The 72089-nt window shown below is 43.0% G+C and overlaps 2 protein-coding genes across 4 annotated transcripts in view; both read right to left on the bottom strand.

Moving 5' to 3' along the window:
* The window catches only part of LOC123997708 (myotubularin-related protein 11-like), a 31014-nt gene extending 11222 nt beyond the window's left edge, over positions 1–19792 (bottom strand). The window contains exons 1-6 of one of the 3 annotated variants that reach the window (XM_046302196.1): positions 19403–19792; positions 13478–13547; positions 5487–5623; positions 5179–5248; positions 4809–4948; positions 215–299 (exon numbers count right to left, since the gene is read on the bottom strand). In XM_046302196.1, the coding sequence (XP_046158152.1) occupies positions 215–299; positions 4809–4948; positions 5179–5248; positions 5487–5623; positions 13478–13547; positions 19403–19459 (559 nt within the window). In that variant the 5' untranslated portion in view covers positions 19460–19792. Of the gene's footprint in view, positions 1–214; positions 300–4808; positions 4949–5178; positions 5249–5486; positions 5624–13477; positions 13548–15477; positions 15536–19402 lie in introns of those variants that run through there. The other 2 variants (XM_046302199.1, XM_046302197.1) reach the window with 2 other exon arrangements.
* A 2903-nt stretch (positions 19793–22695) lies between these two features.
* On the bottom strand, positions 22696–56737 carry LOC123997707 (OTU domain-containing protein 7B-like). The gene is given in 14 exon segments (XM_046302195.1): positions 22696–25668; positions 25670–25816; positions 25818–26783; positions 27698–27776; positions 30757–30871; positions 31714–31863; positions 31988–32115; positions 32334–32431; positions 32532–32659; positions 33075–33176; positions 33365–33592; positions 33833–34015; positions 34454–34674; positions 56543–56737. Coding segments are annotated over 13 exon segments (2787 nt in total). The 5' UTR covers positions 34539–34674; positions 56543–56737; the 3' UTR covers positions 22696–25290.
* Positions 56738–72089: the final 15352 nt, after the last annotated feature.

Genomic DNA, 72089 nt, shown 5'->3' with positions numbered 1-72089 from the left:
ATCAAGGGCCTGCCTGCAATAGCAATTATTTCCAGCCCCATAACCCGTCAGACAAAAGTGTGTGTGTGTGTGTCTGTGTGTGTATGAATGACTCATGAAGAAATTATTCCAAGTATCTGTATGACCTTTAAAATACTTTAGTTATTTGTACTCAGAATGTACTCTCTTCAATGTCACTTCTTTAATAACGTATTCCAGCGTGTGTGTGACTCACCAACACTCCCCAGGGCTGCGTTCTGGAAGGAGAGGACAGTCCCTGGCTTCAGAGGCTGGTAGGTCTTGGCAATGGTGTACGTTATCTGAGGCGAAACAACAAGACTCAGTCTGCTGATCAGCATGACAAAGTGCATCAGCTTTCAACATAGAGGGAGACCCTTTAAGCATGATCACAATGACCTAGCAGACACATCAGTTTATCTAATCACAGGGTAAATGCTGCATAATAGCCATTTGACTCAAATCACAACCCTCTGAAGTCAACCTTCAATTAAGGAGACACTGGGCATGCTAAATGGTAATTAATATAAATGTGCTTTAAAAGGTAATTTTGTATTTAATCACAAGGACTCGTATACTAAAATATACACACACGTTGACATAGAGTACAGTGCATTTGGAATGTATTCAGACCCCTTGACTTTTTACATATTTTGTTACGTTACAGCCTTATTCTAAAATGGATGCAAATCTTTTTCCTCATCAATCTACAGTACACACACTACTTCATAATGACAAAGGCAAATTTATATATACATTATTTTTTAAATACCTTGTTTACACGAGTATTCAGACCCTTGCTATGAGACTCGAAATTGAGCTTAGGTGTATCCTGTTTCTATTGATCATCCTTGAGATGTGGACTCCAATCAAGTTGTAGAAACCTGTGCTAAATTCTATTGATTAGACATGATATGGAAAGGCACACACCTGTCTATATAAAGGTCCCACAGTTTACAGTGCGTTTACAGTGCATGTCAGAGCAAAAACCAAGCCATGTGGTCGAATGAATTGTTCAAAGAGCTGAGACAGGATTGTGTCGAGGCACAGATCTGGGGAAAAGTAACAAAACATTTCTGCAGCATTGAAGGGCCCCAAGAACACAGTGGCTTCCATCATTCTTAAATGGAATAAGTTTGGAAGCACCAAGACTCTTCCTAGAGCTGGCTGCCCAGCCAAACTGAGCAATCGGGGGAGAAGGGCCTTGGTCAGGGAGGTGACCAAGAAGCAGATAGTCACTCTGACAGAGCTCCAGAGTTCCTCTGTGGAGACGGGAGAACCTTCCAGAAGGACAACTATCTCTGCAGCACTCAACCAATCAGGTCTTTATGGTAGAGTGGCCAGATGGAAGCCACTTCTCAGTAAAAAGCACCTGATAGCCCCTTGGAGTTGGCCAAAAGGCACCGAAAGGACTCTCAGACCATGAGAAAGAAGATTCTCTGTTTTGATTAAACTAACTCTTTGGTCTAAATGCCAAGCGTCACATCTGGAGGAAACCTGGCACCATCCCTACGGTGAAGCATGGTGGTGGCAGCGTCATGCTGTGGAGATGTTTTTCAGCAGGAGGGACTGGGAGACTTGTCAGATTTGCCAGTTCTTTCCGTGAGATGTTACCCCACTCATCCACCAAGGCACCTGCAAGTTCCGGATATTTCTGGGGGGAATGGCCCTAGCCCTTATCCTCCGATCCAACAGGTCCCAAACGTGCTCAATGGAATTGAGATCTGGGCTCTTTGCTGGCCATGGCAGAATACTGACATTCCTGTCTTGCAGGAAATCATGCACAGAACGAGCAGTATGTCTGGTGGCATTGTCATGCTGGGGTGGCATGTCATGCTGGAGGGTCATGTCAGGATGAGCCTGCAGGAAGGGTACCACATGAGGGAGGAGGATGTCTTCCCTGTAACGCACAGCGTTGAGATTGCTTGCAATGAGAACAACTCAGTCCGATGATGCTGTGACACACCGCCCCAGACCATGAAGGACCCTCCAGCTCCAAATAGATCCCGCTCCAGAGTACAGGCCTCGGTGTAATGCTCATTCCTTCGACGATAAACGTGAATCCGACCATCACCCATGGTGAGACAAAACCGTGACTCATCAGTGAAAAGCACATTTTGCCAGTCCTGTCTTGTCCAGCAATGGTGGGTTTGTGCCCATAGGTGACGCTGTTGCCGGTGAAGTCTGGTGAAGACCTGCTTACAACAGGCCTACAAGCCCTCAGCCCAGCATCTCACAGCCTATTGCTGACAGTCTGAGCACTAATGGAGGGATTGTGCGTTCCTGGTGTAACTCGGGCAGTTGTTGCCATCCTGTACCTGTCCCGCAGGTGTGATGTTCGGATGTACCAATCCTGTGCAGGTGTTGTTACACATGGTCTGCCACTGCGAGGATGATCAGCTGTCCATCCTGTCTCCCTGTAGCGCTGTCTCACAGTACAGAAATGGCAATTTATTGCCCTGGCCACATCTGCAGTCCTCATGCCTCCTTGCAGCATGCCTAAGGCACGTTCACGCAGATGAGCAGGGACCCTGGGCATCTTTCTTTCTGTGTTTTCAGAATCAGTAGAAAGGCCTCTTCAGTGTCCTACATTTTCATAACTATGACCTTAATTGCCTACCGTTTGTAAGCTGTTAGTGTCTTAATGACTGTTCCACAGGTGCATGTTCATTAATTGTTTATGGTTCATTGAACAAATCAAATCAAAGTTTATTTGTCACATGCTCCGAATACAACAGGTGCCTTACAATAAAATGCTTACTTACAGACTCTAACCAATAGTGCAAAAAAGGTATTAGGTGAACAATAGGTAAGTAAAGAAATAAAAGCAACAGTAAAAAGACAGTGAAAAACAGTAGCGAGGCTATATACAGTAGCGAGGCTATAAAAGTTGCGAGGCTACATACAGACACCGGTTAGTCAGGCATGGGAAACAGTGTTTAAACCCTTTACAATGAAGATCTAAGCAGTCATTTGGATTTTTACAAATTATCTTTGAAGGACAGGGTCCTGAAAGGACAGGGATGGTTATTTTTTGCTGAGTTTATTTAGCCCAAGAGCACAACGGCCACTGGCTGCAAAAGGCATGGATTTTGTTAGGGGGCATTACGGCCACACAAAGGGGATGCTGCCGGGTAATTCTAGGCATTAACAAGTATTTGTCAAATTGAGTGAGAGACTGATGAAGTGTGTACAGCCTGCTCAAAAAACAAAGCAGAGGGGCCTCCCGAGTGGTGCAATGGTTTCAAGGCACTGCATCGCAGTGCTAGCTGTGCCACTAGAGATTGAGGGTTCGAGTCCAGGCTTTGTCGCAGCTAGCCGTGACTGGGAGATCCATGGGGCGGTGCACAATTGGCCCAGCATCGTCTGGGTTAAGGGATGGTTTGGCCAGCAGGGATGTCCTTGTCCCATCGAAGGCTATCAACTCCTGTGGCGGGCCGGGCGCAATGCACGGTCGCCAGGTGTATGGTGTTTCCTCCGACACATCGGTGCAACTGGCTTCCGGGTTAAGTGGGCATTGTGTCAAGAAGCAGTGCGGCTTGGTTGGGTTGTGTTTCGGAGGACGCACGGCTCTCGACCTTCGCCTCTCCCGTGTCTGTACGGGAGTTGCAGTGATGAGACAAGACTGTAACTACCAATTGGATACCACAAAATTGGGGAGAAAAAGAGTTAAAACATTTTTTTCAAAAAACATGCCTTTCAAGCAACTTTTTTTCAAATCATTATTAGAATCTAGTCATGCAGCCTTACAATTAACTAAAAATCTAAACATATAGCCCAACATTTGTAGAAAAACTCAAGTTAAATGAATAACTCAAAATTAGGCATATAGGAGTACCTATTTCTTTGTTAACTGCTCAATACAGAATAGCCACATGTGTGCAGTTTCTCAAATCGTTTTGTGAAAAAGTATCCTTTCTACTTTATTCAGCTTTGTTAAATTTTATTCTATAAAATAATATTAAATAATGGCACGGAATTCTAAGCAAATCTGCTAAACGAACTAGTGTAGCCCACAGCCATATGGCAGAGCCAGATCAGGACTTAACATAAGGACATACATGGATTTATTGTGAAGGTGTAGGCTATATTACATGGATTTATTAGACTTTATAAAATGTAGACGTTCCAACAGTCTGTATCAGTGGCTTCATCACCGGCTGATGAAATTTCATGACCGCCACAGCCCTACTGCAGAGCGCTCTGGACTTCAGACTGGTTCGAAGGTTCCCCTTCCAACAGGACAACGACCCTAAGCACACAGCCAAGACAACAGAGGAGTGGCTTCGGGACAAGTCTCTGAATGTCCTTGAGTGGCCCAGCCAGAGCCCGGACTTTAACACGATCAAACATCTCTGGAGAGACCTGAAAATAGCTGTGCAGCGATGCTCTCCATCCAATCTGACAGAGCTTGAGAGGATCTGCAGAGAAGAATGGGAGAAACTCCCCAAATACAGGTGTGCCAAGCTTGTAGCATAATACCCAAGAAGACCCAAGGCTGTAATCGCTGCCAAAGGTGCTTCAACAAAGTAAAGGGTCTGAATAGTTATGTAAATGTGATATTTCCATTTTAAAAACCTGTTTTTGCTTTGTCATTATGGGCTATTGTATGTAGATTGATGAGGAAAAAAATAATTTAATCAATTTTAGAATAAGGCTGTAACGTAACAAAATGTTGAAAAAGTCAAGGGGTCTGAATACTTTCCGAATGCACTGTATACACACACGCACTCACACACGCATGCACACACACACGCAGAAACATACACACGCACAGACACATGCACTTGCACAGACACACACACACACACCTCCACAGCCTGTGTGTCGGGGGTGAGGCGGTCGAAGAGGAAGCAGAGAACACGCAGGTCCCGGCAGTACAACACCAGCTCCTCAGGAGTGAACTTCAGAGAGGAGCTGGCCGTCACCAGCTTGGTCCGGGATGGGCCCACTGCAGCACAGAGGTTACACAACAATCTTACAGTCAAAACCCAGGTACACCACTGATGGTTCATAGCTACAGCTTCCTGTGTCAAGCAGAGTCTAGAATTGGGTTTAGGATATTACCACTGTTTATTATTTATATCATTCATCAGATTTTCTTTTACAAGTACATCTCGTGGCTCTCATAGAACAAAGGACTTTGAGAGCACTACAAGCCTAGTAGTTGTAGAACCTTACCAGCTACAACCTTCTCAATGGAGGCCAGGGCCACGTCATGATCCCCCAGGAGAACAGGGTCTGCGTTGTCCTACATACGGAGGTGTAGAGGGATGGTACAAATATAGGTCAGTTTGTCTGATCAGGATTTTTACACCACTGAATGGATGGTCTGAAAACGTTCTATATGATGTTGTTGATTGTTATGATGGTGATTACGCCCACAAGCCTTCTTCTAGCAATAATACGGTATCATTACTACTTTCCTACTATGATAGCAGGTGAGCTGTCCTTCAACAGTCCATACTCAGAGCTAGTCCAGTACTCACGTCAGGTTTGGGGCTGTCCTGAGGCACAAAGGCCACTCTGAAGTGGGTACAGAAGAGAGTGCCAGACAGCCATCCACCCCCCTCCTTGGCAGTTAGCTTCTTCCTCACCAACACAGCCCTCTGGAGCACACACTCTCCTGGGGAACACAATCAGGGGGTTTAGGCTGGAGCACACACTCTCCTGGGGAACACAGAGAGGGGTTTTAGGCTGGTGCACACACTCTCCTGGGGAACACAATCAGGGGGTTTAGGCTGGAGCACACACTCTCCTGGGGAACACAATCAGGGGGTTTAGGCTGGAGCACACACTCTCCTGGGGAACACAATCAGGGGGTTTAGGCTGGAGCACACACTCTCCTGGGGAACACAATCAGGGGGTTAGGCTGGAGCACACACTCTCCTGGGGAACACAGACAGGGGGTTTAGGCTGGAGCACACACTCTCCTGGGGAACACAGAGAGGGGGTTTAGGCTGGAGCACACACTCTCCTGGGGAACACAATCAGGGGGTTTAGGCTGGAGCACACACTCTCCTGGGGAACACAATCAGGGGGTTTAGGCTGGAACACACACTCTCCTGGGGAACACAATCAGGGGGTTTAGGCTGGAGCACACACTCTCCTGGGGAACACAGACAGGGGGTTTAGGCTGGAGCACACACTCTCCTGGGGAACACAGAGAGGGGGTTTAGGCTGGAGCACACACTCTCCTGGGGAACACAATCAGGGGGTTTAGGCTGGAGCACACACTCTCCTGGGGAACACAATCAGGGGGTTTAGGCTGGAGCACACACTCTCCTGGGGAACACAATCAGGGGGTTTAGGCTGGAGCACACACTCTCCTGGGGAACACAATCAGGGGGTTTAGGCTGGAGCACACACTCTCCTGGGGAACACAGACAGGGGGTTTAGGCTGGAGCACACACTCTCCTGGGGAACACAGAGAGGGGGTTTAGGCTGGAGCACACACTCTCCTGGGGAACACAATCAGGGGGTTTAGGCTGGAGCACACACTCTCCTGGGGAACACAATCAGGGGGTTTAGGCTGGAGCACACACTCTCCTGGGGAACACAATCAGGGGGTTTAGGCTGGAGCACACACTCTCCTGGGGAACACAATCAGGGGGTTTAGGCTGGAGCACACACTCTCCTGGGGAACACAGAGAGGGGGTTTAGGCTGGAGCACACACTCTCCTGGGGAACACAGAGAGGGGGTTTAGGCTGGAGCACACACTCTCCTGGGGAACACAATCAGGGGGTTTAGGCTGGAGCTTACTGAACATAATGCAACAACTTTATTGTCCACAGTGTTTCAAATGTGCCTGATATTGATAACAATAAAAAAGTACACCATTTTAGAACATCATGAGAGTTTAATTGTCAAGACTGAGCATTCCAAGGTAAAGTGATAAATTGTGCAAAATACCAGAATGACTGCTTGTTTGAGGGAAGGGAGAGGGTAACGTTGAGTGCTATGTATAACAGAAATGTGAATGAAAATAAACTTCAGCATGGAGTTTATCAAGGGGCTGGGAGGTGCTATTTTCTCAGCTATGTCAGCCACTGAACGGTTGAGTCAAGCAGATGTAGTTGTCTGGCATCCAGGTCCAGTTCTACAGCAGCCCCCAGGGCAGACTGGCCTTTATCCCCAAGGACTTTTTTGAACAGAAATACCATCCTGGCTGATATGGTGGAGAAACTGAACAGAGAATTCCAAAGTGTTTTCTTTTACGCTCGACCCGGAGATATGCAGTGTGACGTCTGCTCGGGGAGAAAACGGAAAAGCGGATATTTCCTGTCTGGTGTGTATGGCCAGCTACTGTAGGACTGCCCTCCAGCATCACTATCAATCTTCTGCATCTAAGATGTACACGCTAGTCAAAGCCTTGCCAAAACTGCAGGAGAAGGTCTGCTCTCGTCATAACAAACTGTTGGACGAGTACTGCAAAGAACAGCAGTGTGTCTGTTATCTGTGTAGATGAACATAAAAGCCATGATACAGTCTCAGCTGCAGCAGAAAGGAGGGTGAAAGAGATTCAGGTGGAAATACGGTGGGGGAACATTCCAACTGAAGAGAAAAGAGAAGACATGGGAGATAGAACAGCTCAGAGAAGCTATGGCGTCACTCAAGAGCTCTGCACAGGCAGCAGCGGAGGGCAGTGAGAGGAGGTTTAGCTGGAGCTGATCCACTCCATTGACAGAAGGTGCTCTGAGGTGAAGGAGTCAATCAGAGCCCCGGAGGAGGCTGAAGTGAGTCGGGTTGAACCGCTCCTGAAGCAGGAGGTGGGCAAGCTGTGGATGAGAGAAGCTGAGTTGTGAACAGCTCACACACACACACAACATATCACATCTATTTCCTTCAGACGTACAAGGAACATTGTAAGCCTGTCTCTGAAGATTTGCCTGCCACTTCGACTAAACCAGGCTGGGATTTTGGGGCGGTGAGGAAATCAGTCACTGAACTCAAGAAAAATTTGAAGAGCTACTAGAAGGGAGGGGTGGAGATAACCATGGCAGTGAAAGCTGTCCAAATGCTAGTGCGACACAAATATATTTAAAGCAAGTAAGGAATCATTCTGTCATCGCAATTATTGATATCAATGCAAACATTGTCACAAATACAAAAGGCAGTATGATTACCAGAGGCATGTGCGTGCCAATAAATTAATTTTCCTATTTAGATTGATGAACAGTTCCCTGCCTTTTCTCACTGTGGTGTTTCGGCCTTAAATGAAGCTGTTTGTATCAACGCCAGCCATATACTATTCCACCTCACACTCCAACATATTCTCATCAATATACTGTACTTACAGTTGAAGACGGAAGTTTACATCCACTTAGGTTGGAGTCATTCAAACTAGTTTTTCAACCACTCCAAAAATGTCTTGTTAACAAACTATAGTTTTGGTAAGTCAGTTAGGACAACTACTTTGTGCATGAAACAAGTAATTTTTCCAACAATTGTATACAGACAGATTATTTCACTTATAATTCACTGTATCCCAATACCAGTGGGTCAGACGTTTACATACACTAAGTTGACGGTGCGTTTAAAAGGCTTGGAAAATTCCAGACAATTATGTCATGGCTTTAGAAGCTTCTGATAGGCAAATTGACATCATTTGAGTCAATTGAAGGTGTACCTGTGTATGTATTTCAAGGCCTACCTTCAAACTCAGTGCCTTTGCTTAACATCATGGGAAAATCTAAATAAATCAGCCAAGACCAAAAAATTGTAGACCTCCACAAGTCTGGTTCATCCTTGGGAGCAATTTCCAAATGCCTGAAGGTACCACGTTCATCTGTACAAACAAGTATAAACACCATGGGACAACGCAGTCGTCATACCGCTCAGGAAGGAGACGCGTTCTGTCTCCTAGAGATGAATGTACTTTGGTGCGAAAAGTGCAAATCAATCTCAGAACAACAGCAAAGGACCTTGTGAGGATGCTGGAGGAAACAGGTACAAAAATATCTATATCCACAGTAAAAAGAGTCCTATATAAACATAACCTGGAAAGCCACTCAACAAGGAAGAAGCCACTGCTACAAAACCGTCATAAAAAAGCCAGACTATGGTTTGCATCTGCACATGGGGACAAAGATCGTACTTTTTGGAGAAATGTCCTCTGGTCTGATGAAACAAAAATAGAACTGTTTGGCCATAATGACCATTGTTATGTTTGGAGGAAAAAGGGGGAGCTTGCAAGCCGAAGAGCACCATCCAAACCGTGAAGCACGGGGGTGGCAGCATCATGTTGTGGGGGTGTTTTGCTGCAGGAGAGACTGGTGCACTTCACAAAATAGATGGCTTCATGAGGGAGGAAAATTATGTGGATATATTGAAGCAACATCTCAAGACATCAGTCAGGAAGTTAAAGCTTGGTCGAAAATGTGTCTTCCAAATGGACAATGACCCCAAGCATACTTCCAAAGTTGTGGCAAAATGGCTTAAGGACAACAATGTCAAGGTATTGGAATGGCCATCACAAAGCCCTGACCTCAACCCTATAAAACATTTGTGGGCAGAACTGAAAAAGCGTGTGCGAGCAAGGAGGCCTACAAACCTGACTCAGTTACACCAGCTCTGTCAGGAGGAATGGGCCAAAATTCACTCAACTTATTGTTGGAAGCTTGTGGAAGGCTACCCAAACATTTGACCCAAGTTAAACAATTTAAAAGGCAATGCTACCAAATACTAATTGAGTGTATGTAAACTTCTGACCCACTAGGAATGTGATGAAATAAATACAAGCTGAAATAAATCAATCATACTCTCTACTATTATTGTCTCTACTATTATTCTGACATTTCACAATTTCTTAAAATAAAGTGGTGATCCTAACTGACCTAAGACAGGGGATTTTTACTAGGATAAAATGTCAGGAATTGTGAAAAACTGAGTTTAAAATTATTTGGCTAAGGTGTATGTAAACTTCCGACTTCAAATGTATGTATCCTAATTATACTTCAGATGCATTTTCCAATCCAAATGCATGACTTATCTTCTGGGAAGGGGTGTATTGGTGCATATTTACAGAGCCTTTTTTAATGTCAACTAAACTTGCAATTTAACCTGCTGTTGTCTAGTCCCATGGGATACAGGGCTGATACAGCTTTGACTCTACAGCTATCAATATTAGTCTATTACCATGTTATTACGCCATGAATGTGTTTAAATGCTTTGTTAGGAATGATGAATTTATGCAACATATTTTAAAATCTGTTTGTAATATTTTGTTGATGCTTGAAAATAAAAACTAGATTCCAGAACTCTAGAACAAATCTTCCAAAAACAAGCACTGAACACAAAGACACACCCTCTTTCACACATCAGTGAGACAGCACATTTGTAATGCTCTCTCCCAGCAAAACAAAGCCTTTGCCAGCTAGACTTGGGTTTCCATGGCAACAAAGTCCAGGACAGAGTAGAGGGGGAAAATAGACTTTTTATCTCTTGCAATGGAAGTGTTTGGCCAGACACCATCATGGTGGAGAGAATGTTTTCATTTTCTGTTTTTAGAACAATAAAAAGGATTTGGTGGGTTGTTGAAAGGTCTCAATTCCTTCAAAACTCATTTTAAGGAACTGAATTCCTTCAAAAATAACGTTGACGGAGAAAAAAAAGAGAATAAGTCAAAAACATAACTGCACAAAGCATGACATTTTTGGTAGTGCTCAACCTCAGACAGCCACAATTAGACCTCGGTTGAGAGACGATTTTCAGGGATACCAAATGACATAAAAACAGGAAATCGTAATTTAACACATCAAATGCTTTTTTATCCTATGAGAAAGGGAAGTGTGGCTGTAATCAAGGTCTTCACAGCGAACACTCCAATACTTTGCCCATTGCACAAGATTAACACCGAAGCCTGGCAAAAACTACAAAGAAATCTTCAAAGGGTCCCTCAGCAAAGCCACAAGATCTTTGGGGTGTGTGAGCTGAGGACTGGAACCAAGCAAGGCACTGTGATTAGGCTATGTTTACGCCCACTTCGGTCTTATGACGCCGGATCAAAGTCACAAACCCTCAACACAAGTATTCCCTTTCTAAAGTCCCAGACATATAGCTACGAATTGAACTCTTGAACCAGGCGCCCTACGGACACTTTAGGTTTTAAACACAAATGAGCCCTTGTTTCTATGATTGCCTGTTACTCTGTGGCCAATCAGGCTCAGTGGGATTTGCGTGCTCCTTTTAATGGCTCCCGGGTGCAACAGTGCTGAAGACATTTCTTAGGCATTGTGGCTCACAGACATGAGAGAGGGGACAGGAAGTGTCTGCTTCTGATTTGACTGTTCTGGACTGGAGAGTCTGCAGGTGGTTTACATTCCTAAAACATGGGAAGCTGAGGATTGAGTCACTCAATACTCTGTATACAGGGGGGTTTATTTACACTGTTTATAAGATGACACTGGTAATTTAACAGTTTAAACAGTTTTACTTTCGTCCAACAGAGTGCAGGCCCCACACACACAAAGCTCAAGTGCCTTTGTCTCTCTCTTTTTCTAACCCTCCCTCGCTCACAAAAACACATGTACTCACATATGCACTCAGACAAACACATACACATGCACTTTCAAACAAACACACATAAACTCTGGAAAATCCCCACTGTGGCTATATTTCTCTTTGTCCATTGGTGTTCTGCCAGTGGATTGAACAACCTGAGAAATCGGCCAGAGAGAACACAGCTGAATGTGATATGAACCAAATGCTCCATTTTCAATTTCATTTGTTTCCAACCACATTTTGTTCCTATGTGCGTGCAGAGGAGACGTTTCTGGCCCTCTGCTAACCAATGGGAGAGAATAAGACAAAAGGTTTACCAGAGCGGTGTCATGAAAGGTCTGATGAAACAACACACACAGCTTTGTTTTCATAAATGTACATGACTTTTTGGGCAATAGAAATGTATTCCCATTCAAAAATCCTATTTTGCCTACCCCTAAACCTAAATGTAACCCTAACTTTTACCCCAAACCTAATAATTAAGCCTAAAATATCATTGTAACAAAATCCGGACATGAAGTCCTGACTTTTCAAAAAGTTTCTTGTTTTCCTACCTTGTCAGGACATTCTGGTGACCTGTCAAGACATTGTGGTTGTGATAATGTAGGATAACAGCTCTTCACTACTTCGTTAGGTAGTTAGTGTGCTATCCAAATTGAGCTCATAAAGCATACAATTGTACATTCTTCCGAGATATTGACCTGCTCTTCTCTTGTCACTCAGCAAGGCCAGCAGTGACAGTCCAAGGATTGACACCAAACCAAATCCAGTGTAACATAAGCCCATGGATCAGGGGATTGTGGTTATGCTCTGAGGAGGGTCCTGTCCACTTGGCTTTGTCTGTGGATCTACAGTAGGCCCTTCATATTCAAAAAGGTACACGATCTATCTTTCCACCCATAGCTGTTTGTGCTGCCCTGACCCATTCACCCCCTGGAGCCCGCTCTGGTTTCCCCTGTCCTGTGTTCGAATGTTATCTGAGAATGTGATGAATGGCACGAAGGGTTGTATAGTATACAGTACACTGAGGCCTGGGACTTTTCCGACTGTCTGTGTGTCTTTGGGATGCTGCAACGTGAGGCCTTTCACCCAGTTTGCTTCCACAGATTCCCCATTACCTTGTGTGGTGCATCTGTGAAAGTGTGTGTAGCACATTTTTCAGAGCTGAAAGTCAGTTTCCAACATGAGAGAATTCCTTCGCAGAAACTATGACAGTGTTTCCAATTCAGATGAATCCTTTCTGCCTTAATGTGAGGCAGATTTCCATGACCAGATGTGTTTCAAATCTGCCATGGAAGGACACAGAAAATTGGTCAGAGAAAGGGATGTGAGAGCCGGAGAGAAAGAAAGACAGACGGACAGAATTTCACAGTCACACGATAACAAAAACAACTCAGAATGGGTCCACAGTGACCCTCAGACAGACTGGGAGAGTCTGGAAAGAATGAGACAAAGACAGTTTCTGAATCAGACAGAAAAAGTGAATGAAGTGGGAAGTGAGGGAGGAGGGGTGTGTCTAGGTCAGCGGTACAAGGTGGAAGTGAGAGCTGAAAGTGAAAGGGACAAGGAAACACACACACTGCTCCCACAGAGGTGCTGTGAATAACTGCTGATATGAATCGTTAGAGATTAGCTTGGCTCTGGAGGGGCCCTGGCCTGCCAACATTCCAGTTGGAAAGCTCCTGATGCGGCGTGCTGCTGAAACTGAGATTATGAACAGGGGCAGGGGCCTGCAGCACTTCTCTCCAGAGTACACTGACACACTGTTCTCAGAGGCTACATTACAGTAGCTTAGCACTAGGATTTAGTAAGAAAACAGAGATACAGATGGGTGCAGTTTCAAAAGATGGACTTGCCTAAAGAGATGTGGCTGGCGCTGTGTTTTCAGACCCACATGTTATGATACACGTATGGCTACTGTATTTGTCACATGGAACTAGCCTCATATTCATCAGTGCTCTTCAGTCTGGGTCTTACCTGGTAAGCAGCGTAGTCCAAACATATCTCTCCCCCGTGCGTTGACACCACTGTGACTCAGCATCCTCTCCTGCAGAGGGAACAGAGAACAGGCCTGGTGTTATTACTGCATCCCGTCAAAATAAGAGAACAAACACTAATGTGATTTTGCTTCAACTCAAGATTTTCTTATTGACCACATTCCCCAAAACCATAGCAAATCCCACAATGCTCCATGATGACTCTCAGTTTCCATGTTTTATTAGTTGTTTTGCTCTGTACTGTATGATTTGATGCGGTCTCAAAGTACTCCAGGCTGTTCTGCTAGCGACATAATCCAATCCCATAGAACCACAGGTTGCTATTACCGGACTACTGGCTAGCTGCTAGCACATATGGGCCCATTTAGCCTGAGCTCCCACCCACCACAGAAGACCATTTACATAGGGTAGAAATCACACAATGCACAAGACATAGGCCTAGGCATTGAAAAAGGAACTGTTTGTTCTGGTAATGACCACTCTGGCAGTCCAGTATAGAGACATGGAAATTGCTATAAAGTATACAATGAATCTTTATGGTACCGACTACTCCCTCAGCAATTCATCACTGCCTACAAGGCCAATGTTCACAAACACGTTACATTTTTGCTCCAGTTTAGTCACATATTTCTTGGCTTGCGAACTAAAAACAACTTACTATAATGTGTGACAAATACTCTTAGGCTACTATAGCTCTTGTGACACACACAATGTAGAGGTGAAGTGAACTGTGTGCTAACATGCTAATGAGAACGTATGACACACTTCTGGTTTCCTTTAGATTGACAGTGGCTAAAACCTCATGAGAACATTAAACAAAGATAACCTTTGCTCCTTAAACAGGTTGTAAGTTCCACTCATTCATAGCATAGCTGTTTGTCTTGTCTGTGAAATGCATATGCCCAACTGACCATATCAACAGCGGCCTAAGCGCTAGAGCACTCTGCTAACATTAGCATGATGCTAGCATTATGCTAGAATAATATGCTAGCCTCATGTTAATGTTAGCAGAATACTCGAGTGGCTGAAAATGCTAGAGAATATGGAGCTTAAGGAACTTGTCAACAATAACAGAACTTGCACATCTGAATAATAGTAGTATTGGTTTTCAGCTTCTTTCCCATCATCAAATCACACAGCTTTTAAATTCTTGCCACAGCAGTTAGTGTAAGAGAAACCCCAACCTCAAACTGCCGACCCCCCTAACAAAAATCTCAAAAATAGGCGAACAGTCCTGACTTTCTCAAAACAGAAGATGAAGTCCTGGGTCATACCAAGACATCCTGGACAGGGTTATTGTTCCACCAATTTTATTGACTCAATCCTCCACCCAAGACCTGAGTTAGCAGAAGGGCATGGTGGATAAACAAGCCAGTTTTTAAATTACAAGGGAGAACACTAAAACTTTACAACGTTCTTGGTTTCTGCTCGCCAGCAGACCATTGTTAATTTTTGTTTTCTTCTGGCTTTTCAACTCATTTGTTTTTCCGTTGTTTCAGCACCAATTCCCCATTTATAACTCAAACACCCACAGCTGCATTTCTTGCTCTTTATCTGAACTTATTTTGATATTTAGATCTTGTTTTATTTTGTAAAAAATCTGAAACTCAGTTCCTATCATCAACCCTTTTGGGAGTTATCAATATTAACAAACTCTGTTTCTGTGCCTTGGGATTGTGTTATATTCCGAAGTTCAAGTCAACATATTTGGATTCCAACAGCAGAAATTCTCCAAACTGCTCCACCAGCTAAAACTACATTGGAGGCTGTGGAAGAATAGAGTGAAAGCCCATCAAATAAACTACAACAAAATGTGTCATAACATGAAGAGTAACTGCACTAGACAAAGGTAGAACAAGTCAGCAGGTAGATCAGATAGGAGAGAAGGGCGAGGTGAATCTGTCTAGACGAAAATGACTGGAACCCTAAATCGGTGAGGGAGAGGAAAAATCCCAAATTAGAGTCCTAAATCCAATTCACCTCCAAAAATGAATAACCACATGTCCAGGTTCTGTTTCTGCTGATGATTCACTCCTTGACTCTCCCTGAAGTATCTGGCTTTTGCGTGTGTACTACTCGATCACTCTTTCCCTCCCTCCTGCCCTCCTTCCCTTTCTCCTCAGGGAGTGCAGCCAAGGCCCTTTGCAGTTTCCATTGCTCATGGCTTCCCCTTGCCACTGCGGGTAGACTTCTTCTGCAGAGGAGAACATACCTCCTCTGCCCTGAAATAGACCAAACTTACTGGTGGAAGGAAAGTGGCAGTCTAACACCACATAAACCTCACACTGTAGGTTTGAACAACGTCCCTCGCCAACAAGGGGCCTGTGTGTAGCTCAGGTAGTTAGATTTTTACTAGTTAGATCATTAAAACACACTGTTTTAACATGTGGTGCTGCTGTAGAGGGAGGTTAGCCTGGCGGTTTATGTGGTATTGTTCTTTTCCTCACATCAATAAGCAGGTTTGTGGCATTGCCGTAGGGGCTCTAAAAAATGTAAACAAGGATGCTGGGTCTTTTCTCTAAACATGGACTCGCTTTGAAGTGTTTTACCTCTTTCCCCATTTGGAGCAACTCCTGAAACATAAACCAGACAAAAGTTGTCCTGAAACCCAAAACCGTTTCTGTCTAGCCGTGAGCCGTGGCTTTGCTTTAATGCTGCCTCGTTTCTTTTGCTTTCAAGGAGCGTCTACGACAGTGTAATACATTTCCTACAACATAAATAGTCACATCACACCATTTATTATACCGAGAGAACAAAACCCCAATGACAAAACAATGAAAGATCCCACACTGGAATAGACTACTGAGAATTCCACCTCGGAATGTACAAAAGACAAGGAAGGAAAGTGATTTAAACATACAGGAGAAAATATGAATGTTTTAATGAGTCGTAAATTCATATACCATTACCCACTTGCCCTGCTTAAAATGCAGCTTTCAACCACTAGCTTACTCTACAGCCTGCAGAAGCATTACTATAACTCTCCCTATGGAATCGAATGTGCCCACTACTCTCCATATAAATGAAGGTAGAGGGACTATTTATAGTAATGCCTATGGCGTCTTGGCCTTAAATCATAATAACGACCTCAGCACAGCCTTGGTCTGCAACAAACACTCATTAACTGCCCTTAATGATAGTCCAAATGAGTTGCTGTTCATGGTGAGACATTTTGCATTCTAATCTTCTTCTATATCCCTCTAAATTAAACTCTGTATCATCTAGTCTGAAGGAACTGGTTGTATACTCAATGATGCACTCGCTGTGTAAGGAGGGTTCAAAGTTCAATCAGAGGGTGTGTGTGGGGCACGTGTGTGTCAGAGGGTGTGTGTGGCGGTATGTATTTCAAGCTTCCATTTGTCACTGGTTGTGCATGTGTCAGTTCATAGCTTAGCTATGTCAACTTGTAGACTGTAATAACAGGACAGGTTTCAATAACTCGTGTTTTAAACGGGCTTCTTGTTTAACAAACATTTGTGACTCCAGCAACTCATAAACATGCAACTCCCACAATGGGTGTTGTCCAAAACATTCTAGACACTTGAAATGGACAGAAACAGGCTACCATCCTTGTTTCACGCTTCCCTCGGGATAGCAATATTGGTTAATAATCACCCAATGTACAGTCAATAAATCCTTGAAAACAAGCATACATCTTGTTTACTAATGACAGACTGCATTGTTTTGTTCAGTTTCCGCATGGGAAGCACCGCCAGTTCCATAGCTTGTTTCAGGATCGGAGGCCTTGGCCCTATGGGACTGGGTGTGTGTGAATACCATTTTGGCTCTCTTTTATGAGCCCTCATGGATCTCCAGCAACTCTGAATAGAGCTGAGCCCTCTGACATTTTCACTACTGTGGCACTTGCATTGTGTTGTGTGGTTGACTAACTGACTGCTTCCAGATTCTAGCTAGCTGAGAAGCCAGCATGTGAACAACTTAAGGGAGGGGAAAGACAGAGTGGGGGGAAAACAACAAGCCTGGACTGTAATTATGAACAGTAACATGCAAACCTCCTTATAACCCAACCAGTCTGCATGTGATGTGAAATGGATGGCAGGACTTTGCTTAACCTTAATGTCATATCTCAATGGTAGCTAATTTGGTATTACTGTACATAGCCTACATACAGAAGAGTTACAACACTTATTCCACAAATGTAATTTGATTTAGTATTGGGACCAACTGTAGCCTACTTCTTAAATACAAAATGTACACGACAAAGGTTTCAGATCTAGTGTCAACTCATTCCTATTCAGTGCGTTTCTAAACCTCAACACTTTAGTGGAAGTGAAACCAGAGTGTATAGGTGTATAATATTCAGGACATCACCATATGTTAATCTGCAGCCACATTGCAAACGTTTATTTCCAAGATGGCTAAAAGAAACTGCTATTTCTGTTAGGCACTTATATTCAAGAACTCCTGCTCCTCAGGCTGCCGTTGCCATGGCAACAGTCAGATGTTGCGCTAATCACCCCCCCTCCACATGTGAGCAGCAATGCTTGAGGGTGGAGTTGAGGCATCTGTTATCGTTTCCCCCTGCGGCTTCTCAAAATAACCATGGAGGAAGAGCTAACCAGCACAGAGCGCACGAGCACACCAGCATAAAATTCTAAAAAAATATCTAGGCTATGACCATCACTGTAATAAATCAGTCTACCAATTTTCACCAAGGTTCTTCAATTTAGATTGGTTTTAATTGTATTGGGCTTATAGACATGTACCTCGCCCCGAATGTGTTCACACAGTCTTCCACGCAATGATGTCCAAACCTCTGTAAATCTGCATGGCTGCTGCCTTTACAAAAGACTTTTCCCAAAGACGGGCATGACAAAGCATGTTCACTGACATACTGTGTTGTGGTGGTATAACAGACTTGAAGGCATCAACAGTATAGACCTGTGCAGACAGACCCATCCAGAGCTCCACCACAATGTGTCCTGTGCAACAACAAAAAATTCAAGGCCACAACACATGAAGGATCTCAGAAATAAACCTGAATGTTAAGAAACCACAGGTCTCTTTGATGTTCAAAATACATCTATATATATATATATATATATATATAGGCTTTCAGTGATAAAGTGTGTGATGGTAGCAGCTTCCTGTATGATTGCTTCCTGGCCACCCAAGTTTAGAATCAAGAGGTGCTGCTGAAGAGTAGTGAGGAGTTATTTAAGAAAACAGGCATCACTATATGCATAATGATCCAAGGTCTTGAATATGTTGACTAATCCCACTTGTCGTAGTCAATTTATATTCCCACATTTCATTCATCTCATATAATACTGTACAGAATGCAACTGTACACTGTCTGTAGGGTTTAAAAGTTTGTTTAGTCCATCAGCTCAAATTATTTTCTCTCTAAACCTGTATTAACCATATGGGCATTCATAGCACATGCCATCATTTGGTATGGATAATAATTCATAGAATCCAAGCAGGCAAAATGAAATCGGTGCACATGTGCTGGCTGTCTCTTTACCATACAGAAACCTAATGTATAAAACAAAGAATGCTACGATGGACAGCTTCTTTTGGATGCTGTATAAAAAGAAAACAACCCCCTTAGTCCCAGACAATACGAATAAAAGGCCTTCAGTCTTCTGTCTGTGGAATGTAGGTTATCAAACCATTACTGTTTCCACAAGTAATACATACGTCTTACAATGTTTCATAGAATTCGAGACATTGTCGAATTAGTTGGACACATTGTAACTAACCATTCTGAACACAGCAAGATATCTAGGTGGAATCTACATCTGTTTATATAGTCCAACGATGGAACAAAGTATTTCAGTTCATTATTCTCATTGGTAGCTAAAGTTGACCCACGGCAAGCTACCTTTCAGAACACGAAACAAATCCAACATAATATTAAAACATTGAGTCGAAAGCCTACCTTTATATCTGGAACCATCTGTCTCACTTTGAACGTGGTTTTGGATCCCGTTAACATTTTGACGTCCAACACTCAACTCTCTCGAGCGAAATATAGAAAGTAGACCTTAAGAAACGGTCCACTTTCTTCGAATGACAGCGAGACCCTGCATCACCGGTTTCGAGAACAGAGGTGGTCTCTGTGAATTAAAAACTAATTTCGTTCCTTTCACGGTTATCATTGCCGAAAGAATCCATGCATGTAGGCTACTGTGTAGTGCACGCCCCACATAAATGTACCGCCCGTCAGGAAAATTTGCCTATAGTTGTTAGCCACTGGAATGTGTAAGAAATGTTTACCTCTGCTTGTACCCATTCCTCTCATTTCCATTTGTTGATTCCCTCGCCATAGTTAAAATGACACACCAGTGAAAAAAAGAAAGTGCAGTACAGCCTCTTAAAGGGCCAGCAGTGTAAAAAGCATCTAATAGGATCCCAATTTTTCACCAGTAGATTGTACTTCAATAATAGTCCTGCAAATTAAGCCACCTTATTCAGGTAATCAAAGTCTTGGTTAGTTGAATGAAGTGTCACAGCACTGGGACTAAAGCAGTTCAGGTCTTCAGGACTATGAAGAACACTGTGCTATGAGATTTTGAATTTAGGAAAGGTACGACAGTATGTCAAGCTTTTGAAGTAGGCCTAGTTTTATGGAAATGGAGATGGTTCAAATGGGCCATTTAATAGGTTATTGAATACAGGCCTATACACAGATGCACATATATTTCTAAATACAAGTGTTTTGCCTCCAATACTACATTAAGTAATTTGTAATTGACAAGCTGATTCACTGAATTTAGAAGTATAGAAAGAGCCTGAGGTACAGAAATAAAAATGTGATCGTGTAGTCCCATCGTTAACTTCAATATAGATACTTCACATCAACAGCCCTATAACATTTTACAGGATCATACATGCTTGTAAAATAGTTGTAAATCATTATACCCGTGTTACTAATGCAGAATGAATTGGATGTTGCATTTGTAGTATACTGTAAAATGACTCACTAAGTATTCAACTTCTCGCCTACCTTGAGAATTTCAAACGACAATGGAAGCAACGATGTAAACAAGAAAATACCATGAGGATGACTTGGCTTAAAGAGCACAGAAGCAAAAAAATATATATATTTCAAATTCTAAATAATATTACCAGTAGTAAACTACCTACAAGATACAAGCCCTAAAGAAAGGCACCCATTTGTAGGCGTTAGACTTAACACAGGCCAGTGATGAATATGAGTGATACAGTACCTGCAGTTGATCCTTTGGTAAATGATGAGCGTCTGAGGTACGGCTGCACTGTCATCTGAACTGACAATGTAGAAAGGTAGTACTGCAGTAATGCAGACAAATGATATTGGAAGAATATTCCAGCGGGAATGTATTGAAGAAATTCCTTTTGATGAGCAAATAGAAATTCTAAAATGGATAAAGTACAGTCTGTCCCTCCTAACAGCCAGGTGGGGAGACCGTGTCCTGGTGATCGAGCTATAAATCCAAGCCTTGTTCTACCACATGGGACCCTATTCAATATTACATAAGGGTCTCCAATTTCTCTAATACATAGAACAGCTTCAGACACTGTCAGCTGCATCATCTGGGTGAAAGTTACTACTAATGTGTAATGCTGTAACAAGTTGTTTCTAATACATAAAAACAGCTTTTGTGGTTTAAATCAACCAAGCGAGAGAGAGACTTGAGTGTTTCAACACAATTGATAAATTGGACAATATAATAGTTTTGAACATTTATATGCACTGGCTGGCATCAGATGTAGATGAATCGATGTACACATTGATTCTAACAATGGAAATCGCAGTTAACCCAGAACTAAAATCTGGTGTAATTTGGTCAGATGGTCGATAAATGTACTGGACTACGGTACCATTTATGTTTAAGTAGTCTGGCCACGGGAGATTTCAAATCAATGGTGTCACAATTACATCATTCTTAGATCAAGATAATACCAATTCTCAGCCTTCATCTAACATTGTATATCCAATGAGTACATTGAAAAACAGACAATCCCTTTTCAATACATCTCTGGAATACCTACCATACATTTGTAACCCCCCCCAAAAACAGTCAGAAACGGAGAAAAACATTTGGATTGCCACCATGCTGTTGAAATATAAATGAGAGTTTATTCAAACAGTGCAAAAAAAAAAAATAAATCAATGTTCTTTCCATCCAGATTGCACTGTCACAGCCTCTCCTCTCCAAACATGAAAAGAGAAAATAAAATGTAAAAAACCAGGACAGCCCAAAATAATGCACAAATTTGGTTAAATGGATAGTAATTTACATGCAACAGTTCCAGTCCCATGCAACTACAGTATCCCATGTTCATGTTGCTTATGACTATTTTGTCCCATAGAAATGAGAGAAAATGTACAATATAAAAATAAATGGGTCAGTTACTTTGTAAAACAAATTCAAAGCCATCTAATTCCTAGAGAGGGATTGCAGCAAGAGCGTAGGTTGAAAACACCAACAATCAAGTATTGAATCATTACCGTAATGTGTTAGCATTGCATGGATTGATGGTGGAAAAAAAACACAAGTACAATTCAAATAAAAACAAACAAATAAAAGCCAGTCTGCTTGACACATAAGTTCCTCAACTAAACATTCCAAAAGGAAACTTCTGAAAAAAAAAAAATGAAAAAAAAAATTTCTATAAATATATATTCTCAAATCATATCGTCAGGTCAGCAATGAGGAAACTAGTTGCTAATGAGAAACCTTTGAGTTTAGGAGGCTCTTTTGTGATCAACCTTGACAGCCAAACTGTCCATTCTGGTGAATACTGACTCCTCCATAAACCCAGGCTATTACAAGCTTATATTCCACTCATTTTAGCATCCATCAATATAGATTCTTTAAAAACATTGTAAAACTTTGGGTTTACAAAAATAACTTCCAACATATACAACCTCGCTGTCATTTGTTTTTGTAATACAAAAATGTTTGCAGTCTATAAGTGAAATGTTCAAGATGTTGTCTGTAAGCCATCCAATTCTTTAAAAAAAAATGAGTTGATGATGTAAGCTAATATTATTACATTGAGAGGAGAAAGCACACACACACACATTTCTTAGTTATCCCGCTTTCCATTAAAGATGACCTCTTGTTTGTGCCTTGTGAGCTGCAATGTGTTTGTTGCAAAAAGGTTTCATACAGCGTACACACACACACACACACACACACACACACACACACACACACACACACACACACACACACACACACACACACACACACACACACACACACACACACACACACACACACACACAGAGAATTATTGTTTTGGATATAGCATAATGGTATTGTGGGGAATGGTTGGTTCCAATTCAAGAAGCACATGCCACCTCGAAGTCATGGAGCATCCCTTGAAGGATGACTATTTTGAGCCGCATGTTTGAACTACCTCTCAAAAGGCAAACATTACTTAAAGTCCCTCATACCCTTGGCAAATTTTATTTTTGGAAATTAACTCAAATCTTAGTACCCTTGAAAATTGTTCTCTTTTGTATTTTTGGTTAAGTAGGGCATGGAAACCTCCAGGAACAGTGAACACAAATACAAGAGCGCCATCCATTGGGCAAGGCAGTGAATTGCATACAGATATTCTCACACCATTGTGCTTCAAGTGAAAAGACTGAACGGCTGTTTATCAAGTCAGGAAGATTAGTCTTCCTCATGAGTCTACATGGCTCATTGGTAATAACACGGCTTGGGTGAGAAAGTGTTAATACATTGGTGATGAGATAAACAATCAATTCCTAATCTGAAAATCATTGAGAGTAACATTAGACCAAGACGGTATCTAAAAAATGTGATATGTTCCAATCTCCAGAATTATTATTTATATATATTTTTTTACATTTGATCTCTAAATCGCTTTATGAACTACGAACAATGACTCCATGTCTGGATGCAAAATGAAAATAATTAAAACAGGGGCTTTACACTGAGTAGGGTACAAAAATACCAGAAGAGAAACTGCAGCAAAAACAAAGTGTACATCTGATGCACATTTTGTAAAACATACAAACAAGACTGTAATGCCACAAGGACAAGAGACTGAAAAAGGCAACAAGGAAATAGAGTTAAACCACAACACTGGCACCAAAAAACTGTACCCATGGTAACTGAATCCTTAGAGAAGGGGTTCTAGCCCATGCATCTGCCCTCCCACAAGTAGAGGTGGCAGTGTCTACAGTTCTGACATGACCTAAGGACAACATAACAGTCAGATACCTTCAAAACGGTAACAAAATGTCTACGGACATTAGGAAAGTGCTTGAATTTGTGCAGAAAGAGGTTAAGCGACAGGGGTCAGTCACTTGTTTGGAATCAACACAATGCCCTCAATAGGACTTGAAGGAGAGTTGGGTTAAACAATCCAACTCGTTTTGAATCGTATCAATGGGGTGTCCATGTCAGGAATTTGGGGTTTGCCATAAGTAGGTTCACGAAAAGTTACATGAATATTTAGACCAAAGTAACACAGCCCTATGGACGAGATTCCAGAAAATACCTGTTACCTTTCTCAGCCACAAGAGAAGCAGAGACTAATTGACAGTTACAATGTAAGTGGACAATGTTACAATGGACAGTGTCTTTTTCAAACAAAATGTGAACGTTTATCAGTTTAGCATATACTGATTACCTTGAGGTCGAGCTGAAATTGTGAGGGGAGTTTGTGTTTTGAATGCCGGTTTAGTAGTGTTGGATGACCCTAAATGTACCAGCATATTATTGAAATGCCTCATTTTCATAGATATAAAATGACGAAAACAAGTCAGGAACAGTAAGATTATAGCAATCTTATTAAATACTATATATTAGTCATTCGTAATATCTACCACAGTACTCTGCCATGTTTGTTCTATAATTGATACTGGGAGACATCTAAAAATGGTAGAAGTTTTTAAATGTACTTGACTGACATCTGGACACAATATGGTTTGGACACAATGGTGAATTTAGATTGGATAGTTACTTGGCCATAAAAGGCATCTTACGGGTGGATAGGGCTATATGTTTGCCTGCTTAAATTTGAGATGAACTTGTATAGAGGGGGTCTGTTGCATTCTGGAACGTTAGCAGCACCAATGCAGCCCACAGAACAGCAACCACTGTAACATAATACTGTAGTTTCAATTTGCATTACAAGAGAAAAGAAACCCAACAACTCATCAGGAAAGAGCTCCGTTCATTCCCAAGTCATACATGAGCACCCGGTATCAGTAATGCCCTAGGCTAGTCCGTCTGCATACATCTCTAACCCTCTGGTTGAAAAGACTAACAAGACATCGAAGGGCTGATTCGTATGTTAAAATACCACCAATTTACAGGGCCAAATATAGGTCGTCTCCACATATAGAGGAGTGATAATCAAGAAGTTTCAGGTTGTGCTTGTGCAGTGTTAGTTTGTGTGTGTAATGTGGATGTAAGAGTGCGTGTATCGCCTGCCGTATACATTCTCTCCACCAGGAGGAGACAGTTGCGCGGTGACAAGGGGACAAAGCGGAGGAGAGCCTGAAGTTCTCACTCACACACACACACACACACAGCCTGCATAAGAGCCACAGCAAATGTAAGAGAAGTGCACAGTCCTATTGTCTAACGCCCGCCGCAGCAGCCGCCAGCCACCTTCTCTCCAGTCACTGTACCGATCCTGTCCAGGACGCTCTCCACACACAGTGTTGCCTTTAGAGAAGGAAGTGATGCGATGAGAGGGCCAGGCTCTGTATCGTCCTATAGCAGGAAACCTCATCCATCAGTTCCCTTGTGGTTGGTGGCCACAAAGCCAGTTCTGGTCAGTCTGTCCGTTCGTTCAGAACCTGTGGATGGCCGGCTCCGTTTCCCTCCTCTTCAGCTCCTCTCGGTAGCAGCAAGAGCAGTAGTTGCCCGTCTCAGGGTGTCCGTAGTAGTTGCAGCTGGGCGTCCGGCAGCGGCTGGACTGGAGGCTGGATAGGCCTCCTGCGCTGCCCAGGGAGTAGTGCCTGACCGGGAGAGGCCCGCTGCGAGGAACATCCAGACCGGAGCGCACTTCCCGGAATCCGTTAGTGTAGCCCCCACCTACAGGCTCTGAGGTGGGGTAGTCTGGAGGGTCGTGCTCGGGGAGGTAGGAGGGTGCGAAAGAAGAGGGGATGAGGCGAAAGGGGCTGAGGGGTACCGGTGCCTGTGGGGGGTGGTACTGGGGGTGAGGGGGGGCCCTGCGCCATGGGGCAGTGGCGGGGGAGGGTGGCGTAGGAAGGCAGACCGGGATAAGACGAGGCTGGGGAGCCACCTGCAAGCTGGCGCCGCGTCTCCATGTAGCCATGCATGTGTGGGTGCTGAGTAAGAGGGACGGGGGCCGGGGGAGGGCGGCTGATCCATGAAGGTTGGCCGGGGGATGGGCACCACGCCAGAGTAGAGCGAGGGGCTGAACGAAGACGACTTGAGGTGGTTGAAAGTGGGCGGTGAGCTCTCAGCCGGCTCTTCTTTCGGTTCATAAGTGCGGTAGCCCACCTCTGTACCCATCGTTACCTCCTTCTTGGGCTGCTGGATGCCGTTGGTGCTTCCTTTCCGCTCTGCCTCTCTCCGCTGCTGCTCCTGCTCTACCCGGAAGCGCTCCTCAGCGTCAGACAGGTAGCGCTGGATCATCTCCTCCTGGAAGGGCTGGCGGTTGCTGGTGGTGAGCAGGCCAGCAAAAATGAACTTCCTCTCGCCCTGCATGGCCGCCCGCAGGATGCCCAAGCTCGCCTTCACGTCGGCACTGTACTTATATGGGTCACACTCTCTGCTTCCGCCACCCGTGCCATTCTGACGCTCGCTGCCCGACGACGGTGAGCCCTTCCCAGAGTCCTCGGAGGCGTGGGCCGAAGGCGAGCTGTCCTTGCTGCCTTTCCGCCCCCTCAGCGAATTTTTCTTCTTCTCTGTGCCCTCCTGCTTGGCTCCGCCTCCTCCTGCATTCTTCCCAGTCATCAGCCCGCCCACATTCTTTTTCAGCTTGCTGCCCAGGCTCTTGCCAAAGCTGCCCAGCTTGTTGGCCACAGAGTCAGCCCTCTTCTTGTCTTTGTCTTTCTCCTTCTTGGTCTTCTCCTTTGCCCCCGTACCAGTCGTCAACGTTGCCGAGCTGTTACTGGACGAGCTGGAGGAGGAGGAGCTGTTCTTGGTCGACACACCTCCACCTGCGCTGGCCGCCCCTGCTGTCGTCATTGCATCCCCGTTGCCGTTGGAACTGCTGCTGACAGACTCCTTGTCGGATTCTCCTGAGTCGGGAGGGGTGCGGGTGTCTTCTCCTGCAGAGGCGGTGGGGGACTCGGGCTGGGCCAAAGGTGCCTGCTGAAAGAACAGATACACCGATGATGAATTATAGGGAAGAAAAATTTAATTTTAAAAAGAAACAGGGAGCAGGTGTGAGTGACGCAGAGAGCAACAGAGAGATTAAGAGCAGGAGTGAGAGGTACAGATGACTCAGTTCAGAAAGCTTCTTTTCCATTTCTATAAATTCTATTGGAAAATGTATGCAATAATTGGAGGGTGTGACCTACAATGAAGACGTCACTAGTTTACACAATAGACAGCTATAAAAACGGTCCTCTCTGCCAAGCCCCATAACCATGACAACCGAAGAGCTAAAGGTAACTCCAACCTCCTAATTTTTATTGGAAAGGCCTAGAAAACCTCAGATCTTCAACAGCGATCCTTCTATTGCTACTTCTCACTAGAGGTTAACAGTGACATTGCCATGAGGTTGAGATTCCTTTCTAACTCCCCGGCATTAAATTGGAATGCACAAAAAGGCCACTCAAACCATTTAGTGTGACGTCATTTTATGCATGGTTTGTTTTCACATGCGATTTGTGAAGCAGAGGGGAAATGACTACCGTCTAGATCAAAACATAAAATTACAACCCACATAATAACAGAAACCCACACAGTTATGTAACACTGTAAATAGCTTGTCTACATTTAATAGCTTTTAATAGCTTTCAATTTAATCATCCATTACAACATGCTAAAAACTTAACCAGGTAGGTAGCATATGATCGAAGGTTCACATTCAGAAACTATTTTTGGGGGGGGGGGGGGGTTCAGGTATGCCATTGTTACAAAATGATCTGCAACCAGGGCTGAATCCAAACCAGCACTTAACTCAAATGATAACTTAGTCTCCGATTGACATCAACGCATGACTGAGGGAAATGTGTTAAGAGTTAGGATTCTCCGTTAGTGAATGAAAACACAAAATATACCTCACAGGGCAGGGGCAGCCAGGTGACAGTCATGTAGCTGTGTAGCAGCTGGAGCTTTGCCTCCAGGGACAGGGTCACACTGAGGGAGGAAGACAGACAGGTCAAAGTTCAAACGGGGGGGTGAAATCGCCTCGTCATGCCCCTAACAGTAACACCATGTTGGGTGAAACATTTAGAGAAAAAGGCTGCTTCCCCGAATATTACATGCATCATTTAGAGAAAGGAAAATAAGAACAAGGCTACATAAGTGATGTCTGGTAACATTTCGGTTATTCAAACTAGGCTAATGGCGTGGCATCTGTTCAAGTATTGAGCCCCAAACGGCTCAGCTGAAACTATGTAACCTTTCATAATGCAGAAATAGTATACCGTGTCAGATATGTAGCCAACATGAAAGTATTTCAGCTCTGCACAATTATGCAAACGACCCCATAATTTTTCTATAATCCATTTGACAAACTTCAGAAAGTCTTCATACCCTTTGACTTATTCCACATTTTGTTGTGTTTCAGCCTGAATTCAAAATGGATTAAATAATCTCACCCATCTACACACAATACCTCAATGGTATACCACAAGTTTTTAGAAATGTTTGCTAATTTATTGAAAATGAAATACAATAAGTATTCACACCCGAGTCAGTACATGTTAGAATTATCCTTGGCAGCGATTACATCCATGAGTCTTTCTGGGTAGGTCTCTAAAGAGTCTTGCACACCTGAATTGTACAATAATAGATTATTGTATTCTTCAAACTATGTCAAATTGGTTGTTGATCATTGATAGACAGCCCTTTTCAAGACTTGCCATATATATTCAAGCCTATTTAAGTCAAAACTGTAACCAGGCCACTCAGGAACATTCAATGTAATCTTGGTAAGTAACTCCAGCGTATATTTGGCCTTGTGTTTTAGGTTATTGTCCTGCTAAAAGGTGAATGTGTCTCCCAGTGTCTGTTGGAAAGCAAACTGAAGCAGGTTTCCCTCTAGGATTTTGCCTGTGCTTAGCTCGATTCCATTTATTTTTTATCCTAAAAAACTCAATGGCAAGCATACCCATAACAGGATGCAGCCACCACCATGCTTGAAAATATGACATGGTACTCAGTGATGTGTTGTGATGAGTCACCCCAAACATAGCGCTTCGAATTCAGGACAAAGTTAATTTCTTCGTAGTTTTACTTTAGTGCCTTACTGCAAACAGCATGCATGTTTTGGGATATTTTAGTCTATATTTTTATTCTGTACAGGCATCCTCCTTTTCACTCTGCCATTTAGTTTAGTATAGGGGAGTAGTGCAGAGAAATTGTATGAAAGTTATTATATATTAAATAACTAATTGACCAATGTTGGTTCAATTATTTGAAATACATTTGAGCTCAACGTGAGCTCAACGCACACATTGCAGTTTCTCTAGAGACAAATCCGATCCAGCCAGAACTGTGCGATATAGTAGGGAGCTGAAGTTTCCAGCAGACAAATATTTTGGTGCTTAAAATGTGGTAATTAACACACCTGTGTGTTCTTTGACACTAAGTAAACTAGTCACCCCGCAGTGTTTGTCATTACAGCCTGATCAAGACAGCTTGTCTGTCAAAATGTTGGATTTTAGGTTATTAAATTATTGCATTTGAGCTCCTAGAGTCTGGTGCTCTCCTTTCATTTTTCATGTGTTCTATTCCCTTAGCCAGCACCTCGTCTAAATAGGTGTGAGTTTCTTTCGCCTCTAAATTGATTACAATGATCATAAACCATTGCACATCTACTTGTAGGTCTGTGTTTCTTTTATGCCTGCTACCGAAGAGAAAAGAATGCTTGATCATGAGGGGACATAGAAAGCAGCAGTTGCTTTGCTAGTCATCTCTACCTGAAAATACAGTAAACAGCAGTCATAAAAGAATGCCTTATTTACTTTGGAGAACAAAAAATATATATATTTATTTGTATTTTTGTCTGACCACTTAGGCAGCAGCTCTACAAGAGATGAGGACTTGGAATGAAATAAAGCCATAAAACAAATGTAATATGCACAACTGAAATTTTGAAAGTAATGTGAATAAATTATGGTTAATAAATTAAGCAGTAATGGACAGTCACTACCATCATGGGACTCAGTCATTGTTTTATTCTGTGTTACAGCATTCAACCCAAATAACCGAAACTGAAAAACATGATTATTTTTTAATAATCAAACCAAAACGACCTCAGAAGCACCAATCGCTCAGCACTATTGTGGAGTTCTATCACTACTGTCCGAAGTTCTATCACAGCCATTAAATTTTAACTGTTTTAATGTCACCATTGGCCTCATAGTGAAATCCCTGAGCGGTTTACTTCTTCTCCGGCAACAGAGTTAGGAAGGCATTGGAAAACCTCCCTGATCTTTGTGGTTGAATCTGTGTTTGAAATTCACTGCTCGACTTAGAGACCTTACAGATAATTGTATGTGTGGGGTACTGAGATGAGGTAGTCATTCAAAAATCATGTACACACCATTATTGCAACTTGTGACTTTTGTACATTTTTACTCCTCAACTTATTTAGGCTTACCATAACAAATGAATTGAATACTTACTGGCTCAAGACATTTCAGCTTCTCATTAATTAGTAAAAATGTTTTTTTTTTTTTAAATCATTCCACTTTGACATTTATGGGGTATTGTGTGGAGGCCAGAGACAAAACCTCAATTGAATTCATTTTAAATTCAGACTAACTACAAAATGTGAGGAAAAATCAAGGGGAGTGAATACTTTCTGAAGGCACTGTATTAATTCCATGTAAGTTATTCTTGTACACCATTCCAGTTGAAACAGCAAATCTTAATCCAATGGAATAAATATCCAGCTATTTTTATTTCAGGCTATTTCTGTATTCCCCTTGTTCCAATCATAGAAGGCATTTAGTCCTAATCTCACTCTCACTGACAAGCATTTCTCTAATCTGGTGCAGGGGTCAATCCCTACCCACAGACAATAGGTCCTTTGAGGACAAAGTGACAGTGTGTGTTTTTGGAGGGGGTAATGCAGAACCAATTTGAAGTGTAATGATTCAGGTCATACCTTGCCAACATGACATTGACTGTGTCATCCTTGCCCCATTCCCAGTCCTTCCCAGGGTCCACTGCAAAGTGTACAGGCAGCATTTTGTGTTCTGAGTCAGTGAGAGGGATCACAACTGTGGGGGAGAGGGAGCAAAAATGATCAAAGTCAAATTAAAGGCATTCTTTCATCCAGCAATTGTCATTCAACTGATTCAAAGTACTAACTAAAGAGGGACTGTAAGGGGGACCCAATTTCACCTCAGTTTTCCTATGCCACATTAAGAAAATACAACTGAAAAGACAAGATTTGTGTCTTGGAGGCGTACTTTGATGTTGGTCATGGGGTAAATTCATGAACACTGGCAATCTACTCCAATCAGTACTCTGGTTTGAGAGTCCCAGAATGCAGAATCATTGATGAATTTACAAATGACATACACCCAGTTGACATATTTCTGTAAAATACTGGCAAAAAAAAAAAGCCAGTTGACATTTAGTCACGAACCCTTCTAGATAAGAGAACAGTATAACCAGCTCTTCTAGGGTGAGTAAAAGGGTCAGAGGAAGGTTTGTGTCTGGAAGTAGCTAGCAAGCTAGCCAACTTTAGCGTCAGTGTTTGACTGATGTGAGATCAGAATGCTACTCTTCAGTCGGAACGTCAAGTGAGTGTTATTTTACGAACAAACACTGTCAGTCAAGGGAATTACTTGAATTCAAAACCGAACCTTCAAATATTTCAAAGGAAACATCAGAGATGTCACAGGTAGCCCTAATCTCAGACTTATTCATTTTAGAAAAACATTTGACGTCCAAAAATATATATATTTTTTTACACGTTAGTCAATTTTGGGACTATGATTGATGTGGAGTTCCTCCAATTTCCACTTTGGTGAGGTGTAGTCTATTCAAGTGGCCCACTTCACTATGAGACGTGTTGGCTTGTTGTAGTAGGCTGATGATGGATGCGTAACATTACCTTGCTCTTTGGATCCGCCCTTCTGCTCCATGGAAACGAGGGCAGAGAAGTGGGCCTGGTCGTACGCCAGTACTAAGGGCGAGCGATGGCACTTGGCAGCTGGCACCTCCAGGGGCAGATAGATCCCTCCGAATGGGATGGGGGCAAAAGCTGGTAAGGGAAGCAGAATACCGTTTAGCATAAAACATCACAATCCACTACAACACTAAAGTTCATAAAGCACAGCTTATGATGTAAGGCAGCCAATTGGTAATATCAAAATGTATCTTCCTACCCTCTCCTCCAGAGTCCCTGAGCATGGTGTCTGCCACCACTACTATGGGCCTCCTCAGGACATGGGCCAGGACGAACACATGGAACTCCTCCAGACTCTCGTACACAGGCTCCTCTGATGACTCCGTCCTGCACATAGGAAACAAACGGGGTCAGATCAGGAAACACCCGGGAAGTGACATAGGCAGCCACTATCTAACATTTTCCTCTCACTATCATAAGTCTTCGTTCCAAAACAGAAGCTCATGAAAGGCCGTAACTTCATGTGGTATGCCTCAAACTTAATATAATAGTATACATACTTAACATAAATAATGCGTGTGAGAGATGTCCAAGACAGGTCTTACCCATTGCTGCCATAGTGTATCCTAGGTTCACTGGAGGCCAGTTTTAGCAGCTCATTCCACTCCTTCTGCCACTCCTCCTCTGTGTACACCAGACCAGACTGTGGACACACACACTTCAATACACTGAAATGGAAGTTTGGACTGTAAACAATCCCTTGGACTAAGTTTCACATGGAACCATCCTAGTGAATTCCCCACCTCTTTATTCTGCATGGTCTGCTGCCACCTCCACCTGCGTCTCAGCGACTCCCTCTCCTGGCCGTGGTCCATCAGTGCATATAGAGACTTCCGCAGCATCAGGTCGCGGTCATGAAAGCCCCACATACCTGCAAGGCCGTACAGACACATAGTATAAACAACACCATCTCAAAGAAAGGAAAACCAGTGGTTACATCCAAACCTTACTCAAGGCAAAAGGCAAGTTGCTTGATGTGGGAGTTCTGTTCTTAATTACCCTAAGCTGCCATTATGGGCCTTAGCTTCAGGAATATCACAAATAAAGCCCCATTTCTAAGGATGGATTACAAGGCATTTTGCATATAATGCTTACACCTCAATTGGGTCTTAATTGCTCTGGGCTAAGCCTCTCCAGCAGGACACTGCCGCTTAGCTTTAATGTGTATCACAATTATTCAAGGGCTTACTTTCAGCTAACAATGAAGCTCTCATCATTGGTTGACATAGGAGAGTATGACCTAACACATTAGATTTGGATCTTGTTTGAAAGGCTATGACACTCACCCAATGACGCTGCATGCAACAGGCAGTTTCCGTCCCCACTCGTTGCCAATGGCAATAGACTCTGACAGTTAGGTCCTACCCGTGTCCACCAATTGAGTCGGCCTTAACGTAAACAGAAGTCACTCGCGGTTTCACTCACACAAAAAACAATTCAGAACGCACGTGTAGTACTGAGAAACTACGGTGTATACAGTCATCTACACAACACAATTAACAAGATTGCCTCAGAAGTGAATAAAGTAATTTATTTGCAATTAATGGCAGCAGTGGACCCGTGCAGTTAAACTCACCGGCGTGCTCTAGGGCCACCATCATAGATTGCTCAATGAGGTCCCTCTCGATGAAGCCGCGGAAGTCGTCCCGGTACACAGTGAGGTCGGGCAGCTGGAATGTGCACAAAGGCGTGTCCAGAAGGGGCTCACTACTACAGTTGCCCGTACTGGAGACGTGTGACCGTGCCAGGGACACGATGGTAGAGCTGGCATGGGAGATGCCTCTCGATAGACGCTTCTCTGTGGCTGCAGAAGGATGTATCACAAAAAAAGGAGTTTAGGTTAATTGTGGGAAGGGGTGGGAAAGAGAAATTGGACAAGGGGAAAGTATACAAGGAAGGCTGACTTGAGAATTGCCAAAAACAAAAAGTGAATTAACAAAACAAAAAGAGGGTTCTAGTTTATCACAATGAGGAGAACAAGAGGACAACAGATAAGTGGTTGTGAGTAAATGACATTATGCCCAAAATATTATTTTACACTTACCACTGTTCTCACCTTGCAGCACCTCCTCTTGACGGTGCAGAAGGGGCCGCTCCACCCTGGCCATCTCCTTCTCCGGGGCTGGGTACGTTCTCTCCTCAGCAAAAGAGTATGACAGGTTCCCAGCATGCACCTGTCGCAGCTGTTCAAAGTCACTGAGGGCGGCGGTGAGATCCCAGTTCTTCCCTGCAAATGAAAAGGACAAGTCATACCTGACCGAAAAAGCCAACGCATTTTATGAAAGTCAGATCCACACAAGTCATTAGTTTAAATATTTACCATATGTCAACAGAACCATAGCGACTGTTATCGTTTGTAAAGGCCACTGACACTTTCCGTTGCTTGAGTAAATACTTGAATTTTGAGCACGTCTTGTCTCTCACTGCCGTATAGCTACTGCAGTGCATTACATTTTTAACCCATATTCGTATCTGCAACTTGTGCTGCTGCTAGGCAACAAGAGTTGAGTCTCTTCTGGATTTAACTTCCTCCTTTTACATGATAGCTTACCTAACCAACATCTACCAAAAGCTCTAACTGGGAGGTGCACTGCTCAATTTATACCTCTCACTAGCAGTTGGCCATAAAACCATCTATTTTACCCCAGAATGCCTTGCAACTCACCCTCTAGCAGGTCTCTGGCTAGTCCTGGTTCGGCTCCAGTGGAACGGACAAAGTCGGACAGGACTGCGTCCATATCCAAGGTCATGTGATCATGAATTTACAGGGCGGCGGGGGGCATCAGGGCAGAAAAACACAGGGGATCCGCCCTCCCCAACAAGACCACTGGACCAAGGGGAATGGGGAGAGGGGCTCTTCAACTTGCCTTACACGTCCAGCCAAACCTGAATAGAATCAAAAATAAGCAAAACGGATGAAAATGTAAACCTGAATTGGCATCAAACTATGATCCATTTGTACAGCATGCAGGTGCTGTGGAATGTTATTGGTCCAGGAAAAAGGATTCAAGTGTGTTAAATGTAATCTTATTAACAGCTAACACACATAAAAAAAGATAGACCATAATCCCACTGACCCTTTCATAGTACCCACGTGTAAGCCTGTTTTGGTAAAGGGCAACATCTCTGTGGAAAATAAGATTCCTGTTGACCCCTATGCTTGGCCACATCTCATTCACCCAAGACCACTGTTGTGGTAGGCTGCTCACAGAGCTGTTGAGCAAATTAAAAAAGGTGTTCACATTTGCATTGAATCATAGCAACAAAATAACATGTTGGGATGATGCAAATGGGTCTCTAGGTTGTTTTCTACCTACACAGCACACTCTGAACTACAGTGCAAAGAAGTCTCATTTAGAGATTCAGCACACAAAGGGTCTGGTGTACTCAAACAATGACTGGGGTTTAGATAAAGTCCAAAACTACAGCAATCCATAGGCAATAGAAAGCACATGACTGAAAAGAGGCATAACTGAACCAGGCAAAATGTAATGTTACTATGGTAACCAAGGTTTTTAGAGTAGCAAATAGCAATGATGATGACCCCCATCGAGACTGGGGAACAATACATTTTCTACAGATGGGCTATTGAAAGGAGAGATGGAGAGGGCAATCGATACAAGTGCAAGGACAAATAGAAATGTCCCTGACAGAAATAAGATAGATGTTGACACTAGAAGCCTCAGTCCATAAGGCAGCTAGTGTTTGGCTGTAGCACTGTGCCAATATGTGACCTATAATACATCAAAATATAAAACATGTAAACAGTTGGTCCCGTGTTTCATGAGCTGAAATAAAAATACCAGAAATGTTCCTTACAAAAACATTATTTCTCAGATTTTGTGCACAAATTTGTTTACTTCCCTGTTTGTGAGCATTTCTCCTTAGCCAAGATAATCCATCACCTGACAGGTGGGGCATATGAAAAACACAATGCCACAGATGTCTCAAGCTGAGGGAGTGTGCAATTGGCATGCTGACTGCAGGAATGTCCACAAGAGCTGTTGCCAGAGAATTGAATGTCAATGTATCTACCATAAGCTGCCTCCAATGTCGTTGTAGAAAATATAGCAGTACGTCAAACCAGCCTAATGACCACAGGACCTCCACATTCGGCTTCTTCACCTGCAGTATTGTATGAGGGGGAGTGGGGGATGCTGAGGAGTATTTCTGTCTATAATAATGGCATTTTGTGGTGGTGGTGGGGGGGTCTGATTGACTGGGGCCTGGCTCCCCCATGGCTACACCCCTGCCAGTCAATGTGAAATCCATAAATTAGGGCCAAAATAATTTATTATCTCAATTGACTGATTCCCTTATATGAACTGAGTAAAACCTTCGAAATTGTTGCATGTTGCGTTTAGATTTTTGTTCGGTATAAATATCGGAATTGAGATTATGCTCTTTTGATTATGCTCTCTAAAGCAGTACTTCAACATCCTTTGGTAACCTAGGATAGGGTTGGGCGATATGGCCAAATTATTATATCAGGGGATTTTTTTTTTTTTAAATGTTCTAAATTTGCTTTATGAGTAGTGCGTGACCCTAGGGTGGCAACACATACATTCTAAGTGATTTCAATGAGTCTTTTTTCCTCACCTTTATTTAACCAGGAAGGCCAGTTGAGAACAAGTTCTCATTTACAACTGCGACCTGGCCAAGATAGAGCAAAGCAGTGTGACAAAAACAACAGAATTACACAAACAACGTAGTCTCCATTCTGATTGAATTGAACAGTATAAAACAACTTCAAACCAAAAAGAAAATCATAACTTTCATCAATTTCAGCATTTGAGATCACTGCCATGTAGGGCTGCACGATATGGGCAACCAATGTGGGCCTTAGTTTTTTACCAAATGTTGCAATTTTACTTGCAATTTAGAGCAAAACACTTGGGTTAACTGTTAGAATATACATTCTATTTCCATGATTCCAATTATATAGTTGGAATATAATAGTGGGCACTTTAATCTAGTGTTGTTTGACATAAAAACAAATGAAAATGCCAGGGAGGAGATATTGTGACAGGGTAAAAACTAAAACGCTGATAGGTGTTTCCTAGGGGACCCTATAATCATTGGCTACATTGAATGATCTCTTAGCTACTTCATGTAGCTAAAATATTCTTGATTTGCGTTCACCTCTTCAATTTCAAAGATACTGTTGCACAAACAACATGCTGACATAGGTCTACACCATCACTGGTTTTATCTAGCTGTATTGCTAATTAGCTTCCGGTTGCTCATACTCAGTAAATGTTTTAGCTAGCTAGCGATTAGCATTAGCGGCTAACAAGATTTAAGAACAACTTGCTAAAAGTGACAACTGCATCATTGTCATCAACATTGTTGCATATGCTGCATTGACCATGCAGACTGGATGCAAGTGTCTCGTGGTCGAGGAAAAACAAATGCGCTTCTTGAGTGGTTAGGCCTGTCTGGAAAGTGGCATAGAGTGGAGAGAGATGACTCAAGTAGCAAAGTACACTATAAAAATGTACGTTAGACACTACGCATCCCATTTAACAAACCAAACATTCAAATACCGTTATAGAAGGTAAAGTAAAAACCCCAACCGGCCTGTTCATCAATACGGTATACCGCCCAGCCCTACCATAGCGTACTATATGGTCAAATGTTCCACGTCTCATGTTACGGCTTTGAGGTACTAAAGTTCAAGCTGTGAGTGGACTACCATCCTTGTTACCTGCAGTCATCTAGCTCCACCCATGCCTCAGCTCATCCACCCTCTATTCTTGCCTCAGCTCTGACTCAGTGAATTCTTCACCGCTGCACCTGATGAATCATGTTTTTTTTTTAAACACCCACCCATTTAACACCCATCCCCCTCTCTCCTTACAACAAAGGCACACAGGCAGGCAAGAGAAGAAAGTCAACAGGACAAAAGGTCTTTCTAAACCAGAGTATTTCCAGTGCCTCGTTCCAAAGTCGGCCACAAAAAAAAGCCTTCTCTTTGCAGGGTCTCCAACACACTTGCTGTGTAGAAATGCACGCTTGTTCACATTTACACATCACATCAAGGCTATGTTCACATCGCTTGTACTAGTATTTTCCCAAAGCCGCTGTGGATAGGAGCCAGCCTACCCTCAACAAAACTATACAGTGCCTTCTGAAAATACTTCCACATTTTGTTACGTTACAGCCTTATTCTAAAATTGATTAAATGCTAACTCAATCCACACACACAATACCCAATAAGGACAAACCAAAAACAGGTTTTTAGAAATGTTTGCTAATTTACAAAAAAAATATATATATAAACTGAAATATCAAATCTACACAAGTATTCAGAAAGTTTACTAAGCACTTTTGACAGCGATTAGTCTTCTTGGTACGACACTACAAGCTTGGCACACATGTATTTGGGGAGTTTCTCCCATTCTTCTCTGCAGATCCTTTCAAGCTATGTCAGATTGGATGGGGAGCGTTACAGTTATTTCCAGCTCTCTCCAGAGATGTTTGATGGGGTTCAAGTCCAGGCTCTGGCTGGGCTACTCAAGCCACTTCTGCATTGTCTTGGCTGTGTGCTTAAGATTGTTGTCCTGTTGGAAGGTGAACCTTCGGCCCAGTCAGAGGTCCTGAGCGCTCTGGAGCAGGTGTTCATCAAGGATCTCTGTACGTTGTTCAGTTCATCTGTCCCTCTATCCTGACGAGTCTCCCAGTCTGTGCCATTGAAATACATCCCCACAGCATAATGCTGCCACCACCATGATCCACCTTAGGGATAGTGCCAGGTTTCCTCCAGACATGATGCTTGGTATTCAGGCCAATCTTGGTTTCATCAAACCAGAGAATCTTCTTTCTCATTGTCTTTAGGTGCCTATTGGCAAACTCAAAGCGGGTTGTCATGTGCCTTTTACTGCGGAGTGGCTTCCGTCTGGTCACACTACCATAAAGGCCTGATTTGTGGAGTGCTGCAGAGATGGTTGTCCTTTTGGAAGGTCCTCCCATCTCCACAGAGGAACTCTGGAGCTCTGTCAGATTGACCAACAGGTTCTTGGTCACCTCCCTGACCAAGGCCCTTCTCCCCTGATTGCTCAGTTTGGCCGGGCGACCAGCTCTAGCAAGAGTCTTGGTGGGTCCAAACTGCTTCCATTTAAGAATGATGGAGGCCACTGTGTCCTTGGGGACCGGTCAATGCTGCAAACATTTTTTGGTATCCTTCCCCAGATATGTGCATTGACACAATCCTGTCTCGGGGCTCTATGTACAATTCCTTCGACATCATGGCTTGGTTTTTGCTCTGACATGCACTGTCAACTGTGGGACCTTATATAGACAGGTGTGTGCCTTTCTAAATCATGTCCAATCAATAGAATTTACCACAGGTGGACTCCAATCAAGTTGTAGAAACATCAAGGTTGATCAATGGAAACAGGATGCACCGGAGCTCAATTTAGAGTCTCATAGCAAAGGGTCTGAATACTTATGCAAATAAGCTATTTCTAAAAACCTGTTTTCACTGTGTCATTATGGGGTATTGTGTGTAGATTGCTGAGGATTTTTTATTTTATTTAATCCATTTTAGAATAAGGCTGTAACGTAACAAACAAAAACAAAATTGACATCTTACCCCAGTCTAAGAAATAAACCTCCCATGCCACTCTGTCAACATCACGGCAAATCTCATGCGAGTGCATTCCATCTATTGGCACAATGGACAGTTTTTAACATCTCGTCCCGTGTTTTATGATTCTGATTATCTGGACCAGTCCAGTGACTGCTGTGAAAGGACAGCTGACAACATAGGAAAGTCTGTGTGACAGCTTGGAGAGACAGCTGACCGGAGGGAATAGACCCCACTGGGGCTGTCATGGGTTAGCTACCCATGTTGGCAGTCTCCGACGCTGTTTCAGTATGTTGGAGACACCCGCTAAGTGCTACTGAAAGTCAACAAAGGAACATACCCCTAGAGCCTGCGAGAGCTGGGGCGCAAGATGGCTCAACGACTGATCACACGGTTACGGACCCAGGAACGGAAACGACTACGAGTAGGAACACAGCACATGAGACAACCATAACAGCAGCAGGACACACACTTCAGGTGTGCAGCTGTGGTTGGGAGAGAGTAACATCGGCAAGGGGGTTAAGGATCCATCAAGGAGGAAAAGGTGCTTGTTAGAGAAGCAGAGACAGGGACCTCGTATTGACCAGTACTTCTTACGAAGCAGCCAGTCAAATCAGTCGAATGAAGCACAGCGACGGGACGCAAACCAAAGTTCGCAGAGCATCAGCACCCCTGTAACTGAGGAGGATAACACAAGCACAGAAATGCCGGTGGATGAACTTACCCAACCACAGAGACCTCTAAAAGAGGAAAAGATCAAAGGGCACAGACCGAGTGTGAAGTGGCCCAAAGCCGTTGAAAAGAGAGAGTGGGAAACAATCAACAACGACCTGACAAAAATCTTGGAACAACAGGTAGGAAAAGCAGAGAAAAAGCTTGAAAGGATGGGAGACATTATCTACCACTACGGAGAAGAGCGCTTTGGCGTAAACGAAAGGAGAAGTGGCAAGACACCTCCCGCGCCAGCCAAATCTAGGAGACAGCAGGAGATCGAGATACTTGTCAGAGAGAGAAGGCAGCTGAGGAAGCAGTGGAAGAAGGCCTCTGATGCAGAGAGAGAAGGTCTCATGCTACTCCAAGCAGACATTAAATGTCGGCTGGCAACCTTGCGAAGAGCGGAAAACTTAAGGAAACTTCGTAGGAAGAAGGAACACTCAAGAACACGGTTCTATAAAAACCCCTTTAAGTTTGTCAAAGATCTCTTCGCAAAGGAAAAGTGCGGAATCCTAAAAACTACAAAGCCTGAACTGGAAGAACATCTGGAAAAGGTCCACCAGGACATGAAAAGGCATGAGCAGATAATCATCCCACATGACATCCCACCTATTCAACCACCAGAATTCAATCTGGACACTGACCCTCCAAAATGGAGGGAAGTAGAGAACGTTGTCCGAAGAGCAAGAGCGGCCTCGGCTCCTGGGCCTAATGGAGTACCATACAAGCTCTACAAGAACGCCCCGGATGTTCTACGCTTTCTTTGGAGGCTCATGAGGATAGTGTGGCAGAAGGAAATAATACCAAAGGCATGGCGAAGGGCTGGTGGTGTGCTAATCCCGAAAGAGAAGGATGCGACAGACATCAGTCAATTCCGACCAATCTCCCTTCTCAACGTCGAAGGGAAGATCTTTTTCAGTATAATAGCACAGAGGCTGTCCACTTATCTGGAAAGGAACAAGTACATTGATACATCTGTACAGAAAGCAGGCATTCCTGGTTTCTCTGGTTGCCTGGAACATACTAGTATGATTTGGCACCAGATCCAAACAGCTAAGAAGGACAAGAGAGACCTCTATGTCATCTTCCTCGACTTGGCCAATGCCTTTGGCTCAGTTCCCCATGAACTCCTCTGGGAATCCTTCAACATTTTCCACGTACCAGAACCCATCACTACACTGGTAAAGGCCTATTTCCAAGACCTGCAATTGTGTTTCACAACACCTGACTTCACAACAACATGGCAGCGCTTGGAAGTAGGCATAATGGCAGGCTGTACAATTTCTCCTCTGGCCTTCACTATGGCCATGGAAGTCATCATCAGGGCATCGAGATGGGTGGTCGGTGGTGAGAGAACTAAGGAAGGGCTCCGTCTCCCACCTATCCGAGCATACATGGATGACATGACTACACTGACCACCACTGCAGCATGCACCAGGCGGCTACTTGCAAAACTGCAGGATAACATCAAGTGGGCACGGATGAAAATCAAGCCAAGCAAATCTCGAAGCATCTCCATAGTCAAGGGACAGCTTAAAGATGTGAGGTTCTGCATTGGAGATGACCCGATACCAACGGTGTCTGAGCAACCCATCAAGAGCCTGGGTAGATGGTACAACGAAAGCCTCCGGGATAAAGATCAAGTGCAGCAAGTAAGGCAGGACATCGCCGACGGTCTTGAGAACATCAACAAGACCCTACTGCCTGGGAGGCTCAAGCTCTGGTGCCTACAGTTTGGACTTCTCCCCGGATAATGTGGCCACTCACCGTCTATGAGGTCCCAATAACAACAGTGGAGAAGATGGAGCGAACCATTACCTCATACGTGAAGAAATGGCTGGGTGTCCCACGATGCCTGAGTAACATCGGCCTCTATGGCAAAGGGGTCCTTGAACTACCTCTTACAAGTCTAACGGAGGAGTACAAGTGCTCTAAAGTAAGACTTCAGATGACATTGAAGGACTCCAAAGACCAGACCATTAGCAAGGCTGCACCTCCCCTACAAACTGGACGGAAATGGACATCATCCAATGCTGTGCAGCAAGCAACATCAGCCCTGAGACACCAAGACATTGTGGGGAATATCCAGCATGGAAGAGGAGGCTTTGGCCTGGCAGCAAGCAAACCAACGTTCCATAAGGCAACAACATCTGAACGCAGGAAGCTGGTGGTCGAGGAGGTGCGCAGACAGGAGGAGACTGCAAGAAGTGCAAAGGCTGTCTCTCTTGCTAAACAAGGGCAATGGACGCGGTGGGAAGGCCTGGAGAGGAGAAAGATCAACTGGAGTGAGCTTTGGCAAATGGAGGCAAGCAACATCAGCTTCATCATAAGAGCTGTTTATGATGTGCTTCCATCACCAAAAAATCTACATCAATGGTATGGCGAGGACTCGACCTGCCCCCTCTGCCCAGCTCCAGCGACTCTCAGGCATATAATGACAGGTTGCAAGACCAGCCTCTCACAAGGCCGCTACACCTGGAGGCACAATCAGGTCCTCAAGAGCCTGGCTGCAGCACTTGAGACCAAGAGGAGTGCAACCAATTCATTACCTCCAAAAACAAGCAATCCCGTCAAAACAACAACATTCATCCGGGAGGGACAGAAAAGGCCCAAGTATCCTCCTACAAAGCCAGAAACTGGACACCTAGCTATGGCCCGGGACTGGAAGATGCTTGTCGATATTGGCCAGCAACTCATTTTTCCACCTGAGATTGCTTCTACCAACCTTAGGCCAGACATGGTACTCTGGTCCCCTTCACGAAAGGCTGTGTACATCATAGAGCTCACAGTCCCGTGGGAAAACTCTGTTGAAGAGGCCTACGAACGTAAGAAACTGCGTTACACAGAGTTGGCAGCAGACGCAACTCAGCGTGGCTGGAATGCAAAAGTCTGGCCAGTTGAAGTGGGATGCAGAGGATTCGTGGCTTCTTCCATCATCAGGTTGCTGAAAGAACTTGGAATCCATGGACAGGCTCTGCGGCAGACCGTCAGAGCAGTTTCTCAAGCAGCTGAAAGAGGTAGCCAGTGGATCTGGATCAAACGGAAGGACCCTTGCTGGGCTATAACTTCATGACCCTCACCCCCACCTGAGAACTCAATTCAGATCCCTCCAACTTGAGGAGGGCATATGAGGTATGCGGTCAGCTGTATGGCTGGCTCAGAGAAGAGGACGCCCCTGCCTTGCACAGTCCTGTGGGACATCTTAATTGGGCATGGGACACAAGCTAAGGCTTGATCACCCTTTAGCTGGCCACCTTTGATGAGGGTGTTTAGTGATTAAAGGCCGAAACACCCACTGATTCGAAGGCACACTACTGAGGATGTGTCCCAAAAATTGACATCTTACCCCAGTCTAAGAAATAAACCTCCCATGCCACTCTGTCAACATCACGGCAAATCTCATGCGAGTGCATTCCATCTATTGGCACAATGGACAGTTTTTAACATCTCGTCCCGTGTTTTATGATTCTGTAGATTGCTGAGGATTTTTTATTTTATTTAATCCATTTTAGAATAAGGCTGTAACGTAACAAAAACATGGAAAAATTCAAAGGTATGAATACTTTCCGAAGGCACTGTACATCTGTTGGCAAGAGGCTGTGTGAGTATACTCATCATTCAAAAGAGACAGGAGTTGAGTGGACAAGTACTTCTGGCTCTGGTGGTAGGTTAGTGTTTACACTAGTGAGAGAAGAAAAAGCCAGCAGGACAATATCTCCCTAGGCCCTGGCCTCCATACAAAGCCTCTTGACATACAAAGCCACTTTGACATGATTAGTTTGAGAAACACTATTACACCTACTGCTGGGAGTTGAGCGAACTAAGTCCAACAAATAATGATGTATCAACGGACAAGCTAGTGCCAATGCCTGCTGGTAATGTGTCGCTCTGTGGACAGAATGGACCCAACAGACCAGTGAAAGGAGTTTGTTATTACCAGCCTCCAACATCATCCATTCCGGTGGACGCACTCAGCTTCTGACGAATCAACCAGCAGGAGTTCTTGACAATGAGGTGAGGGCCACAAAACTAGGGAAGGGTCCCACTAAATTATTAGTTGATGGCTGCTAGGGGTGATTAATCGACAAAGACAACACATTGATGTCAATATTGTGTCTGCAAATATTGACAGCAATGTAAGAGAACAGGGGTTGAAACTAAGTCAGAATTTCCCAAAAATAGTTTCAATCCTGTTTAGGTTATGTGAGAGACACCCAAGCGATGACCTGACTAGCATAATGGCCCTGCTGCCAGCACAGAGCAGGCAGTGATGTGTGCAGGCCGGCTAGGCTTTTGTCTGAGAGGTTACATAATGGAAGCTGCTGCTAGCACGTGGGTGCTGACCCTGGGAGAGGCCTGGATCACTGAAGCAGACATGAAGAGGTCACCACGGCCTGCTGCAGCCATTGTGTGGGCCCGTGGAAGATTCATGGAGGTAAACAAGGGATGGAGAGACTACCTCCATTACAGTATAGGCTTCCAGCAGTGAAACTGCAGGCTAACCAAAACAGAGACTTCCACGAGACTGAGAGAAGTCTAATTTAAGCATGTGAAGAACAGGCCTACTGCAAGTGACTTAGGAGAAACGAGAGTGGAGTGTAAGCACAGTCAATGCGGTGCTAATCTGACTTTGACTAACAGGTTAGTAGAAAGCTAATGTCAGCAACCCAGAACCTCTGGCCAGCTACTCCATTAGGTTCTGGGTGGAGGACGGGGAGATGTTGGACTAGTGCAAGAAGCGGATTCTGTTTGGCAGCTTCCCACCCCAACCTCACTCTCTCTCTCGCTCTACAAGCCTTGGAACGTCTATGGGCCAAATACACCCCCCCATTCTGAAATTCAAAATAATGCATGGGCAGGTGTAGGTGAACCCCCTCAAAAATCGTGATTCTTCTAAACAAACAAGTACACAAAAAAGGACACACAGAAGAAATGTTCCACACTATCTTTCATATCCCAGTCTCCTGACAGACATTTGAAATGTTTGTTGTCACGAGACTAGTACAAACCTAAAAATCAAACACTGAATCAAATGAACATAGAAAAAAAGATAGTGCTGCTTGACACATTTTGAATGATAAATTGACCCAAAAGGGGCATGGCCTGAAATCATGACACTAAATGATTAGTCACTGAAACAGCAGAGACCTCCTTGGCAAGTGGTTTGTAGCCATGTTGGTCTAACACACAGCTACATAACCCCAGCAGCTGAGAGCCACAGAAGAATACTAGAGATATCATTCCAAGCAGGAATAGGTCTATAGAACCATTGCTTTAAAATTAATCAGATATTATAGGAAGTGATCTAGCCTAAGATAAATGTTTAGCACAACAAGACCGAGAAAGACTAGGTTATAGCCTAGTTATTAAGGGCGGGACTGCTCCAAATGCTTTGTCATGTCACATTGTGTAATCATGTAAGGTCACTCAATATGACCTACATTACTTAAGTAGGCTTACACCAAGACCTAGATGTGTTTTTTGCACTTGCTCCACTATAGGCCTAGCACTAAGAGAACTTGCCTATCTAGGCCTACAAGACATCTTGCTCCACCAACTTCCATCAAGCCTGGACAAGAAATTAGCTCCAGCTGTACAGGCACTCTTTCATGATAAATCTGCATTGCCTGTGGTAGCGCACAGGGGGAGCATCAAATAAACTGGTAGGCCTACTGCTAAGAAAGATGCACAGTTCTGGAATAACTGATATTTCAGAATTTTGGTGACCTCTGCCAACCCTTCACATAGTCGTATTCAGAACCTCATGAAGCAAAAAGACCCCATTTTGAGGCTATTATTAAAGGGAGTTCAACTTCCTGATTTGGCTTCGTTTTTCGGCTTGGTGATTAAATGCAGCGGCCATGACTGAAGCCAAAGTAGAGTTGTCTTGGGGGGGGTTACCTTTATTTAACTAGGCAAGTCAGTTAAGAACAAATTATTATTTTCAATGACGGCCTAGGAACAGTGGGTTAACTGCCTGTTCAGGGGCAGAACGACAGATTTTTACCTTGTCAGCTCGGGGGTTTGAACTTGCAACCTTCCGGTTACTAGTGGGTGCCTTGTGTGTGTTTTCCCACGTGACAAGCGTTCGTACATAACTTGAAATAACCAGGTATTGTGTCTTGTAGTTGCCTAGGCTAGTTAGTGCTAGCCAACTTCTTTCACCAATTAGCAGGCTGGTGTGCAACTGCGGCAAAGTTGGTTTGACATGGGATACCCTATTTCTGGGGCTAGTTAAACACCATCAATAGATTGTGCAATGTAAATGGGACAATATTTTCATGTTGCAATCTTTTAGTTGTCTCATTAAAATACCTCAATATTTGTATATGCACTTTTACAATATATAGTACGTTTGAGGTTAAGTAATTGAAATTTGGAGCTACTGACATTAAAATATTGTCCCATGTAGGCCTACATTGTGTAATTTACTGATATCCCTGGGGCTAGTTGGGAACTATCTAATGTGAAACCAATTTGACCATGGACAGTACAATGGGGTCGCGTGCAGCTACGCATTCCGAATTGAGGTTTCACTTGGGTGCTGCCAGCTGTGGACAGGATTGAAATAAACTTAACCCAAGGAAAACTGTTACAGTACCCTTTATTCCATTTTTCTTTTCTTTTCTTTAAAACTCACAAATCTCAGCTTTGGACAAGACTGACTATATGACCAAATGAGAATTAGCTTTTTATGGGCAGTCATTCGTTAGAGTCAGCCCTCTATGCATCCTTACAAAATGAGAGGTATCTGCACTTCCAGTGAAGGGGGAGCAGGGTTGTTGGATGTCACTAGTGCACAGCAGAAGGACTTGCCATTTAATGTTTGGCCCACTAAGTCATTCATCATCTGTAAAGTGAGGTTCATTTTTCACTCGAGAGGGAGAGCAGCTAAAGCCTGAGGCCCAATATGAAAACGGTACGGCTAGCCACTGTACCGTACCACCTGAAGATACTCAGGCTTTACAATTATATTGTTCCATTGTCATCAACATATTGCCTTAAGTCAGCCTTTTCCAAAGGACAATTGGGTTGTTCTATTCCCATTTCATCCTCAGTCAGGACAAGATGGATGACCACATCTCTAAATGTGTCAGTTCTATTTTAGTTTAAATCAACATTTCCCTGTGATCTCAGTGAGTGTGAAACACCCTCTCACCACTGCAAAAATCACAAGTGATAATATAGAAGGGCTGATAAGACAACAGAGGCTGTGTGAGTTGCGTCAGCGATGATAAATGTTGCCCAGTGGTAGGCCCATACCCCTGGGCTGGAGGAAAGGTGAAGAGGGGTTAGGAAGTGGCACAGTAGTCCAAGGCACAGCAGCTCAGAGATGACCAAAAACACTGGAACAACAGCTTAAGCTATTTGGTTAGACTGATTTATGAACTTTATGAAGTGGCATACTAGACTGCCAACTATAGCCTGATAGGCTATTACTGTACTTGGAAACCCTGTATCGCATACAAGGCTAGCCTAATCACAGCTTTAAAAGAAAGAACCAAATCTTATGAACATGTAATAGCCCCAAGCCTTCCTTCTTATGTACTAATAATCCCTCATTCTCAGCAAGTGAAATGTACCAGGGATCAGTCAGAAATAGGATCAAGAGATCATAAAGTGACTAAACAGAGTACAGACACTTCACAACTAGAGGAAGTCAAACAATGGTGTGATTACTGACTGAAGCTGAGCCCACTAGCTCATTACATAACTGCACCGCTACGTCTGAGGAGGCCGAGCTTGTCTGGCGGAGGAATGAAGTCAAATCAAGCCCATTTTCCCAGTTCCTCCTGAGCTTCAGAATACTGCAACTACAGCTAAGCATACCACACAGCAGCAATGGTCTTTGCTGTACAAGTCGGCATAACGCAGATCAACTGAAGTAACCTACTTCTTGCTTTGAATAGCTGCAGAAACATGAAAGGCAGGAGCCCTGGACAAAGAAGCACAGTCCAAGACCATAGGCTACACACTACAAGGCAACAAATCGCAGGACATCATAAGAGACAGAGCTGTCCAACATTAGCCCAATGTCATGCTACGCTAAGCAACGTAACACCGTGGGAGTCAACACAATGCAAATCATTGAGTGCCCATTAAACATGGCGCAGGAACAAAGCAATATCTGTGACCAGACAGGAGCCGAGAAGACAAGCCCATACTGTAGTTTCTGTTCCACATCTCGCCTTTATAATGATCTATTTTTGAAAATATTAAATACTCCTGTTCTGCAAGCAAATTGGTGTATTGCTAATGGTACCGTCAATGTTTTGTCCGTTTGGTTAAGAAAATGTGCTTAACCAGTTCAGGTGGCGAGACTAATGTCTCCAATTTTCAATGCCTTCCAGCTCTTAGCCAAATCAATATTTAATTGGAGTTGGACCATTTCCTCTGGTCAAAGAACATTTGTTTAAGCTGGTCATTGGAGAAAAATCTATGAAATGCAAAATTTGAGCTGGAACATTTTCTGAGATGTCAGGCAATTGAACCGTGAAAACTACTGATTTGAGTTTATTAGTGAAAAATTGGTTTTCCATAGCAAAGCAAGCTTTAGTTTGGTGTCGATGGCACATACAATACAAACCGTCATTCTGTTACCAAACTTTGCATCTGTTCTATTCTCCCTTCTCCAAACCGAGATCTCAAAATATGGTAATGCAACAACAGGCGCAAGAGTTTGGGTAAACAAAGGGTTGTTACTTGTTTTCCCTTCGAATTAGGCCAGGTCTTTTGGTCATCATCTATTCATTCATGAACTCAGAGATTCCAGTCTTGATCAAGGCTTGGACACCAGCTGAGGTAAGCTGTGCAACTGAATACAAAGGCACACTGCTCATGCGCTAACTGAAAGAGAAAAGGGGGAGAAAGAGAGAGCTGATGTCAGAGATTCCATGGGATGACCACCCTCAGAGAGGGCATGTTGCTGGAGCCAGGGCTTAGAGATTTCCAGTCATCACCCAAAAAAACTGCCCCTTTCACCCTTCCTCTCGTCCACACACACCTGGCTCAGCTCGTCAGCACCAACTCTTTTACCCCCCCAAAATACCTCAGATAAAACTAGTCCATAGCAGACTAAGCAATATTAGCATACATCATTTAATCTATTTTGTAAAAACATAGCTAAAAGTTCACATCAACCACATCCCGTCTGAAGGAGGCTACAAAACAAAGTGGCATGAAACATTGAATGGCATAAGGGGATCCCACATGTTGTCTAAGCCTGCTGTAAGCATTCAGTAACGCTTGTTCCCAGTCTTCCCTCACTCCTTAAATACTCAAGCTTCTCATTCCATGTGATAGCTAACTGTCGACCCTGTATGTTCTACTGTGAAAAAAAAGAGACGTTTGTACGGTTTGTTACCACAGCTAGAAACGCATACAGAAAGCCAGCCCCTTATCTACAAGGTGCCAAAATTACAAGACTTTTCACAGCCTAAAAATACCCCTCCATAATCATGAAACAAACGTATCACCTCCCCACTGTGCAAAGTTTTTAAACAGCAGACAACTGAAAGAAAACAGAGGCGGGGAAACAGACAAAAAAGTTCCGGCGAGCAAACAAATCAGCTATGTCTGCAAGTGTCATGGCTCGGAAGCTTGTCTACAAGAAACACAAAACATCCCTGACAGGCTCCTGCTCGCTCTCTCCGGTGTATCTGCTGAACTTCAATGGGTAAATGGGTTATGCCACCAGTAAAGTGTGCAGTGTTCTCTGACAGTGTAGGACTAGCTACTGCAGGCTTTTCAGTAGCAACTCATAGTGTAGGCTAACTCCAGTAGGGTACAGAAGGGTTAGGGGGCCTGGTAGTCGGTAATGTTTTTGGCAGACAGAGGCACGATATCCTCGTTGACATGCATGGCAGTAACTGCCAAGTTCAAGCAGTTCAAATGTGCAGAGTAATACCTTTCCAGATAAACTGTTTATCAAAGTGTCTGAGAGCTGACGTCATGGCTAAGCCAAGCATTTTGTGGCCGAGGTCTGAAAAAATTTTGACTTACAAACAAACGGTCTTCCTCAAGTGAGGAAAAGGACGTCTCAACTCCTCCCCCCAGTTCACGATTGGTGGTGGGTGTCATGTGCATATGGCATGGAGTATTTCAGAACAGCCCGTTCTCTCCTCTCCTGCCACCATGCTCCATTGGGCACTTTATTACAGCTGCCCAGTGCCTGGCTTCAGAGGTAACCCTGCCCTGTGCACAGGGCCTGTCGCTGTAGTCAGAGTCAGTCATTAACAGTGAAGCAGTGCTAATTAACAGCCACTCATAGCAGATGGCTTCAGATGGGGATGTGGGATGCCGAGGCAGCAGCCAAAAGTACTGACGCCCCTGACATATCCTCCGACCAGTGCTGTGTGCCATGCAGTGTCGTGCCATGCGGTGCTGACCCATGCCATATTGTGCCTTGCTGTGCCATGTAGCAACCTGTGAGGACACAGGGGTAGTTCACAGAGAATGGTCGCAGAAAGGGAGTAACAGGACAATTTACGAGGGCATGTTTGATTTGTGTGTGTTGTAATGAGACTAGGCCTACACTTTGTCCCCATCTGCTTACATGTCAATGCACTTCAATGCTGTGGATAAACAAAATAATATAGCTTGATTCTGTCAGTTGCAGAGTGTGAGCAGAGCGCTGCTATGCCAATGAAGGACTGCAGCAGAATTGTTTAGTTGGACTCAGGGAACAATCTGCCCTGGTTTCAGTATTACCGGAGAACTGCCAACCTAAACTCAGCACACCGTGGGCGGTAACTCCTCATACGGCACTAGCTGCTTTGTATTGATGTCTTTGTGCAGAAATGCCAGCTTCTGCATCGTCCGAACACAGCTAGCCTATTTGGATGAAATTGTGCAATAAGGCACTGGGGGGGGGCAATATACATGGCTAAGGGCTGTTCTTAGGCACGACACATCGCGAAGTGTCTGAACACAGCCCTTAGCCATATACCACAAACCCCCGAGGTGCCCTATTGCTATTATAAACAGGTTACCAATGTATTGGGAGCAGTAAAAATGTAATGTTTTGTCATACCCTTGATATGATATACCACGGCTGTCAGCCAATCCACATTCAGGGCTCCTCTAACCACCCAGTTTATAAAAGCAATTAAACCCTATGGGGTAGAGCAGTAAGAGGCATGAGACTGAATTTTAAAATGTTGACCAATATTTGCTTTCCCCAGTAGCTTAACATGCAAAGGCCATCAATGTGTTGTAGATGCCAATGAGACTTCACAAAAACATGGTTTGTTGTGGGTATAGAACAATGAGCTAAGGCTTACATAACTCACATTTAAAAGGGTGGGAGTTAGCTCCTTCACGCATTTCGGATATTTCTTAGAAGCAAACCTGCATCTTTGGCTGCACTGCTCTGTGGAAACAACCACAGGACTAAACAAGAACAGTATACATCCTGACCATATTACAAAACCTGTAAATTAAGTCAAAGTAAAAATCCTATAATAGATTTGTTATGTATATATCTTTTTAAGGAGGCAACAACAATCTTCTTGTTCAAAAAACACTGAATACAAAGGTCTTGATATTTGCAATTGTTCAAAGACCTACTACCAATATCTTGAATTTTAAGTCTCCCATTGACATTAGCTTAAATTATGATTAATGCCGAGTTGCACCTGTGGACCTCAAGTCAGAATACTGTCAGCCCAAAATGAATGGTAAATTATCTGTTTGGCTGTGATATAATTAACTTATTTTCAACATCGGGTAGGCCCATCCTATGTATGTGCAAGGTCCTACCGAACCTGTAAGCAGTCCGTGGCTAGGCTAACGGCAGCGGTTAAACAAGCATTAGCAGTGACAGGCCTGGGCATTAATGCTCATGTGAATCCCCACGTGGTGCTGGCTTAGCAGACAAGGCAGTGCAGTGGCTTTACATCACCCTGGGCGAGAGGCTCCTCTCCTGCGGGGATAGAATTACTGCTGTTCTGTCTTGGATCTAGTGGAGAGAGTGGGAAGGACTGCTGTTGTGTTGTAGAGGCAGGGTGAGGAGCCAGCAGTCCTGTGATCTTACCATGGCTTCCTTCCGGGTAGAGGGCCCAGTCATGGGGGATTGTAAGATCTTTTTTTACGTGAGAGGGCAAGCGATTAGCCTCTGTACCCATTCACCCCTCTATTTGGCTATACCCAACAACCTTTTGACCCGGTTGGCACATCCGTAGAGTGATGCTGAGATAATGTTGGGGATGCTTCAGAAAAGCAAAACTGTGAGCATGTGTCCCATTGTTTTATATCAGAACTCAATGTTTTCAACATCCTTCAATCATACCACAGTGATGCCTCTGAAAAGAGTTGGCATAGCAAAGTTGAGTACAAATCCCCCACATAAAATGGTAAAATAACCAGTCAGAGTATCCCAAAGCATTGGGCACACGCACCCAGTCTCTGGTTGATCACAAAGGAGGTAGGTACTAGGTAGGGACGTGGGGAGAGGCCGGGGTGTGATTGCTGATGCATGGTTTTGAAGGCCTCGCCACCCTGACACAAACAGCCAAGGCTGCTGTGTCAAAAGGCTGGCAGGCATCCAGGCACGCAGGGGAGGGAGGGGCTGAACAGGGTTTTTATGAGTCGCAGTCTGGGTGCACAGGATCTCAGAGACAAGCTTCCTATTGATCGCCCCTCTGCTGAGGAATCATGGGGATGTTTTTTCTTCCAAAGCACATCTGGTACAGTCTTGTCTGGGCCATGATGTGTGCTGGCAAACAAGGATGCAGGGTGCATGGTGGTGGAATTCTAGATGTCTCGCATGTCATGGTTATAAAGTCTTATGAAAATGTATGAAGACTATGTGCTGTGTAAAGCAGTAATTGTGACCACCAGAGCGAACCTGAAGAATAAATCGTCGTCGCCTAATTAGAGAATTTCTTCACGAAGGGGGGCAGGATGTGTCCATTCATGTTTACGTATACATTACATTTGACATTTTAGTAATTTAGCAGACACTCTTATCCAGAGTGAATTAAAAGTTAGTGCATTCATTTTAAGGTAGCTAGGTGAGATAACCACAAACAATATTGCAGTCATAGTAAGCAACTAGGCCCAAGTAATATCTGTTAACCCAGAACTAAAGTCATGGCGGAATTGGTCAGCTGCTCAATTAAGTTCTCCCAAAATGATGAATTGCCCATGTAGGCCACTTCTACACTGTTATTTTCAGGAGTCCAGGTTAACTTTGGTAACCCAAGGTCTGACCTCCTTGATGACAGCAACGAAATGCCTATGTTGGCTGGAACATTAAGCTGGCAACAACCAGGGTTGAAGGGGTGACTCCTGCATGCATGGGGATACTAAAAGCCTAGATCTGCATTTGCATACCCTGTAGCATTTGGTCGTGGTAGGACAAATTACAATCCTTTAACACCTCGCGAGGCAATAAGAGACGCAGAGTCATGCAGTTGTCCCACTAACCTGGAGAAGCACTCAACCATTTACTTATTAATCTGACCTTGTTTGTGGGGGTAGAGGGATCCTATGGGAATAGTTTTAATCTACATGGGCCTGGCACTGAAGCTGACACTGGATCCTTGAAACATACTCTTACTGAACAGCTGTTTGGGGGAGCCCAGCGAGAGACCACTTTAAAATTGTATCTCTAGACTAGGTGTTGCTGCGGCAGCAGGGTTCCACACTGAAATATAATATTCAGTCTCTCCTACCCCACAGAGACAGTTATGATGGCTAAAGCCAACCAACACAATGGTAGGCTAAATGCCTGTGTGAGAGAGAGATGAGGGAGTTTAGCCTTAACTCATAACTTCACATATGTAACACTTCAGAGCATTTATAAACTGTACAGTGACAAATCATTTAGACTAGAGCTTTGAGAGAGTGCTAGATAAGGAGAGTGGAAAGAGGGAAAGGATCCTAAAGGACAAATGGATGGACTCTGGGTTTTTCTTTCCACAGAACTGTTCAAATAAGACATGAGTGCTCACAAGGGAACTGCACACAGATCTGTCATGTGTGGATGACTTCACTGTGTCACACATAGGCTAAAGGACACCAATAAAGTAGACAAGCACACCCTGAAAACTTCCACAATGCTCAACTGGTGATAAAACATATAAGTGAATTATGATGTCACCAGGTCAATAGGATAATCCCTTGCCTTTATGGATTATGGTGATAATGCTCTCTGTCATCAGTGTCATATTTCTCCCACCTGTGATTCAGCCAGCCATCCATTTTGACAAAGTGTAGTGTTTATAAATCTCAAGGAAATTTAGAGGCAAAAAAAAATTAAACATTTGAATGTTGGTGGAGAAGCATGAAAAATGGCAAATTAAGCCATGAACCGCAGATTTTCCATGTTTCATTGTCAAGTGTCAAAGGGCTCTATGCAAAACAACTAGTGATCACTGTCAAACAAATGCCTTCAGAACACCATTTTGTTCCATGTGATGCTGTTGTTTTTAATTGTGTTTTTTTTGGTGTAACATATTTGACATGTACTGCTGGACTAAAACAGTCATTCACAGTGTCTTAGTTGTACTAGAGAATCTCAATATCACAGAAGGACACTATACAGTCTCCTCAAAAGATGTTCTCAGGTGTTCTGTGTGACGCTGTATGATCAATGCGTTCCTTGAAAAAGGGAAGACTTGTGTAACGAAGCCTGACGATGCAAACTTGCACTCATAACCTAGCAGTCTGCTCACTGGGGAATACTCCTCTTGCCAGTTAGCTCATCCATTTTGCCTTTCAAGCATCCCCCTGCACTGCCATTGAAATGAGTAGAGGTGGGAGGGCTAGATGCATTTCTTCCTCCCACTGCAATAATAGATCCCTCAGAATTTCACTGTGCTTGTGTGCTCCCTCTGAATTCTACTTGTACTTCTATAAAAAGGCATTTGCTGCATTTGTCCCTTTTGTTTCCTTTCTCTCCCCAAGCGGTATGCTCGATCGACTAGTGTTGTAATGCAAATGGTCACAACTTCAACGACAACCACATGGTCTTGAGTGAGAATTTTCTTGCCAAAACACAGATATCATAACAACTCCCAAAATTATGCTTCATCTGGCAATTATCATGGTATGGTATAATGCATAGCGTACTTGTAGTGGGTATAAGACACACATGGGTTCAGGTCAAAGTGCATACAAACAGCAGTCAGAAAGCTGCAGGGAAGGTAGAGTTGCTAAGGTTTAGACTACCCTCATTTCTTCTAACAATGTGCCTTCTTTACATAATGAAACAGAGAGAAGGCCGTGTAGGCCTAAGAAGTGAAGAGCATGTCTCTGTCCTACTTTTATGTTGCAGGATGGCTGCCTATACCAGACTACAAGCCAACAAAATCAATTGTAAATAAAGAGCTGAATAATTCAAGTCCAAGTGTAATGCTACCCTTTCAATGGCGCAATGCATAGTTTACATAATGAGGAGAGGTCTTTACATAAACATATACACTGTGGAGCTGCCAAAGCCTATGTCACTGGCTTCAATCGTCAGGGAAGAATATTAGTGACCCACTGAAATGTATTGTCAATGTTTTACAATTAACTAAGCAATAGCCTAAATACAGGCCATTATTAAACTCTGGGGCAAATAACCATAAAGCAGGAGTCCCTTGTATTGATATAACATTTGATACTCTCTGCATGTCTATGGGTTTACTTTAAAACGTTAATTATAGCAAGCAACAGGGCTTCGATTTGCTGAATATTTCACCAAAACAATTGACTGACAGGGGCCTCCCGTTTGAAGTTGCTCATTCCTTAAATGGATTCATAGACCTAACGTTAGATGGGGAGAGAATGATACAAGGTGAGTTGTATGAGAGTACCAGGAGAGAGTATAATGGCTAACTAATCAGCTAACGTTAACTAGTTAGCCCGAGAATGTAACGTTACTAAAGGAGCCGACTGGTATGTGTAAGTCGTCTATGAATGGGCTAAGCGTTAGCTAGCTACATTTGTTAACGAAACTAACGTTAGTTAACTAAGCATAGTACATATTCGTCCTATCCTTCTCTGACTAACTAGGCAGATGGGCAAGAAAGAAAACCAGCCAGCTAGCTAACGTTAATGTTAGCAAAGTTATCCTGCACGTAGTTAACTAACGCTAGGCACAGTAACCGAAGCAACATTGTTAACGCGACATATAGCTAGCTAGCTAGCCCGTTACTAACGCAAGTTACGTTGATAAGTCTAGCTAGCGAGTAGCTAAATGGGTTATAAGGCTGGGCTGACTAGCTAACGTTAGCTAGGTAACTTAGTTAGCTAGTTCATGTTTTAGCCGTCTATGAGTCTCCCACTTAAAAATTCCCATTTAATGAGTTAGCGAGCTAGTTCCTTCCAACTCAATAAAAAGGTTAATACAAAGCCAGCTACGGGTCGTCCTGTCCAAAATGTTGCCAGATAGCTATAATGTTACAGGCTAAAGTCGTTAGCTAGGATAGCTAGCTAGCAGTTGAGTGTCCCTTGTCTGCTTACCTTGAGCGGCTTCGCAGATATTTCTTTCATCGTCCCATAATGGTCCTCCTCTCGACAAATATTGTAAAAACCAAGTTTGTTAGACCGGTTTTTCCTGACTTTGATCTAATACGGAGGTTGCAGTCTACAATTAATCCAAAACAAGACTCAACGACAAAGTAGTTTCTTACTTACAACAACAACAATGTCAACCAAGGCGCTTCTGAGTCGGGCCAGCTGAGGTAGCCAAATTATGTCGCCTGCCAATCGCAAAACAGACTGATGTTGACTGACAATCCAAAACACCAATGACCACACGATACTTTTTGACTGAAACGTCCCAGTGTAGCTAACGTCAAATGGAAAAGGGAGAGTGGGGGAACCTACATACGCCGATTGGCTGCAGAGAAAGGAGAGGCAGGCAATCGATTCAAGGCTCGGGATGGGACGGGAACTGTTCCTTCGATGAGGTCATCTGGGTGATGTAGCTAATGTGCAAACCTGTGCCTTCAGAAAGTATTTATACCCCTTGACCTATTCCACATTTTGCTGTGTTACAGCATGAATTGGGTTGACTCTGGGCCAAGAGTGTGGTGGAGATTGAGGTTCACTAGAATAAGGATAATTAAGGCAACGTTTCTGTCAGCAAAGAGCCACAAAGCCAAAGTCTCACCTCCCTAAATAGCCTCCCATCGCTCAGCAATAAGATAACTGTATTCTACATACTAAACAGGACATATTTGGGAAAGGTCTTTTGTAGCAGAAGGAAAAGTAATGTACATGATCAAAACTCTTCAAAACAGGGGTTTGGCTCAGATTGTCAATAGCCTAGTAAAGCTGTTTAAAATGTTAACATTTCATTTATCTTCAATATTTATAGAGTAATGTTGAAAAGTAAAGATATGTGTGATTATAATACTTTATGACTATATATTTGTACAAAAAAAATCTCCCTTTTTATGAACTCTAAATATAGAAAAAAGTATTCATTTTATGAATTGAACATACTAAAACCTACATTAGATATATAAAATCAGTATTTTTTACAAAAACTGTTTTTTTCTCACCTATGTACACACATTACCCCATAAATGACAAAGTGGAAACCTGTTTTTAGAAATGTTTGCAAATATATTGAAAATGAAATACATTAATATCTCGTTTAAATAAGTATTCACACCCCTTTTCTATGACACTCCAAATTGAGCTCAGGTGCATCCAATTTCCTTTGATCATCCTTGAGATATCACTTTAACTTGAATGGAGTCTACCTGTGGCCAATTCAATTGTTTGGACAGGATTTAGAAAGAAACACCCCTGTCTATATAAGGTCTCATAGTTGACAGTGCATGTCAGAAGATTTTGAGACAAGACAAGTGTTTACACCGGGCGCTGAGTCGAGATGGCCTGTAAGATGGTGGACAGGGAAAAAAAGAAGGAAAGTGGAACATATTATGAGTAAATATGGAGTGGGGGATTTCACAAGCCTTCTGGAAGATCTGATGAAGGAGAAGATGGTTGGCAGAGAGGGAAAAAAAGGAGAAAGGTGTCACATTTTATGAGTGAATATGGAATAGAAGATCACACAGAACTTTTGTAAGAGCTACAGAAGGAAATTGAGAGTGACGAGAGTGAGGATTAATTAAATGCGGTGGCTGGTGCAGTGGTGACCGCTGAAAAGAACTAAGTGTAGAAGGAAGCAATGTTGTGAGGAAGGTTGCCATCAAGTGGAAAAAGAGGGATATGTGCTCCGGTAGCTCAGAGATGGAACCTGACAAGAGTGAGGGTGAAGCACCTGTGGTGAGGACTGCCAAGTTCGTGCCTCATTCTGATGATGACAGGGATGATTCTGTCCCAGTGGGAGTGAGATTTGTGGAGAGAATGGATCCGTGCATTCTAGCTGATCCATATGTGGTGTCAGGTTGGGTGGAGAAGAGGTTGGAGACTTGAGTTGGTGAAAGTAACTCGAAGTGGACTTTATTGTGTTTCTAATGTCCAGAAGGAGCGGGCACACTGGACTACGGTACTAGGGACAATAACTGTGACTTGCTTTGCTCTTCAGAGCAGGGTGCCGTTGCAAAGAGAGATAACGTGGGTAGCATTAAGTTTTGAGGAAGATCAGCTTTAATGGAAGATTCCTAGTGTTTGTGACGCCTGTCATTTGGTGTGATGCAGACTCAGTGGAGAGCATGGTGAAACAGAAGATGTCTGCCCTGCTGAGTTTTGAGGCAGAGTCTTTGCCTGACAAGGTGAAGTTAGGATGTGTTATCTCGTGAGAGCTTTTATTTCTGAAAATACTACAATGTTTTAGGTGCCAAGCTTATGGTCATGCTGCAGCAGTGTGTAGGAGGGAGATTCCTAGATGTAAGAAGTGTGCAGGAGGTCATGAGATGAAGGAATGTGTAGTATCAGTGGAGAAAGTAATATGTGTAAGCTGTGGGGGTGCCCATGGGGCTAGAGATCGGAGGTGTCCGGTGAGAGAAAGATAGGTTGCCATGGTCAGAGTAGTATAGAAAGTGTGTATGCTGGAGCAGTGAAAACAGTGGTAGAGGAAGATAGGTACAAGGTTGAGGGATCCTGAAATGATTCCTGTGAGTATGCAGAGACCAATAGAGAGGGCTGGGAATAATATGTGCTTCAGTAAGGTAGGTTTCTTAGCATTCATAGCATTGATTGTCAACTGTGCTGTATAACTGGAACATAAGTCACAGAAAATTGAGGTTTTGTGGTGGCAGCTGCAGCGAAGAACTTGGGATTGTGAGGTTTTACTGCAGAAGATTTGCAGGGGATGTTGAGTGGTAGTGTTCTGTTCTCCCAGGCTGTTGGCCTCTAGTAGGATCAGATAGGGTTAAGTACAGGAACAGGGTGGTGTTGTTTTTAGTGAGGGCTAATAGTTGGCAGGGTTATTTACCTTTTCTCCCAATTTTGAATTACCGGAAGTTAATGTAGGTTGGCTGTGACTGGCCTCACACTCCAGTACAGTAGGTGGTGGTGTATGCACCTAAAAGTTGGATGCGACCTGCCAACCCAATCCCAATGAAGAAGAAGAAGAAGAAGAAGAAGAAGAAGAAGAAGTGCATCTCTGAGCAGTAACTATACCATGAAGTTCAAGGAACTGTCCGTAGATGACCAACAGGTCGCCACTGGTCTCATAATAATTCTGTCATTCAGGGCAGGTGAGGTAATAAAGCCACATACAAACATGGTCTCTTTTATGCTTTCTTGAGTAAGGCTGCTCAAAAATGCAAGTGTTTCAGCCTAGAACAGTTCTGCACAGTTCAGCAAAATGGAGCATAGCGGTTGGTAATGTTCTCTAGTTGTGCAGTGATTGGATCAGTGTCCTGTCACTGACACCATGTCAATGCAAAATCTACGGGTAGAGCTTGAAAGTCAAGCCTCTTGGGTGCTACCAGAGTTACATTAGAAGTGCCCATCCAAGAAGGCTCAAGGTCATTGGCCACAGATAAAATGACGTCAAATCATGTTATATCTAGCATAGCTTTGATTGGACTGATCATGTCCACGTCATATTTTCAAAATCTTAGCTAGCAAGCTAGAAGTCGTCATCATGAATCAAGTCGACAATCTACTGGCAAATCCTTTTCAATCCTTGTCATATGAAGAGAGATAATGAAGAGAAATTATAGATAAAACTTATCAGTGCTCATTGGCCATTGGACATAACATTACACAACAAGTTGGAAATCACAAATTCAACAATGAGTGGTTTGGAAGGAATCAGTGGCTAACTGCAAGCATTGCAAAGCAATCACTAGCCTGTTACTGAAGGGTCTTAAGGGTCTCTTTTCCAAGCATAAAATGATAAACATTCAACATTGGCCATGCTGTCAATCCAGCATGACTTCTGCTGTGCTTAAAACAACTAGAAACTCTGAACTGGGAAATCTCAGACTTCAGTGAGTTCAAGACAACTGGGAACATGGAAGAATATGAGCTCAGACTGGGAAAATACGTTTTCCCCAAATTGCAAGTCGGAAATCTGGCCTCTTTCTAGAGCTCTGACCTGAAGATCACTGACGTCATCATGATTCAACCTTGTTGTCTTGAAAGCACCATAAATCCAGAGAATTTCAGAATTTGATGACAATGTTTGATGACTAAATTTGCCCATGAAAGACTGCCACCCCACCTTCCTGTTCAAGTGAGCACAACAGAACAAGGTGAGTCCAAACATGTATTGTGTGATGCTGCATAAATGATGTAATATGCCAGGGAGATATGTATACTGTAGATAAGAAAATAATACAAAGTGTATTTTGTGTAGTAAGCTGTTAGTAGCCCATGTACCTCACCCTAATCATTTGGTCCCTTTTCCCTTCATAATTTAGCCAACTGTTCTGACTTGTTGGTGCATCTATAGCCTGTTTTAGAGAAATGTCATCATTGAATATTATAAGAGCTTTCATTGTCTGCTTAAATACCCCCTTTTATTTATCCTACGGTTCTGACTTGGTGTACAGGGAGAATACTGTAAGAACGACCCATGTTCTGAATTCTGTCGCTGTACATTTCAAAAGTGCTGATATATAGTTATATTGACTATGTTTGTACTGGCTCGCTCATTAATGTCTTAATCGAAATTACGGATTGCCTCTTATCCGCTCGTAGTCCCCTTATGCCATAGTGTGTACATCGCAATTGTCGGTAAAAAACACATTTATTTAAGCAAGTCAGCTATCTTAGTTATGTTTTTTTGAAAAGTTAGTAAATGAGGCTGAATGAACTGCTTTGCTACCAGACAAGGCTCTGCTGATAGCCAGGTGTAGCAGTGGTAAGGTGTTGGGACATCTTTATGTAGGCCCTAACAGTTTCTGGGCACCGTTTGTCACCGTTATAGTGCAATTAATGTATTTTAGTGTTATAGAGGCCTTGCTGGCATGCATCCAAAACAACAACAAAAAATGTGCCCCACCAATATTTACATGTTATAATCGTCACTGGATGATGCATATAACTGGGGAAGGGAATAACACAATTTCTACAGTGTTGAATGTTGCTAAGAACACAGTGGTCACCATCATTGGGAAATGGAACAAACATGGAACTACCCAGACTCTGCCTAGAGCAGGTCATCGGACCCAACTGAGCAACCCGGCAAGAAGGACCTTTGTCAGGGAGGTGACCAAGAACCCAATGACCACTCTGACAGAACGACAGAGTTCCTTGGCTGAGATTGGAGAACCTGCCAGAAGGACAACTGTCTCCAAAGAACTTCATCAATCTGGGATTTATGGGATTGGACAGATGAAAAGCACTCCTGAGAAAAAGGTACATAACAGCACGCCAGGGGCATCATTTATAAACCGTACATATGTGCAAAATATAGTTTTCGCGCAAAAGTTCACATGTATACAAATGTCCCTCCATACAAACTTTAGACCATGCACACGCTGGCAAGTAAGTATTTTGTGCAAAAGCTGATTCATAAAAAAACAGGAAAACAGACAACAAGAATGCAACCATTCTTGTTTTAGATTTTATTTTTGAATCTAAAATGATTAGACAGCAATATTTTCCCAATTTATTTTAATTCATAACCATTGCAAAATATATTCCTCACTTTTTCTGGCCACGATGGGTTCATATTCCCGAAGAAGGCATTTAACAAATGACCATGCGCATCTCTCATGTAATTTGACCTAGTAGCCTATAAATATATAGGCTATATGTATTTCAAGTTTTGCAATATCATAGGCAGTGCGGTTTCTAATGCCGGTATACACTCAAATTTAACAGCTGGTCTTTTACATTGAAGTAGGCCTATGTATCACGTTCCAAGTTTGTATTGTTACGTGCACAAGTACAGTGAAATACCTTTCTTGCAATGCTCTTTCCCAAAACATGCAGTAATCAATAACAATAGTAGGCCTGCTATAGAAGAAATAATCCAACTAGAACAAAAACACACGAGAAATAGAACTGTAACCACAATAAGTACTGTAATTGCATTATTTTGTAGCTTGCCCAACAATGTTTCAGAATTCGCGGCCAGTTCATCCTATTTTATTTAGGTTGGGGGGGGAAGTCGATGCAAAACATTGTTGAATTCAAACGATCTTCTGACAGGTCCACGACAATTTGCCATTGTTTTCACTTTAAGAAACGCATTCACTTTAAGAAACACATTCACTTTAAGAAACACATTCAAGATATGCTGTCTCTGCTGCTAAAGCCACTTTCTACCACTCTAAATTCCAAGCATCTGCCTCTAACCCTAAAACATTTCTCCCTCCTGAATCCTCCTCCCCCTCCCCCCCCACCTCCCTCTCTGCAGATGTCGTCAACCATTTTGAAAAGAAGATCGACGACATCCGATTCTCGTTTGCTAAGTCAAACAACACCGCTGGTTCTGCTCACACTGCCCTACCCTGTGCTCTGACCTCTTTCTCCCCTCTCTCTCCAGATGAAATCTCGCGTCTTGTGACGGCCGGCCGCCCAACAACCTTGCTCGACCCTATCCCCTCCTCTTCTCCAGACCATTTCGGAGACCTTCTCCCTACCTCACCTCGCTCATCAACTTATCCCTGACCGCTGGCCGTCCCTTCCGTCTTCAAAACCCAAGTTAACCCCTTCTGAAAAAACCTACACTCGATCCCTCCGATGTCAACAACTACAGATTTGTGTTTCTTTTCTCTCCAAAACTCTTGGCCTAATGCCTTGGTCAGCTCTCCCAAATCTCTCAGAATGACCTTCTTGATCCAAATCAGTCAGGTTTCAAGACTAGTCATTCAACTGAGACTGCTCTTCTCTGTATCACGGAGGCGCTCCGTTCACCGCTAAAGCTAACTCTCTCTCCTCTGCTCTCATCCTTCTAGACCTATCGGCTGCCTTCGATACTGTGAACCATCAGATCCTCCTCTCCACCCTCTCCGAGTTGGGCATCTCCGGAATGTCAATGGATTTCCTACCTGACACTGACCAGGTGGCGTGGCGAGAATCTGTCTCCTCACCACGCTCTCACCACTGGTGTTCTGAGGCCCCTCTCCTATTTGCTAAACCAAGTCACTTGGCTCTGTCATAACCTCACATGGTCTCTCCTATCATTGCTATGCAGAGACAAATGTAACTTCTCCTTTCCCCCTTCTGATGACCAGGTGGCTATGCATCTCTGCATGTCTGGCAGACATACAGTGTTTAATCACCACCTCAAGCTGAATTTCGGCAAGACGGAGCTGCTCTTCCTGGGGAAGGACTGCCCGTTCCATGATCTCGCCATCACGGTTGACAACTCCATTGTGTCCTCCTCCCAGAGTGCTAAGAACCTTGGCGTGATCCTGGACAACAAACTGTCGTTCTCAACTAACATCAAGGCGGTGGCCCGTTCCTGTAGGTTCATGCTCTACAACATCCGCAGATACGACCCTGCCTCACACAGGAAGTTGCGCAGGTCCTAATCCAGGCACTTGTCATCTCCCGTCTGGATTACTGCAACTCGCTGTTGGCTGGGCTCCCTGCCTGTGCCATTAAACCCTACAACTCATCCAGAACGCCGCAGCCCGTCTAGTGTTCAACCTTCCCAAGTTCTCTCACGTCACCCCGCTCCTTTCTCCACTGGCTTCCAGTTGAAGCTCGCATCCGCTACAAGACCATGGTGCTTGCCTACGGAGCTGTGAGGGGAACGGCACCTCAGTACCTCCAGGCTCTGATCAGGCCCTACACCCAAATAAGGGCACTGCGTTCATCCACCTCTGGCCTGCTCGCCTCCCTACCACTGAGGAAGTACAGTTCCCGCTCAGCTCAGTCAAAACTGTTCGCTGCTCTGGCTCCCCAATGGTGGAACAAACTCCCTCACGACGCCAGGACAGCGGAGTCAATCACCACCTTCCGGAGACACCTGAAACCCCACCTCTTTAAGGAATACCTAGGATAGGATAAAGTAATCCTTCTCACCCCCCCCCTTAAAATATTTAGATGCACTATTGTAAAGTGGTTGTTCCACTGGATGTCATAAGGTGAATGCACCAATTTGTAAGTCGCTCTGGATAAGAGCGTCTGGTAAATGACTTAAATGTAAATGTAATTATCCAGGTACAGCATAAATTACTAATAAAGATTAAAACATTCTGCCAACACAGTAAATAGACCGGTAGTTTAAGTAACATATTTGACAGTATGGGCTGCAGTATTGAAAATCAGCATGTGCTAAGGGCGCGACATCATTGCCTATTTAATGTCAGACCCTATAAAAAGGAAGGGCCTATAAACCCAATAATCTATTGATAAACGTAATATTAAACAACAATTTGTGTTTTGGCTACGGTGGCCTAATGCCAATAGTTACAAATTATACAGCAAATAAAGGGCGTTATTGCCGTCATAAAAGATGAAAAGGCTGTTTTAATCGATCACACAAGCACAATTTTACCATAGGTCTGATTTATAAAGGAAACGTGTATTTGGCGTGCGCCAAGTTTATGAATGTCAATATTTGTACCTGCACTGACTTGTCAGAAATTTAGCAACTGTTTTGAGGCCCCTGGAGATTGAAAAAATGGCACTAGAAAGACTGAGCTCATAAGACAAATGTAACTCTGACCTGAATTCAAAGTGCTATGCACAGCTCATCACCTGTTTAACACCATCCATACCATGAAGCATTGTGGTGGCAGCAGCATCATGCTGTTGGGATGTTTTTCAGTGGCAGGGACTAGGGGACTGGTAAGGAAGGGTGCACTGAAAAACTTTTCCCTGTATATTTACAGCATTATACTGGCATCACAGTTGCCAGTTTAATACTGTAATTTTGCTTTACAGCAGTGATGCTGTAATATAGTTTACAGTACTATTTTCTTTACTGTAAAACGTATTACAGCATCCCTGCTGTGAATTTAGAAATACAGACAAATCCTTGATGAGAACCTGCTTCAGAGTGCAAATGACCTTAGGCTGGGGCAAAAATGTGCATTCCAACAGGACAATGACCCTAAGCATACAGCCAAAGCAATGCTGGAATGGCTAAACACACAGACATTGTCTCCACAATGTCTGTGTGCTTATCCTGGGATAGTGTATGACCTAGAGGCTCACTCCCGTCAGTGAGCTTGTCCATTAGTGGGGTCAAGAGGGGGTTTACTTGAGATGGGAGTATCTAGAGTTGACAATTGAGTTATGCCTTGGCTGAGGTAATAGTTCTGTGCTATGAAGGACAGGGAACGAGATTAGAACCTCATCTTATGGAACAAACTGAATGATAATTTTTAACGAATGATATCTGGCTATGGGATACTCCTCTCTCTCAAGTAAAAGTATTTTTTTGTGAACAGTTCCTAAGATCTGTGAATCGTCATGTAAGTTGAGAGGGGTGTATCTTGGCTATAAAAGATCTTTGTACTTTTCTGTTAGTACTTTTCAATGGTTCATTAGAGATGACGCACCATTGAAAGTCAAAAATGGCTATTGCAAAGCTCTTAATAAAAGGATGGAGTTTAACTCTGACTGGTGTGTGGTTTGTAACTCTCCTCATTTGGTAAAGTAGAAAAATGCCACCACATTTGGCGACGAGGATGGGATGTGAATCTTTTTCCCGACGATCTGGGCAAATCGTGCATGAGGGATCCCTCAAACTTGGGATCTCTGGGAAACCACACTTCGGGAACGAAGCAGATGGACCCACCTTTGATCTGAGAGGCAGCAAGCCAAGTGGCAAAACTTAGTTTTTTTTTTAAAGAAAGAGGTGAGTGAACCACACTTGAAGTCGAGTTTTTAAATAAGCCTCTGTTGCGTAGGCTCTGAGTGTGTATTCCTTTGTGAGGGGGCACCTTGGAGACGTAAGCAGGGCAGAGTCAGTGGAGGATGATCTGAGAGTCAGTCGATTCAAAGACACCTATCATTGGTCGGTTGCGGGCGACCTAGAGCAGTCCTGGCACTGAATTGATCACAGTGGGGATTGGTGCGATCTGTGGGGGTGAGGGGCCAGGGTGACTGTGTGTTCTGTGTGAAACACGGTACTTGGTGAAGCCCTATTGGAAGAAGGACCTCATTCTGAAAGTGTCTGTGTGACTGTCTAAGTGACCCTCAGAGGTGGTGAATTCCAATTATTTTAAATGTGCTAGCCAGGTATGCTCTTGGTTACTCTGTGTGAGTATTTTGTTTAGGGACCACTAGGTAATATTTTGATTACGGGTTTCCCAGTGCATATAGACAGGGTGTGAAATCCTGTGTGGGAAATCTTTGTAGGAGCATTCTTTGTGAGCGCGGTATGTTGACTCTGTGGGTAACCTTTCAATTATGTTCTGATGTTCTGTGTGGACATCTGACAAGTTCTGTGTGAGTGATCCTTAAAGTTCTGTGTGAGTACCTAAGAATTTATTAAGTTTTATATGGATTCTGTGAATATATGGTAAACTGTATGTGTGTATAATTGATTACTAGTGATAATAATGAAAGTAATGCTGAGAATATAATAAGATACAATTTAAACCACCCCTTCGTAGACGTACGTAGTTGGTATCTTTAATGGATAATTTGATAAAGATTAGGTTTTAAGCACTATTAAACTGTCTACAAAATCTGGGCAATTGTGCTCGAGAAACTGATTGGAATGTGTCCACTGTTATCTTACCCTAACGATGTAACTATAAATGCTTATTGGATTATCTCCGTCTGGGTACAACATTTGAAATGAAACTCTTTTATTTTTTCTTCCCAGTATGAGAGGAGTTGTGGGATTTATTGAATAAACCGTTTTCCATAAAGTTAGTGCGAATTAAGATGGACTCTCAATGTCATTTATAATGTCGTACAAAGCCTCAAACTAATTATCATTGCGTGATTAATGTGATGTAGTAAAGTAATTGAAATACGTTGCATGAGAAAACATGATCTACTTTTATTAAAAGGCGCAAGATCTGTTTCCTAGTCAAGGAAATGTTGATTTTACTCTTTGACTGCTAATCTATTCATTTGGCATGTGAGAATCATCGCCGGAGTAACGCTTGGACTTTTAAATTTGGGCTATTTTCTGGGAATTGTCTCGGTAGTACGTGCCTGATTTTACGACTACAGACAATTGTAAAGTGGGTTTATTTGCGGGGAGTCTTAGTCATTCAAATTGCATTGTGGTAGAATTCTTGCCTTCCAAGCGAGAGGCCTGAGTTCTGTTCCCGGCCAATGCACTGACTAAAATCTGAGTTTCTGATTGTAATTCAACTGCTGGTGTGTGTTTTGCCTGAAAAGATACGGTCGCTAGTGCTTGTTTGGTTCAAATTGAAAGACTAATTCATTCAACTTAAATAGCAAGGCGAGTTTGATGTCATACGTTGTCTGTTGCCTAAATGGTCTGGTGAAATAACACATTGAGGAGAATAGGAGTCGTATTTAAATAACTGAATCAAGGAAGAGACCGTTACCTAAATCTAATGAATAAATCTGGCGCTGTATATGTTATTTTTAAAGTCTTGGACACTGGTAAAAAAAAAAGGAGAGTTGTGTGCGTTGGGATATGTTAAGCTGAAAGTGATTTAGGTGTGAATAGAGAAACATTTTGTGATATGTATTCTGATGATTATTGATTCTTGGTATTATTGTTTAGGTAACACCAGTGAAATTGAGGAGGAAGTTCATTTATTCTAACGTTACTATCTGTTTTCCATTTCATGGAACAATGTCAGGTCATTAAAGTGTATTGCAGTTTGACTTCATTTTAATTTTTACAGTGTCAGTGCACTTTAATCACAGTTGTGTGTCTAATGGCAGGGTATTCCAGACATGGGAAGCTCTCACACTGAAAGCAGATTGACTAAAGGTGATTTTCCTTAAGGGAACTATACAGTCATCTCTCATGGCAGATCTTGTGGATCTGCTGCCAAAAGGTTTGGGTTTTCTGCTTAACAAAAGTACTGAGTGGAGGGGGAGCCTGGACATTTACAATCTTAAATACAAGATATGCATCAGTGTATTGCATAAGATTTTTTCCATCTCAGGAGCTTATGCTTTCTATAGCTATTGGGTTTCCTATCAAGTACTTTGAGAGCCTGTTTGCAGACAGGCTGAATGGGTTTTAATGTTGAACAGCAAGCTTGGGCCAACTAGTCAGGTAGTATGTTAAGTGGGGGGGTATCATAGATTTTAAGTATAGGGTTGTTACCTCTGTAGTAAAAACAATTTAATATGTTTTGGAAATTGACTAGGTTGAATTTGGTTATTTGAGTTACCTTTTTTATTTGCCTTTTAAAAGAGAGGTTGGAATCAAGTATGATGCCGTGGTACTTAAAATCAGATACCACCTGGAGCTTTTCCCCTGATACATAGACATCTGTCTCAGGGGCATCAGTTGTTTTCTTTGTGAGGAACATGCAGACTGTTTTTTTTATTTTTTATTATTGAGATGCAAACATGAGTCTCTGAGCCACTTTGTCTTCTGAACCATTACAGTAGTGAGTTATTGTGTAGCTTGTCTGTTATTTGCATGCATTTATCACTGTATCATCTGTATACATTGGAACTTCAGACCCTGTACAGACAGAAGGAAGATCATGAATGTACGAGCTGAACAGTATTGACATTTGGGGAATACAAATATTGTAGATATGAGTGGGAAAAAGTTAGTTTTGGATAGTTTTTTACTAAACATCAACAGGTTGAAATGATTAGATTGCTGATTAAAGGGGTTATGGGTTTGTTTACTGTTTATTGTTTATTTTAGGTGTTGATTTTACTTAATTAAACATTGTATTATCTGATGTGTTTGAGTAGGATTCTTTCTTCCAGGACAGATGGTAGTTACCTAAAGTCTATATGTTAAAGGAGCCATGGGAGAACATGTCTCAAACAACATTTTATTAAATGCCTGGGATTAAATATCACTGATTCCTTATGATGAGAAATGGACTACATTTGCGACAGAGGGAAAAATAATTATATTTAGATAGATACAGTTATCCTGGTATCATTACTAAGTGTAGTGCATGTTCAATTAAGCATACATATACATTAGTGTAGATTAAAACTAATGATTTAATGATTTGAGGTACAGTGGAATTATCATTATTAGGTTTTGTTTATAGTTAATTTTCGGGTTTCTGAATCGGTGTAGTATAATGAATGCTAACGAAGTGTTTTGTGTTTTTTTTCTGGGAAAATGGGAGTGTCATTGTCTCTCTTTGAAATGTTTCCTGGGACTATAATCATGGGGAGAGTGAGTGAGATTGAGGCCGTAAACTACCAAATTGAAAAGGGCCTAGAAGTTTTTGTTTGTTTTTACCTTAAGGTTTGCAAATACACTCACACACACTCAACACATTTGTTACGACTATTTGTTGGTGTTTTTAAAATACTATGTTTGATTTGTTTTTATTTGATTTCCTTTGGGTTTGGTGAGTTTTCCATTTGTTTTAGTGCCAAGATATCTTAAAGGGGCACACACGCACATGGAATTTTTCTTTTAAATAAACGTGAATTCTTTTGATAAATGAATGTTCTGGGATAAAACATGTAGGAAATGTTTGACTATTTAATATTTTTTTGTTGTTTTGTTTTATCTTTTGAACAGTGGTAGTTTTTTTTCTTCTGTCTTTTTTGTTTTCTTCTCACATCTCTCCATGAGAGTAATGTGTTAAAAATGGGGGAGGATTCAGTTCTTTGAGGTTTTGGATTGAAGTTTACACACCTTGAGTGATATGTGAAGGAGTGTATTGTTGTGTTGTTTGTTTTGTTCTATTCCCGATGGGTTATAGGTCTAACTTCCTGATCCTTTGGCTCTACGATGGAGTTGACAGTGTGATGGGGAGTATAAGCCCATTTGAAAGAATAGTTTCAATAGAATGTGTTGTTATTCTCTTTAACACATGTTTAGACATTTTTATTAAGAATAATTGGTAAAAGTAATTTATCATGTAGTTAATGAACTGAACTAAACTGTTGTTCTGATCTGTTCTTTCGAGGTTATAATGAAAAGTGACGGTATCTTAATGCATGGAAGAGATAATTGGACCGAACAGTGTGTGTGCCTTCAAAACCCCCTCTAACTGGCTGAAGAAGAGTGACAAAGGCGTTGAATAAGGCCCTGTCCGAACCACTTCTACCGAGAGAAAGGAGCCGAGCCAGAAATCGGTGTACAGTATCCGATCTAAGCTATCAACTGCTTTTCTTTCATGTTTCTCTCAGGAGTGTGAGAGGAGTCCACGTGGAGTGAGCATGGAGAGAAATCTGTTCTAAACTTTTCGTATGTTTCTGGTATACTGGTTGACGAATGGACAAGACATAATGGGTGGTAAAGGTGAGACATTGAAATTGGGACATTATCATGGGCCATCCACTTTGAACTGTAAAGCTATCTGAAAAAGAATGAAAAGGGCGCCAGAAGAATCAGTGCCTGAAGGAGGGGGTTGATCAACTGTGCCAAAAAAAAATAGTTTTAGACTTCTGTGGTATCAGGTTGATTGTAGAGGTCTACACCACGTAAAATTATAGTAATTTAGATTAAGAATGGATTGAGATACTGACCTGTATTATAATCCTGATAAAGTTAATAGTGGAATTGTGGGATAATTATACTGGATGTTATTATATATGTACATTCTGCCAATGTCGATGTGCGTTAAATTGAGTTTTTTACTTTGAGTGATAAGACCAATTTGAATCATTGAGCAATGTCATTCTAAATTTTGGTTGGATAATTAGTTGGGTTTTTAATTATGATTTGGAATATGAATGATTTTCCTGACCTATTCTCTTCCTGTCTACATCTCTGATAGTGAGGACTCCAATTCTGAACATGAGGACTTGTGTTGTGATGAGGCCTGTGTTTAGACACTGGTTCTCCTGTAATTTAGGGAGCATTTCTATGTTATGTTTTTTTTTTTTTTTTTCCTCAACAATGTATTTTTCTGTGTGATTAAACATGTGCAAGTCTGTCATATACAATAACGTTTGTAAACTTAGTTTCAGAAGGGAGAAAGCTTATATGTAAGCGAAGGTACTTGACATTGAAGGGATTTGATTCTTTATTTTCTTTTAAATATTGATTGTAATTTTTTCATAATTCATATACTCTGCAACTACTGTTAGTCAGGTGTAACGTTAATTGTTCTGATTGTCCAGAAGGGACGGAGTCCCTTGAGAGGGGAATGTAGCGGATTAATCAGAATTAGTTGGGTAACATTGATAATTAAGATGTTTTATTTGCATAATATGCTTATGTGAGATACTTGTCATTAGACTGTATCCCTTTGGACTATAGTGTTGGCAGTTGGACTTGTCCTTCAGCTGGGACTCAGTCACCTGGGGCCCAGAGAGGTCAGGCTTGTCTTTCACATGTCCCTGGTGCTATGCGGAATATCAGAAAGGGAAGAAGACAGAATGGAACATTGCCTTCATATGGGAATGTGTCTTTACCTATTCTTAAACCATGTGAAGGGATGGCATGAATAATGGGGAACAAATTACTTGTCTCCACAATGTCTGTGTGCTTATCCTGGGATAGTGTATGACCTAGAGGCTCACTCCCCTCAGTGAGCTTGTCCAGGAGTGGGGTCAAGAGGGGGTTTACTTGAGATGGGAGTATCTAGAGTTGACAATTGAGTTATGCCTTGGATGAGGTAATGGTTCT

The sequence above is a fragment of the Oncorhynchus gorbuscha genome, linkage group LG15, assembly GCF_021184085.1.
Source record: "Oncorhynchus gorbuscha isolate QuinsamMale2020 ecotype Even-year linkage group LG15, OgorEven_v1.0, whole genome shotgun sequence".
Taxonomy (NCBI): domain Eukaryota; kingdom Metazoa; phylum Chordata; class Actinopteri; order Salmoniformes; family Salmonidae; genus Oncorhynchus; species Oncorhynchus gorbuscha.
Note: the sequence above shows the minus strand (reverse complement) of the source record. Positions and strands in the feature narration are given on the sequence as shown.